We start from the raw sequence: 65127 nt of genomic DNA, 5'->3' as shown, positions 1-65127 counted from the left end.
AAGTCGTACGCTGCTAACCTTTCCGTAATCCTAGCCTAACGACCATCTAAGACCTTTGTCGTTATAAAGTACTTTAGGTTATAGTAGTCGGTAAGAACTCGGATGGGGTGCGCTGCCCCTTCTAAGTAGTGTCTCCAGACTTTAAAGCTTTTAGAGATAGCTATTAGTTCTTTATCGGGCGTACCGTAACGAATCTAAGGACTAACGAAGCTCTTAGAGTAGTAGGCAACTAGGTGCTAATGCACCTATTCCGCCTCTACGGTACCTCTACGGTAGGGCTATAGTAGGATACCGGCGTACGCAGTATCCGAGGCATCGGTAATAACTATAATAGGAAGCGTAGGGTCGAAATGTTATAACAGGGGTGCCGACGTAAAGGCATCTTTTAACCTTTAGAAAGCCTTCCCCGCCTCCTCGGTCTACTAGAAGGGACCTCTTACTACCTTGTTTTTCTTTTTTCCTAGCACTATAGTGCCGCCGGCAAGCATCTGGTTTAGGGGTCTRGCGATGTCTRAATATCCCTARATAAAGCGTCGGTAGAAGTTAGYAAAGCTAAGGAACACTTAGATGTCTCGGTAGCAACGTRGTTCTAGCTATTCTTAGATAGTAGTAACTCTGTTATTGTCCATTAYAACCCCCTCTAGCGTAACAACAAAGCTAAGGAATTCTACGCTCTTTRTRTAAAACTCGCACTTAGAGGGCTTAGTGTATAACTTCYATTCCCGTAGACGTTATAGGACCTGCTTTACGTGTTCCTTATGTTCTACTTCGTTCTTAGAGTAGATAAGGATGTTATTAAGGTACACTACGCATATCCTGTTAACGAGGCCAGCTAGCGCATAGTTAATATATAACTAGAACGTTATAGGGGCGTTAGCTAAGCCGAACGGCATAACCAAGTACTTAAAGAGTCTATACCGCGTTTTGAATGCGGTTTTCCACTTATCCCCTTCCCGAATACGGAGCCGGTAATATGCATCCTTTAGGTCTAACTTAGTAAAGATATAGGAGTAGCTGAACCGGTCTAAAAGCTCACTAATTAGGGGCAGGGGGTACCTGTTTTTAATTATAATGCGATTGAGCCCTCGGTAATCGACGTACAACCGTATAGTGTTGTCCTTTTTTGGAATAAAGAGGATTAGTGCTCCGTAAGGGGACTTGCTTGGCCGTATCTATCCTTTAGCAAGAGCATTGTCTAAGTACTCTCGAAGGATCCCTAACTCTCGCTATAAGAGGTTGTAGATAGGCAGTTAGGGAGGGTCCTTGCCCTCCTTAAGGTTAATAGCGTRGTCGTATTRCGAGTGTTATRYAATAACCCYAGCTAGCTCTAGACTAAACACATCCGCCYAGTCTATRTATTTAGGGGGGATTTCCCCTATCTCGGCTTCCTTAGTAGCAGCGAYAGTAAGCATCTCCYGGTAYACTTRTCGAGGYAGCTCTTAAAGCTCTTCGTGCCCGGCGTAGGCAGCCTTATACCGCTCGTAGYATAAGAGGGCTACGATCCACTATTCCTTTYRACAGTTTGGATTAATAGTAGTTRGGTCTTAATTAGGGTTATAGACCGCGTAGGGCCCTATAGGCTTACCGATAGYAGCATTRCGGGGGTCCTACGGTACCTCTRCGGCAGCATCGCCGTTTAAGGGTTTTTCTTCCTCCACTATTGCCCTAATTAGGTAGCTTTAGTCTCCTATTTAGAATGCCGCTATACCGTCGATAAGGGCTTAAAGYAGGCGGTTTATAGGAAGTTCGGGAACCGTAGGGAYATTATTATTAGAGGGCTTAGGCCCTRGGTCTCCCYACAYAAACGTTCCTTTTCTAAAACTAATTAAGGGGTCGGTGGCATTAAGCYAATCCTATYCTAAGACTATATCGTAGCTAGTAAATAACCCTGCCTAGAAGGTCTRCCGCGTAACCTTTGCGGTACCTTCGCGGTCCGCTATAGAGACGTCYAGCTAATAAGCTTTATAGATGTCTATAGGGTGGTYATTTAGGAACCTRACTTTGGGTTTTAGAAGGTCYACGGCAGGYAACTAAAGGAGCTGTRCAACGTATTATAAAATGAGATTAAGCTGCGCCCCGTAGTTAACGAGAGCCCTTAGGACCTTCTTCTGCCCTATTAGTAGGGTTTGGAGGACATTAACAACGATGCGTCGCTCCTTCCCCTTTATTTAATTCCCTAGCCGTAGTAAGGAGAGGGATACGACTAGGGTCTCCTATTTCCCGACCCTAGAGGGTAAGAGTTCGGGCCGGCTAGCGGCGTAGGAGGATCTAAAGGACTTTAAGTAAAGGTTTGGGAGTAGTAGCCCCGTCCCCTTCCTCTACCTCTCCCTCTTAAGTTGCTGCTTTACCCGTAATTGCCCTACGAAGGTGCCGTAGAGCTACCGCTAGGCCTAATTAGGGGTTTCTTGTCTTCTAGGGTTTTCTTCGGTCCCCTCTCCCTATCTCTTCCTTTAGGATATAGGTAGTTCTTAATAAGAATAGCTGCATTAAAGAGATCCTTAGCTGTCTTCGACTCCGCAAGCTTATTAGCTTCTAGGAGTTTGTCTTAAACGTCCTTCTGCAACCGTAAGAAGTAGAACCCGATGCGGTTCTCTATCTCCTCCTCGTTGTTTATAGGGGAGACTTTTAGCCTTAATTCCCAGTTAATAAGGTAGGACTAGAACTAGCCTACGGTTTAGTTRTTACGTTAGCTATAGTTCTAGTACGTTCGGTRTATTAAGGYATGCTATAATACCTTAGGGAGGATTGCATCTRCAATAATTGTYTAAGCATCCTCCTATGTTATRAMTTYATAGTTACTRCGCTAGCGTATAAGGGCGTTAGTAATCTCCTTCTCGGTAATTTTAGAGGTTGCCTAYAYACTACGGCGRTGYTAGTTAGAGAGGYTTATRTTAGGGTRGTCCTAATTAGAGCAGCGAGTAACCGTAAAACGGCTTTCGTAGTCGCGGACCTACTAGAGATACTTCTRTTAGTTTARAGAGTCTAGTACGGGAGGGTCGCGTTTTGCTAGTTCGCGGAGGACGTCCTACGAAGGTGCCTCTACGGTACCTTTACGGTAGCTTCGGTCTTCCGCGTAACTCCTAAGAGATTCTTSTCTCTTTCTTTTATTAGAGCTTGCCTCTTAATACTTAGATCGCTAGGCGACGAGCAGTTCTAGCCTCTAYATCTAATCGATCGAGGCTTCGATAGGGTCTATAGCCTACAGAGTAGCAATTACACGGTGTAGGTTGTAAGGGACACTATTATTATTAATGCCCTCCTTAATAGATRGTTCTTTTTGTAATRTAGTGTCTAGAGGAGGGTTTTCTTCTCTAGGAGGTTCGCGGCTGCCTTACGGTGCCTTTRCGGTACCTCCGTCTAGATTRAGCTAATCCTCTRGTCTAGCGCTGCTACTAGGCGTTACATCTTCCTTATCGATAATAAACCCTAGGGGATTATTAGCCTCGGTACGTTTAGGTCGTACGGCTCTTTTTCCTGCTAAAGACATTTTCGATAGGTTAGTAGGGATCTGTAGAGCCGTTGCGGTAGCTTTGTAGTAGCGCTAGACTCGAATCGAGAGCTTGTTTCGTACTTGAGACGGCTGTTCCCTAGTAGGGATGTAAGGCAATATTCTATAAGGGTGTTATAAACAGGGGGTCTTAATACTAAGCAGTGATTCTTAGATATATACGATATTGCCTAGGGAGCGAAAGGGAACAGGTAACGAGGACATTGCCCTTTTATAGGATTGCGCCCGGTGCTAGTTAGGCTCGGCGGTGCCGTAGAGGTACCGTAGAGTCGTCCTTTAGCCGTCGCATCCGTATAGGGAAATCCTGCTAAGGGTGTAATTCCCTCATTCTTTCTAAGAGGGATTCCCTAGGTAAGGGTTTAAAGGGCGGTGTCCCGCTCCTTTAGGGTCCCCTTACACTAAGCATCTAACTTAATACTAAAGGTGTTTACCGCCGCCTTATAAGTAGCTTCCTCCTAACTACCCTTCTATATAGCAGTATCTACTAGATTAAGCTCKTAGGCCGTAGCTATAACGCTATYRTAGCGTAGGCGCATCGCTACCGGCACGGGTTTATACTTATAATAATTGTTCCTTTAAGGGAAGTTAGCGCTACGTAAGAAAGGAGTAGGCGTCTCGAATAAGCGTTACTTACTTATAGTAGTCGTACTTGCGCTTAAACGCGCTAAAGACAGCGTTATAGTAATAGCTAATATAAAGATGTACTAACCGCGTATAGCGGCGATAGGCCGTAGGCACCTCGACGGCGCGGCGCTTACTCGCCGACGCTTAAGCGGGGGTCGCCGGCGGATCGGGTACGCGACGCTTATAGGGAGTACGTAGCGGTATAATAAAGAGTAGATATATAGAAGAGAAATCTATAAGGTAGAAAGAATATTAATAAGAGGTAGTTACTAGRGTRGGTTACTTAGYAAATAACCTACTTAGAGATCTATAGATATAAGACCCTTACGGATAGTAGCRGTAACGTATACGCCGCGTAGTAGGGGACTTATTAACCCTCTTATCGAGTAGCGGTCGTTAAGGGAATTAAACCCTCGCCCTTCTAGGTACGGCATTTAGCCTACTAGAAGGAGGATAAAGTTCCGAAAGCGGCTACATCCTATATAGCTAGTTTAACTAGCCGGCTTTTATATAAATAGCCCGAAGGTTGCTTAGAAAATAGGCACTTTACTATATAGAGTCTACGGACCCCGAGCGCGACGCATACGACGCGCGCGCGCCTCTATTTCCTAAGCCCCCGAACTAAGGCTAGTTCGTATAGGGGGAAGGAGGTAATTATAAGGGCCGTATAAGAGCCCTTATAATAATAGGATTAATAGAGGTAGCTAGATTAACTAACCTTAGAGAAGGGAGTATAATATAACCTAACTACTTAGCGTAGGCTTAGCGTATGCATAACTCCTACGGACAGCGCACATTTAACCTGCAAGAATTAGTCTTATCTCTAATCGAGTAATTACGGGTGTCTAATACATTGCTACATCTTTACCCTTATAGTAGGGCCGTAGTAAACGCTTCTTTTAAGGCTTCGAATAATATATTAGCTTTAGCCGTCTACTTAAACTACGCCCTTACTACTCTATTTTTCTTCTTCCCCGGTTCTATCTTTCCTCCTAAAAGGAGCTTATTTAGCGGCCTTACTACCTTCGAATAACCCTATATAAATCTTCTATATAAGTTCGCGAATCCGAGGAACACTTATACGTCTCTATATGTCTTCGGAACTAGCTATTCTTTAATAGCCTTTACTCGGTTAGCGTCTATTATAATCCCGTCTAGAGTTATAATAAAGCTAAGGAATTCGACGTACTTTATATAGAACTCGCACTTCGAGGGCTTAGTATATAGCTTCTATTCTCTTAATTGTTATAGCACTTGCTTTATATATTCTATATGCTCGGCCTCGTTCTTAGAGTATATTAGGATATTATTAAGGTATACTATATAGATATTATCTACGAGGCCTATAAGGGCGTAATAAATGTACGATTAAAACGTTATAGGAGCGTTAGCTAATCTAAATAGCATTACTAAGTATTCGAAAAGGCCGTACCTTGTTTTAAAGACCGTTTTCTATTTATCGCCTTCCTTAATACGTAGGCGGTAGTAGGCATCCTTTAGATCTAGCTTAGTAAAAACCTTCGAGTTTCTAAACCGGTCTAGYAACTYGCTAATAAGGGGTAGTAGGTACCGGTTCTTTACCGTAATCCGATTAAGGCCTCTATAATTAACGTATAACCGTATAGTTCYGTCCTTCTTTAGAACGAATAGGATAGGRGCTCCGTAAGGTAACTTGCTTAGTCTAATCTACCCCTTCTTTAGTGCGTTATTAATATACTCCCTTAATATACTAAGTTCCTTTTAAGAAAGGTTATAGATTAGCAACTAAGGGGGGTTCTTTCCTTCCTCTAGATCGATAGCGTAGTCGTACTACGAGTAATATACGATAATACTAGCTAGCTCTAGATTAAAGACATTACTCTAGTCCTTATATTTAGAGGGTACTCCTTTAGGATCGACCTCCTTAGCGGCGGCGACCGTTAGAAGCTCTTTATAAACTACCCGAGGTAGAGCCTCTAATTTGTTATGCCCGGAGTAGAGTTCTTTATATCGTCTAGAGTAGGATAATACTACGATCTACTACTCGTTTCGAGAGTTAGAGTCGGTTTCTATAGGGTCGCGGTCCGCGTTACCTATATAGAGGGATATAGGTTCCGCGATAGTAGAGTCGCGGTAGCCCTACGGTGCCTCTACGGTACCTTCTATCTTTTCTCCTTTTTCTTAGGTAAGGCTTCCTATAAGGTAGGATTAATTACCTAACTAAAGGGCAGCGGTGCTATTAAATAGGGCCTATATAAGGCGGTTATTAGGTAAGTCGCCTTTCGAAGTATCCGTAGGGTCTAAGTCCTATACGAAACTTCCTTTTTTCTAGCTAATAAGTAGCTTAGTATTTTAAAGCTAGTCCTATCTAAGGACTATATCGTATCCTATAAAGCTACTAGCCTATAGAGTTTGCTACGATACCCTCGCGGTACCTTTACGGTCCTTTACCGTTATATCTAGTATATAGGCTTTATAAATAGTTATCGGATTGTTATCTAAGAATTTTACCTTAGGTTTAGTAAGGTCTATAGTAGGGAGCTAAAGCATCTAAGCTATATACTACGATATTAGGTTTAACTAAGCCCCGTAGTCGACTAACGCCTTTAGTATATACGTAGTACCTTACTTGTCTTTAATAGGGATTTGTACTACTATCCTTCTTTTACGCCCTTTATAGAAGGGTCCTAGTCGTAGGGGCGTTAGCGACGCGACTAGGACCTCGAGTTTCCCGAAGGGTGTTATTATAGAGCTTAGCCTTAGGGTCCGTACTAAACCGTTATAGTTTCCTTAATACGAGCTAGCCTATCGGGGAATCCCCTTTCTCTTAGCGAGGACTAGTCTCCCCTTCCTCTTAGCGCGAATCTTCCCCTACCGCCGCGCTACTATAGCGGTACCGCTACGGTACCGCTACCGGACGGCTTAGGTAGTATTAGCTTTTTCTTCTTATTATCCCGTCCTCTTAGGTATAGGATATTCTCTAAGAGCGCGGCCGCTTCTATAAACTCTTTAAGAGTTACGGATTCGGCTAGTTTGTTCCCTTCGAGTAGCTTATCTTAGACATCGCGCTAAAGTTTAGAGAAATACATACTAATACGTAAGGGCATGTTAATAGTATTATCTATAGGAATAAGCTTTATTCTTGTCTTAATGTCTTAGAGGTACGATTAGAACTATCTAACCGTTTAGTCCGCTTTCTACGTAGCCGTCTAATACTAGCGGTATAGCTATACTAACTACGCTACTTTCGGAGTAATCGTATTAGATATAGTTTCCTTTACGTCCTCCTATAGTTAGTATTTACCTAGGTAGTTGTTTAACTACCTCGTTAGGGTATTAAGGAGTTCTTTCTCCTTAACCTTTAAGGTTGCCTAGACGCTACGCCGGTATTAATTATTAATCGATATAGTCGGGATGTCTTCGTCTATATAGCGAGCGATAGTAAAGCGTACTTCGTAGTCGCGTACCTATTATAGGAACTTTTGTTAGTTAAGAGATTCTAACTTAGGTAGGTCTCTTTTAACGAGTTCCCTAAGAGGATCCGTTATTAGTACCGTTACGGTATCGTCGCGGTACCTATAGGGTACTTCCGCGTTAACGTAGGTTAATTCCGCCCTCTTACGTTTCCTCTCTACGACTTCTTAGWACCGATCTCGTTATCTAATAAGGGCGTTAAGCCTCTTAATATCCTCTATAGACGCTTCGAGGGGGTCGACCGATTAGAGAGTCTCGATAGCTTCGTAAAGCCGTAAAGGGATACCGTCGGCGTCTAGCGTTAGTATCGGTCTTAGCACCGGTTAAATAGGGATTTCGGTTCCTAGTCCTACGGTGTCGCCGTCCTATTCTTACGGTACTTCTACGGTACCGGGAAGTTAGGACGCTAATTCTATAGCGAGGTTATCTTCGGTAGGGGTAGACATCGACCCTACTTATTAGCTTCGGAGTAAGCGAGGTGCTATTTTAACTACTCTAGCGTACTTAATACGGCTATTCCCCGGTAGGGATAAGAGGCAATATACTATAAGGGAGTATATAAATAGGTGGTCTTAATATAGTAGTTAATTTGTAATATGCGATATTGCCTAGAGAGAGAAAGGAATCTATAGAGGTAGGGATAGCTAAGTATAGGACTTCGCCGAGGCGCCGACGTCGGCGTACCTCTATAGTCCTTATATTATACCCTCGCGGTACCGTAGCGGTACCGTAGGCTATTCCCTAACATTATAACCTTATAGACATTCTTTAGGAGATTCTTTCTAAAATAACTAAGTCTTCTATACTATAGCTCCTACTAACCTTTAGTAGGATAGAAGTATTACTTAACTAGAGTTTACTCTTACTAACTTGTTAGTTCTTTTTTAAAAGTTAAAAAGGCCCTCTTTAGGAGGGCTATAGAAATAGAGGAAATAACAGGTATACTATTATATATTTTAGTATATATAACAGGAGTCCTATTTTAGGACAAAAGAGTAAACTATAGTAGTTAAACACTAAACTAATAACTAAACTAATTCTAGGAGATAAGGTTAACTCTAAGACTAGGAACTAGAAGMGTATTTTTAAGYAAAACTTTTCCTYTATTYTTTCCTTCTATTAGAGCCTCCCYTATATAACTTCCCTAAAGGTWACCTCCTCTAACCTTAATCTACCTCCTTTTAGAAAGAGGTTTTATAGATCTAAAAAGTTGTAGCTAGTTAGTTATATAGGCTAATATATAGGAATTAAGAAGCTATTCTTAGGATAATAACTTGCCTTTTGTATTAATTAAGAAGTAGGCAATTTTATCTACTTCCTCTTTGTCTAATAAGTAGGAAGATAATGCTTCTAAGCTAGTAATATCCTTAGCTTAATAAGCTCTCTCTYTAGATGTTCTTCTAACTTTTCTTATCTCCTTAATAATAGAATTAACTACCTTTCTTAGATCTTCTAGAGAATCTTTTCTTAGCCCTTAAGGCTTCTTAGAAAATTTCTTATTAAATCTCTAGACCTATCTTAGCCTATTAGCATTTAATTACTAGTAAGTGTTACCTTAGGATAGAGATCTAATTACCTTCTAGGCCTTTTAAAGGTCTAGGCATTCCTTAATTCTATGTTTTCCTTTATATAGGAAATAGGTAAGGTTAAATACAGCTATTATAATCTCTAAGGAATTGTCCCTAGCCTCTTATAACTCTAGAATTAAAAGAATCTATTTATAATCTCCTTTAAGAAGTAGTTAGGCTATAATAGTATTCTTAGTTGCCTTAAATCTTAGTAGAAGGGCTAAGAGGAGGATCCTAGCTTTCCTATAGGGGTCTTTATAGTAAGCCTCCTTTAGATTAACTTCTACAATTCTTTTAGCTATCTAACTAATTTTACTCTAGGCTAATCTAACTAAATTATTATCTATTATTCTAAAATTAATAAGTTCCTAAACTATAACTATTATATARGTAGTTAGAACCTTACTATACTTTAAAAGTAGGAAGATCTATATYTTAGTAGTATARGGTAAAGCTAAATTAGCTTARAGCTTATCTRYATTATCTAAACTAATCCTTAATCTTAGTTTATATCTGCATTTTATATTRCTCTTACTAAAGCTTAAATCTTATRCTATAATTCCTAGCTAGTCTTTCTTTAGCTRTATAGTAATCTTTCCTTTATTAACTATTATTATTAACTTAATAGTATTAAAGACACCTTTCCCTTCTAGATTATCCTTCTAGAGATTAAACTATCTCTTCTAGTTCTCCCTTCCTAGAATTAGAATCCTAGCTTAGAAGGTTATGTTCTTATTATCCTCTATCTTTATAAAATAAAAAATTTTCTTTTATTTAGCTTAGTCCTACTAAGGCTTTTAGTAGTAGAGGAGGAGAATGTATATTAGTATAGGCTTTAACAAATAGGCCTTAACTATTTTATAGCTTTAGACCCTTATCCTTTTAGATTTTCTTCCTAGCTTATCTATATACTAATCCTTAGTATCTCTTATAGGGTAGTATAGGAGGATCTAAAATTCTCTTTCCTCTTTTTATATACTAGTATAAGGTAGGGAATACCTTTACTACTTTAGGGTTAAAGTTCTTTCCTTTAGTTTAGTAAAACCCGGGCTTATAACCTATTAAATTGTCTAACTAAAAATCCAAATCTAGAGGCTAGAGAGGTAATAGGATGCAGCGGCAAAGGGTGAGATAAGAGACTCTAATCTTAAACTAATTTATTATAAGGTGTATAGCACTTAAAGTAGGAACAAAACAAGTATATTAATTAAATTAATTATCTTAAGAACTAAATATTAAGAATAAGTATGTGCCTTTGGCCTTAGCATCCTAATTACCTAACTAGGGAATCACCTTAGAGTAGATTCTACTCTAAGCTCTCTTCCCTTTCTTAACCTGTTAGGTTTTAATAATAACGATATATTATAGATAAATCGAAACCGTAATAAGAGAGAGTTAATGCTAGATTAAGCAGATATAAAGCTATATATCGATATAGCGACACTTTAATAACCTTCCTAAGTATTTAAATAAACATCTCTAACCCCGAACGTAGCGTTTCGTCGACCGTTATAACGATATATTATAGATGTATCGAGTCGAGCCGACTATACTACACTAATGCGAATAAGCGAAAGAGTAGCTATATATCGCGATAGCTACGCTTAGATAACCTTCTAAAGTGTTTAAAAGAATATCTCTAGCCCCGAGCGTAGCGCTTTATTAACCGTTAGAACGAAATATTATAGATAGATCGAGTCGATCTAACTAGACTATACTAATACGAATAAAGCTCGCCTATATATAATAACGCTATAACGACGCTAGAATATGTATTTTAAGCATAAAAAGGAATGTTTCTACCCTCGACTATATCGCTTCGCTAATCGTTAAAATGAAATATCGTAGATATATCGAATCGACTCGGCTAGGCTACTTTTTACGAATAAAGCTTACCTATATATAGTAACGTTTTAACGACGCTAGAATTTGTTTTTTAAGCGTTAAAACTTATATTTCTACCCTCGACTATAGCGCCTTATCGATTACTAAAGCCTACGAACGGCTAATAGATTATACATTCGATTCGAAGGTATTAATACGAATAAAGCAAACTAGTGCGGTAAAAGGCTATAATTACGCTAGGATTTATATTTTAGGTATTAAAAGAAACCTCCCTACTTCCGGGTATATTAATATACTTATCTCTAGAGCTAGGAAATATTAAGAACGCGAATTTAGAGGATAAAGACTAAATACGAATCTAATGTACTCCGATACGATATAACGCTATAACGATACTAGGACAAGCATTTTAGATGTTAGGAAAAACGTTTCTACCCCTAGATATATCGCTATACTAAGTACTCGAGTCTAGAAATACTAGTAGGGGGAAATTTAGGGGTTACGGAACAAAACGGATTCGGTAGACTCTTATACGATATAAGGATATAATAATAGTAGGATAAGTAAGCTATATGTTTAAAATTACTTCTCTAACCCCGAGTATAGCGATATACTAGTTACGAGGGGTAAGATATGCTAATCGAGCAAATTTAGGGGCTAAGATTTATTAGCGGTAAAACGAAGTATTTATATATAATAGCGATATAGATAACACTATAATAGCTTAAAGAGACCTTAAATAAGTATATAAGAGTATAGTTATAGTAGTATAGCGTTCTTTAGGAGGAGCTCTTAGTATTTTAGTCGGGACTATTAGATCGAGCATTTAATGTAAATAACGATATAATAATATAGAATACGATATAGCTAACATCCGAATAGATTAATACGGGTCTAAAGAAGCTTAGGGAAGTACAGTTATACTATTAGTTCCTCTATAAATACCGACTATTAATATTAGAGTAAAATATCGAGTTAACCGAAAAAGCGAGCTACTAATATAGAAAACGATATAACGAACATTAGAACTACTAGATACCGATCTAAAAAGACCTAGACAATTACGACTATACTAATATTTTGCTTATTAGCATCGATTATTAACTTTCGGGGGACCGCGAATCTTAGAGATAAAAACGAGCTATCGATACGAGAATAGTATACTAAACACCCGAGAAGCTTCGTAAGGACCCGGAAAAGCTTATACAAGTTCGACTATATCGATGTTCTTCCCGTTATATCGATATATAAACTTTCTAGCGAATTTTAAGTCTTAGAGATAAAAACGAGCTATCGATACGAGAACGATATAACGAACATCCGAGAAGCTTCGTAAGGCTTCGAAAATGCATATACAAGCTCGACTATATTGATATTCTTCCTATTACATCGAATATCAACTTTTATACGCATTATAAGTCTCAGGGGTGAGATCGAACCATTGGCGTGAAAACAATATGGCGAGCATCTAAACAGCTCGGCGAGTGTCCGAAGAGGCCTATACAAGTCTCATCGTAGTGATATTCTTCACATTGCATCGAATATCAACTTTTGAGCGGGTTGTGAGTCTTAGAGGGAAAAACGAACCATTGACGTAAGAACGATATAGCGAGCATTTGAACAGCTCCGCAAGGATCTGAAGAAGCATATAGAAGTTTCATTGAAATGTAAGTTGCCCTGTTAACATCATTTATCACCATCGGAGCGAAACATGAATATAGGATATAAAAAGAACCATTGATACAAGAACATCGCAATCAACACCTCAGCAGCTCCGCGGGGATCCAAAGATACATAGGGAAGGTCGGTTGAGGTGTTATATCCCACGTTGTAATGGATTCTCGCCATTGAGGCAAACAAGCGTCGCTAGAAAAAAACTCAATTAATGTAGGAAACAATACAACGAACCCCTGAGCAGCTCCACGAGGATCCTAAGAGGCATATCGAACGTCGATTGAGGTGTTATCTCCCTCGTTATAATGAATCATCGCCGTTAGGGAGAACAGKCGAAATTAGAAAAAAAAAACTCATTAATGTAAGGAACATCACAACGAGCATCTTAGCAGCTTCACGAGGATCCGAAGAGGCATGTACAACTTCGGTTGAATTGTAGGTCGCCTCGTTGAAATGAATCATCGCCATCCGGGGTGGATAAGCGTCGCTGGAAAAAAACTCCGTTAATGTAAGAAGCAGTACAGCGGACAGCTCAGAAGCTTGAAGATCACGTTGAGAGACACATGTAGGTGTCATTGAAGTGTTATTCGTCCTGTCGACATTGTCGTTGGAACAAATTTTGAATTTAAGCAGCAATTTGATCGAGGGTGACCACGGTAGTATCTGAGGGAACACGACTCACATGGCAATCCGGCATTCATTTCTAGGAGCCGAGAGTGTTTTGTGCATGTCTATTGGAGCGTTGCGATGCCTATTGGATCGTAGCAAAGCTCATGGATTGTATGAAACCCCATTGGATTGGGCCAATGATTCACTCTAGCAGCGCTTGCAAACACACACATTGTCGACAAAAAGGTTGCATCACCTCTGATCATTTCTCTCTATAACGCTATGTATTGCTGTGTCTATTTTGATCAAGACCAAATCTGCACACCACCACTTCCATCAGCAACAGCTCTGATCTGCCCACCAATAGTCAACGGATTCCCCTCAAAAACCACAAACTCCTCCAATTCCTCCCCTTTGCCCTCTTCAATTCCAAGAATATCATAGAGATTACTCGAAGCCAAAGCCAAAGCCTCCTTCTCATTGATCTTCCCCGCACTGTTCGCATGCACGATTCCAGCCTGTAAGAAAAGATCCCGAGCTTCCCAGTCCTCGCCAACGCCAATGGCGACTTTTACACCAGCTGCATGTAAAATATCAATGGCTGTCCCGTTGGTGAGTGGGGCTCCGGTTAGAGCTCGGCGTTCATCCYAGGTCGTTGCGTAGCTGAAGAGAGGAGATAAAATAACGGAGACGTTGGCATTGTGGAGTTCTTCTGCCAGCATCCAAGATTCCGCACCACCGAACAATACCAGGCGTAAGTCTGCAGACGATTTGCTTGCTTCAATGGCTGTGGACATTTCTTCTTTCAAGCGCAGCAAAGAGGCGATGGTGTCAGCAGAGTGCACATTGATTACAAGTGGAAGACTGCCGTTCATAACTTTTGTCAGCGCAACTTGCTCGGCCGAAGGCTCTTCCTCTGCTTTTTTGCCGGAAAGTGCCCCAAGAAGCTTTGCTCGCAGCTCCGCAATCGCACTGGATGTTGTGGGTGTCTTTCCTTGTTTCGCAGAGGCTGTCAATGTGTAGTGCAATGCGACAGCGGGATCAAACACAGCATGCTTATCAAGAGAATGCTTTGCGCCGGTGCGAAATCCAGCACTGATACCCTTATGTTCGGTCGATCCAAACTTGGGAGCAGTGATTGCTTTAGTCACACCGTGGGAGTAAGCTGCTTCCAAGTTCTTACCATCCAAACGAAGACCGTCAATGGCGGCCGAAAAGGAACCTTCTCCGAGGGAGCCATCTGAAGTGGCCTTTTCGGCCGAGATCTCTTCAAGGCCAAGAAGGCTACCAAATGCTGTGAGTGGCGGTGCGAGATGCCCGTCCTTCAAGGCCACCACATTGTTGCTTGACGATATCGCATGTTCGCAGTCGCCCATGCACACGATTCTACCACCTTTGATGACAACTTGACCAGTCTTGCCATCGAGATCCATCGACTGCTCATGGCCAGGTAGCTGGACCTTGGAAACGCCCGTAAAGACGACATTGTCAAACTTTGATGGTTGCTTCTCCAAAGTCGGATAGACTGTCATTTCCAGCGGGGCAGTCAAAGGCTTTGAAAGATTGAACGGCTTTTCAAACTGCGGCACACCATCGATGAAGACCTGCAAAGGAGTGGCACCAACTGAAAGAGGGTCGGAGTCCCACAGTACGACGTCTGCATCGAAACCAGCCTTGACTTTGCCAAGCCGTGAGCCCAATCCGAGGAGCTCTGCTGAGGCACTCGTCACTCCGGCCAGGGCGACATGGTAAGGAAGCGAGTTACGATATGCTTTTGCTGCCTCAAACACCACATGCTGGGCGTTGAGGACGGGATTGTCGCTGACGTAGACTGGGGTGATGCCTTCATCGTACAGGATCCTTCCAGCTTGCTCCGACGCCGCATACGCCTCCGCTTTATAGTACATGTTGTCCGCCTGAGTTGAGTGGGGTTGTTAGCTAGTTTTTATGGATTGACAGTGTTCAAACATACAAACAAAGCAGCAGCTGGTGCACGACCGCCATACGCTCTCTTCAGAACCTCGGGAATGAGATAGRTCGAGTGAGCATGATGGAATGCCCGAACTGGAAACTTGAACTCATTCGTGTAGCCGATGAAGGACTCCAGATCTGGGATTGTGTAGCAGTGAGTGTTTACCATGACTTGACCTCTGAGAACCGCAGCTAATGTCTCCCACCTGAGGTCTGCAGGTAAGTATGAGCTCATACTTTGAGGTCCGATGGAGTCTGCAGCCGCACACCAATCATCCTGACTGTCTCTGAGAGCTGCGGCCTGCTCAAAGGCGTGACGGAAATACCACGCTTCTCCCAGTCGGCTGAAAGGACCAAAGTTTCTGCCCACCTGACCATATACGTTTTTGGCATTCTCGCCACATGCCATTTTGATGTATCGATGATTTCTCTCGGGATCAGCCAGCAGACTCTCAATACTCAACTCTGGTCTGCCATTACTCTTTCCGACAGCATGCTTGATCACGAAGGCCTCTCCACCAATGTTGTTGCCACTACCGGGAAGGATGAGAGAGGTTGTCACTCCACCGGATTTGATGACCTGAGATTGTTAGCTTTGTCGAGTGGAGGATAGAGGAGAGAGTCCACCTGAATCTGCGGATCAAGCGGGTTGAAACCATCCAAGCTTCGAACAAAAGGTGTGACGTCCTCGGAAAGTTCATTCGTGTCGGAATTTCCACGCAATTCAGGCAGAGAGTCGACTCCAGTATGTGAATGCATGTCAATGATTCCTGCAGTGAGTTGTCTGCCGTGGGCATCAACACGATCACATTCCTCAGGCAGGTCATCATCCGGGATATGGGAGCTGACTTGCTCGATGAGTCCATGTCGAAGCAGTACATCCAGGGTAGTCCAAGAGTAATCCTCAGTGTCGGGATTGGGTTCGCCAGTCCAGACAGTAGCGTTGCGGATGAGAACTGGCTTCACGCCGTCCACATATCGAGCACTGACGTTGCGGTGGCCGCTGGGGTCGACAGGTGTCGATCGAAGCTTTGCACAGGTAGCGTAGTCTTTATCAAGCTCTTCCAAGGAGAGGAGATTTGGGTTGCCGGCTTCGCCTTTCGACCATTGCGTGTATGCTATGTAGGTGAGGCAAGCTAGAAGGATAAAACGCAGAGCTCTACGTCGAACACTTCGTCTGCGATATTGTTGGTGGTACTGATCTCTTGGAGTGTATACGGGCAATCCGTCGAGCTCTTCGATCTTATCCATTGTTGGAATGAGGTGGTGTGAGATGAGACAAGAGCGTTATCAGGCGAGATGTCGTCGTCGTCGTTCTCCACTTTTCTTACTCATCTCTTACAAAGCACGATAGGGCAGCCTCCCGCCCTTCTTACTTTACACCTCCCTACAACATCATCTACCTCCCTCGTCAGTCTGCGTTGGATCACAGCGTGTCACTGTTGAGACGCTGCTCTTCACGTATCAAGGATAGAAGTGCATTCGATGGACAACAGCCTCGCGGCTTCAATTGGCCTGCAGATCGCCTTAAACCCACTTTTGCTCGATCTCCCAGTGTCCTTGGCTAGAGATCTCTCTATATTGTAGCTTCCCCGTTGCTCAGCCTCCCTCCTTTCGAATGGGACATAATCTCGACCGAATCATGTCTTGCACGTATACATCGCTGTACTACTCCTCGAAGGCGTTCCCGCTAATGTTTGTAGAGTCAGTGTTTGCAGATGATCCAAGACATCACGTACTCCCCCTAGGAGATCTCAACGGAGCGGTCACACCGATGTGCGAGACTGTCTTATAAAGTATGCCTGGGGAGACCCAGATCCTCGGGAACGAATCCTGCTTGAAGGACATGTCTTTCAAGTCCTAGCCAGCTCAGCTGCTGTAGTTCGACGCATGCGATTACGAGACTGTCCGCGGACTCTATGGATTGATGCGACTTGTGTCCAACTTAAAGGTGTACCAACCAAAAGGAGCTCCTCACGGATGACATCTTCTCCAGATGTCGACTCAACCAGATCTAGCTCGGCGAACCGGGTTGTTCGGAGATAGGAGCTCTCGCCAGTATTGAAGACATTCTTTAGAAAGCGAGGGCGGAAACTCAAGATGACGCAGAGTCCCAGAAGCTGATCGAATCATCCAATACCTCCTATAATAAGACTTTGAGTGTGGATGCCCTATCTGCTCTGTACATGTTAGAGATTCATTAATGTGATGCATTGATTCTATCCGTACGATGGGTGATTGATTGGTTGATATACAGCACACTTTTGAACTATGCATGGGTATTTAACTTACTTACTTCTTCACTGAACAGAAAATACAGCCCGCAACGCCTTATCTCGTCTCATCTCATCTCATCTCATCGTCATACTTTCATGCCGTACTGCCCATTAGCAGCCACCTCCAGTTCCTGAAGTCCAGCCGACTGAGTGTCCCTCACAAAAAGTAATCCGCCACGGGCTTCTTACTAGGCATACCCCTAGAATCCTGCGGCGCGGCCTCGAACACTCTATACCTCCTCCCAGGCCCGACTCTCTGCTCTCCGGTAGCTCCCGTCCTTCCCTGATCCCCATTACTCGCTCTCCCATACCCGCCACCCTCATCCTCGCCCAACTCCAATATCGCTGCCACATTCCCACATCGGTAGCAATAATTCGGCGCCGACCAGACGGTCACGATGGTGGAATCGAACATTTCCTTGAAACCTTCCATCACCAATTGGTGCGCTCTGCAGATGAGGGAGAGGTCGTTTTTGTAGTTGAAGCATTTCACAATGTCGGCGCCGAAGAGGAAGCCTGCTCCGCGCGGAGAGAGACCCCAGCCGTCGATTTCATCCGGATCCGACCAGAGGAGATCGCACATTGCACCTTCGTGGGGAACTTCTTGTTTGCGGTCCAAGAGCCGGATCTTGTCGATGCTATCGATTAGAGGACTTAGACCACCGTGTACGCAGAGGACGGCGCCACCGTTGTTTCCAGAAGAGCCATTCGAGGAGGAGGTGGCGCCTGTTCCCGGAGCGCCAGTTTGTGATGCTGCGGGTGTTTGTGAGGGGGATGATTGCGGGTTGGAGAGTTGTGATGTGTCTTGGGATGTTTGGGCTCGGGTTCGAGGAAAGCGGTTGATGATATTGCCTTGGGAATTGAGGATTTCGATCTCAATATCTTCGGAGTCGGAGTTTGCTTGTGCGGGATCGACGAAAGCCGCGTCGGTGGGAGAGAGGTCGGTGGAGGCGCCGAGGACCAGCGCTCCCAGGGCGAGATAGTCGAAGACTTCGCAGCAATATCTGAGGCAATCGATGAATGTTAGAATGTGGTGACATGGTTGGGATATTGACAAGATGGATGTCTTTACCTCCACACATTGGCACTGCCATATTTGCGCAAACATTCGTCGTAGAAGCCATAGACGGTGGTGATTTGGCGGGATTCGTGATTGCCGCGGATGAGGGTGATGCGGTCGGGATATCGCACTTTGAGGCACAAGAGGAGGAGGAAGGATTCCAGCGAATAAAAGCCCCGATCGACAAAGTCGCCTGTATAGATTGATGAGGTTAGTTGATATGGATGGATGGATTGAAAGACAAACCCATAAACAAGTAATTCGTGTCGGGCACATCGCCACCAACACGGAACAGCTCCATCAAATCGTGGAATTGGCCATGAATGTCCCCACATATCTACCAAATCCTCACTGTCAGCCTCTTCCCCATCATATTTCTTATCAAACATCGGCCTACCGTCACGGGAGCATTCACGCTGGTGACATTTCCCTCTTCAATCAGCAATTCCCGCGCCTTGAAGCACAACTCCTTGACGTCGCGCTCGGGAATGGGTCGACAGCTTCGCAGCTGCTCAATCTGCTTGTCCAGGTTGGACATGATGCTCCTTCTTTTCCCTTCCCCAACCCTCCGATCCTGCTTCTTGCTCCGCTGGGCTCGTTTGCGCCGGAGTACCGGGTGATGGCGGTGTTGGCGGTAGAGGTGGGATGTTCGGTGAGGTGCTTGCTTGGAATGGTTGACACGGGTCCGGATATCGAGATTGGGGGCGGAGAATGCTGGTGGAAAGGCTGTCAAATGTCTAGCATTAATCCCGTCTGTCCGTCTGCCTTCAACGCGTCGTGTGAGGCATCATTTTTAGCTTCACCCAGGCACGCGGCCGCTAAACTCTCGGGATCGACCGCGGGGTTCCCGTCGTCCCGTCATCCCGTTAGACACTGGCCCTCCGAAGACCTCCGCCTTCCCTTTACATTGCATCAACGTCAACAGGACACCATCTCATCCTTTGTCTTGGTGTATCGCGAGTGAGAGGCRGCTGTGGCCCAATCGATCGCAATCCCTGATGATCATCCAACAGACACGACGGGAATACATTAACTCTCCTGAAATCTCCTCTCCATCATGGCTTGAGAAGGCGTACTTTGTTCTCATTGTCTGATGTATGATTTCAACGAGGCTGTTGCTCCGGACAGGCCACATTCCATTCGTACTGGGACTACATCAAACACCAGCTCATCCCGCAGAATGTGGAGCTTTCCATTGCGAAGCTTCTCGTAACGGGTAAGTCGACCAGAACCCGCATTTCCAGGACCCTACATCCACGACATGCGAATGTTTTGTCAGAGATGCGGCCTTGGATGCGAGACTGAGCCAGGTGACTTCCTCAAATCTGCTAGGAGATGTAGTCTCGATGCATCCGAGAGCCAGAGATTGAAGATGGAGAGTTGCCGGGTGGATAAGTATCACAAGTTGTCCTGGAAATCTTGATTTGGTCTGCTTTTGCTGCACGTTACTCCTTGAAAACACCATCTTCACCAACCAGAGGGAGCGAGGCTCCCAGGTCATGACATCAAGCCTAGACAGTGGACGGTATGTATGGTAGAACCGTTGGAGCGTATGGTACTCGCCTTGCCCACCAAATCTGCGACGGACCTTATTGACATGTTCTTACGGTGGCCAGGAAGGAACGCATCCCATGGCATGCCGAGCTTTCGGGAAAATAGGAGCTGATGTTGTCGATACGTACACGGGTACGTACTCAAAGGTTCCCGGCATAGTTTGATGCTTGAACAACGAGTGAAGACCAACAAACCGCTCATATCCTACGACCCCAGTCGCCCATCGCAGCTTTTAATGAAGAACCTTGTCTGGGACATCCTTGATTTGAGCATCCAGACCAGACAACGGTAATAAGGCGGTTTTTGCGGAACCTCTTTCCCCCTATTCAATGCCCTCGATCTGCTGCGTCTTATAAGTAAAAATCTCCCTGTAGGTCATTGTCTTGTTCAAGTCGACATGTGATGTATTGATTTGCTAAGTATGTACTTCTCTGCATTCTACAATCACATCGCCTCCCCCTCAGAAATCTTCTCATAAGCAGCCTTAATCTCCTTCAACTCCTTCATCCCCGCCACCCACTTCTTCACATTCGGATAACTCTCCAAACTCAACTGCGCATACTCATACGACCTCACCCAGGGATAAAAGTGCAAATCCACAGCAGTAGGCGTAGCACCGGGCAAGATGAAATCCCCATCCCCGTGACTGAGCTGGCCATCCAGAACTTCAAAGTTTCGATATGCTTGCACTTCGTACCGTTTCCGAGCATCTTCGTTTTTGGTGGAGTTGTAGTGTGTGAACCAATTGACTTGGCCCTTTTGGAGTGAAAAAAAGACATATCAGCGGGACCATTCAGATTGATCAATGCCGAGGGATGAATAATACTCACCATCATTGGCCCAAGAGTACTCAACAGAAAGTACTCCCACTTCTCAAAATCCACGCGATCTTGTTCCGAAGTTCCCCTAGGACCCAATTTATTCTCTTTATCATAGACTCGCAAGATGTAGTTCATGATCGCTCCACTTTCCCAACTCGTGACGCCTGTATTGGGGTCTTCGACGGCGGGGACTCGACCATTGGGGTTGATGGGGAGGAAGTTGGGACCTTTGACGCCGTTGGGGCCCTCGCCGAATTGCCAGAGTTTGACGGTGTAGGGGATGGAGAGGAATTCGAGGGCCGCGGCGATTTTGTAGGGGTTGGGTCCTGTGCTGTGGGCGTGCAGGGTTAGGGGTTTGAGGGTGGAGGACATGGTGGATGATGAAGAAGGGGTCTGGGTTTTTTTGGTTGTTTATGTTGGGAGATGTTTGAGGACGGATGGGTTCAATGATGACTTTCTTATACTGATGATGAGGGGTACTTTTCACTGCGGTGGGGCATGGAATAGCTTCGCAGGGGGGAGATGTTTCCGGCTTTGGTTGCGTCACAAGGACCGCTGATTGCTTGCTTGCTTGGCTGGACTGTCGTATCATGTTAAGTGTTGATGCTGTTTTTCTCGGAGATGTCAAATGAAGTGATGGGCGAAGGTATGAAAATGCGGAAAGTGCATGAAGGGGTAGACGCAGCATCTCAATGGAAATTTCCAGGGTGTTCTCTCATCAATATATATGTCAATCTCTTCTCCCAAATGGATGAGAAGAGCATTGCTGATTGGGCTCTGCTGTATTGGACGGTGGATGAGATTTTGACGTGCATCGGGTAGCAAATGGGGGGGAGCATGTCCGAAGATTTAGTCGATTTTGTGGCGGGAACTGATTCAAAACGAAGCAATATAATGAGCACCAGGACTTGCCTTTTGAAGTTCCTCTCAGTTGAAGGTATTGTTCATTCTTTGTGTCATCCATCGGGGTATATCACATGGAAATGTGCAAAGTGTGAGTGGATTGATCGGCGCGGACTTCGGACCGATTACCCACACACACAATATGATCGGCGCCAGGTTCCCCGGACTGGCGTCGAGTGTCCATGTCGAAGATTCGCCCGTGCCATGGATCGTCCTGCCTTGTTGAAGGAATGGCGTGCGTGTTGTTGAAAGTGGTAGAGCGTATCAGTACACATAAAAGACATCGACTGGAAAATGCCGATTGAGCTTCCCGCAAAGAAGAGGCGTGTGAAAGTGGTGGAGTGSCTGACCGAGGGCCATTTATCCACAGAAGCCTAGATTCTCGTCTCACCCAATTACGACAGTACCTAGCTTCGCGTAGTCATACCCGCGCTCAACCGCGTTATCTTTTGTGCTGCTTTTGTTGATTCTGCGTCCCTCTCTGTACATGTCCTCGTTGAATATCTAATATCATGCGTGTCTGGAGGTGATGGTGTCTCGAGAAAGGGGCGATGGGAATGGACGTGGACGAGCAGAAAGAGCTGGGCGCATTACTGGCCTACCTGTCCCTCGAGGCCGCGGCTACGGCCATTTTCCGTGTCACGTCGGATGAGGGATGGCAAGAGATATACTTGAACGCTGCTTTTGAGGAGCTGGAGGGTGTGGATCAAGAGCTGGGGGGATTGAAAGAGGCATTGAAGCGGACACATTCGCCAGAGCAAGATCTGGCTTTGCTGCATGGTCGGGTTTTGGAGGGGCGAAGATGGAGGCTGAGAGTCATATCCCATCGGCATTGTGTGGCTTCTATGCTGCTGCCAGTAGGAAATACACCKGAACAGCGGAATGGACATACAGAACAGATGGCCAATGACGATGTGATGATGAACGAGGATTCCCTCGATTGGACCAGACATGCCATCAAGAATGCTTCTCCTTGGATCGACTTGATTCGCAATCATGACTGGGCTGCCACTGCCATCGGACCGATGCATTCATGGTCGCCCCTTCTCCGCCAATACTGCCTTCACATCATGTCGGATCCGGATCCGCGCCTGCTCATCTTCGGCGAGGGCATGACCTTCATCTACAACGAAGCGTGTATTGAAGTCTTCGGGGCCAAGCACCCTCAAGTATTGGGTCAGTCGGTTGTGGATGCGTGGGCGGAACTCTGGGAGGATGTGCAGCCCATGATCGAAGCGGCGTACAATGGATATTCCACCAAACTCACCAATTGTCCCATGTTTCTGGAACGCCACGGTTTTCCGGAAGAGACGTTTTGGAACTTTTGCCTGGTGCCAATCATTGATCCTGCCACGGGAAATGGAGTGGGACTTGTCGATGAGTTTACAGAAGTTTCGGCGCAAGTGACGGATGATCGGAGGAGAATTAGTGTCAACAACTTGAGCAACCAGATCAAAAAGGCCGATACGCTGCCGGATCTGTGGACGGCAGTACTGGAAAGCATGGAAGATGCGGAAGTCGACATCCCATTCGCCATTCTCTACGCTGTTGTTGATGATGTACCGGAACGAGAGGACGAGAGCAGATCATCGACGTGCGAGTCACAATCAACCACCAATCATCCAAAGAAGCTCGTCCTCGCCGGAACCGTGGGTATCTCAGACGAAGACCCCAATCTATTCGACATGATCTCGCTACCTGTGATGGAAAGTGACACTGTTGATCTCGTCCATCACTGCTCCGAGGCGTGGGAAACCCGGACTGCCAAATACATTCGCACGCAAGACGGAACTCTACCATCTTGGCTCTCCATTCCCATCCCATCTCGCAGCTACGGAGATGCAATCCGTACTGCACTGGTATCTCCACTACGATCTGCGGGAGATGATGTTCTAGGAGTTCTCATTACCGGCGTCGCTCCAAGGACTCCTCTCAATTCATCCTACCAACTCTTCCTCAACATCAACGCGGAGATTGTCGAAAAGGCTGCAGCTTTGATCTCCCTCCCGGACGAACAACGAAGAGCACAAGCTGTTTCCGATGWGATCACCACCTCTCTTACCCAGCAGCTTCGACTGTACACTCTTCAAGCGGAGAAGAGCGAGGCCAAGTTCTCACGTATGGCCGCTTCCTCCCCGATTGGCATGTACATGTTCTGTGTCAAGGATGGGAAGCCATTGTATGCCAACGACGCATATCTGGAATTGCTGGGAGTCAGTCGAGAGACGCATGCTATTATTGGCAGGCCGCATGCCGGTGCTTGGGAGGGAGTGATTCATGATGAAGACATGTAAGTTCGTTCTTCTACCAGGAGACGGGCTTTTATCTCGCTGACAACACAACACAGTGACCGCTTCATCGCTGCGTGGGACCGAGTCACAAATGAAAAGGTGCCTGTTTCCCTCGAGTATCGATTGAAGAAGACGTGGAAGTCAATCGATAGATCTACCGGGCAAGAACTTTCGGGCGAGCACTGGGTGCAATCCACAGCTTTCCCCGAGATTGATCCTGATGGGTCTGTAAGTACTGTTCAAGGATGGGTTTATGATATTTCACACAGAAAGTTCTCCGAGAGAATCCAAGCGCAGAGACTTGAGGATGCTTTGGAGAATAAACGACAGACGGAGAATTTTGTAGGTCAAACAAATCCTTCCCCAATGAATGACTGCTGATATAAAATGACTGGATAGATTGACATGACAAGTCATGAAATGAGGAATCCTCTCTCTGCCATTCTGCAGTCTGCGGATTCCATCGTCAGTACGCTCTCGGGTGATGCACCGATCTTGAATGAGCAGGTCATTTTGAGTGCGGCCGTCACCGAGGACTTGATCGATGCAGCACAGACCATCATTCTCTGCGGACAGCATCAAAAGCGTGAGTTATATGAATACTTCCTTCAAGAAGAAACACACTAACTCTATAATGTGTAATTTCCAGGAATCGTCGACGACATCCTCACCCTCTCCAAACTCGACGCCTCCCTCCTCGTAATCTCCCCCGACAAAGTCCAAGCCCCAGCACTCATCAAAAAAGCCCTCAAAATGTACGAAGCGGAAATCGACCGGGCAGGAATCGAAGCAACMCTCTGCATCGAACCCACCTACGAAGCCCTACACGTCGACTGGGTGATTCTCGACCCGTCCCGCCTGCTACAAATCATGATCAATTTATTAACCAACAGTATAAAATTCACGCAATACTCCGAAATCCGCAAAATTCGATTGTGTGTCGGGGCGAGTTATCAGAAACCCACGGGACAGCATCATGGGATTAATTTTGTGCCGCAGAGGTATAATCGTCCTTGTCGAACTCCTGCTCCGGAGTGGGGACATGGAGAGGATATTTATATTCAAATTGCGGTTTATGATACGGGGAAGGGGTTGGATGATGAGGAGATGAAGGTACTTTTTGGGAGGTTTCAACAGGCTAGTCCCAAGACTTATAAACAGTATGGAGGGAGTGGGTTGGGGTTGTTTATTTCCAGGGAGTTGTGTGAGTTACAAGGAGGACAGATTGGGGTGGCGAGTGGGGATGGGCAGACGGTTTTTACGTTTTATGTCAAGGCTAAGAGGTGGGTGCCTGAGGAGGTGCTGGTGAAGGATTTGGGGAAAGGGGTCGAGGTTAGTGCGGCTGTGAGTCCCATGGTCTTTTCTCGACGAGGGAGCGCGGTGTTGCCGGCTGAAGGGGTTGATGGGCAAATGGTCGAGCAGTTGTTGACTGATGGGACGCTGTTGGAGAGTTTTCGTCCCCTTTCCAGGAGGAATTCGCAGAGGAGTCCTTCTCCTTCTGCTCAGGAGATGGACACTCTTCATGAGGAGGTGAGAGAGATTGCACAAGAGGGTACGAGGATGTTGGAGGAGAAGAGGAAAACCTCACACGAACACGAGCAGCAGTTGCATGTGTTGATTGTTGAGGATAACACCATCAGTGAGTCCTCTCCATCCACCCCTCCTTCATTAACTTCCATTACTAACATGATATCCCAGATCAAAAAGTAATGTCCCAACAACTCCGCCGCGCAGGCTGCGTCGTCCACCTCGCGAACCACGGCCTAGAATGTCTAGAATTCCTCCAAAATTCCTCCTTCTGTGGCCAAACCACACCCCTCTCCATTGTATTACTGGATCTGGAAATGCCGACCATGGACGGATTGACTTGCATACGACATATTCGACAACGACAGAAAGCCGGGGAAATTTTTGGCCATGTGCCTGTTATTGCCGTCACGGCTAATGCGAGGTCGGAGCAGATTCATTTTGCTATTGAGGCCGGTATGGATCAGGTTGTTACGAAACCTTTTCGTATTCCCGAGTTGGTGCCGCAGATGGAGGCTTTGGTTGCTGAGGTTGGGCTGGAGAGATTGAGTAAAAAACCTGGGTGAGGGGATATTTTCATCCGGCTTTTGTCGATCAGTGAATGATACCCTTGAAGATGCTCCGCCACTATCTGGACGAATGGAAACCTTCTACATCCTTCCTGGTCAGACTCAAACTGAGAAGAACGAGCCCCGATTGGCGATATAAAAGTCCCTGCCAAAAAGGAACAAAGTCCAGAATCCCACAGCAGCGCACGGAGTCCGAATCAGCAACATCTCCCGATGTGATTGGACTGCCACAACAGGCCTCCTATCCTACCGAACAAGAATCAATCACTTCCAGCAAAGCTCCATTATGCAAATCCATCTGGTTGCATCCAGCGTACCTCCATCTCGCAAACGGATCCATTTCCGCTTCGTGCGGATGGATTGCAAGACCTTGGTTCCAAACCTCGCTTATGCAGCAGCCAGGGTCAGGCGATTGTTAGATTGGATGTAACCGGCTTGAGCGCAATAGAGTGTTGTTGAAAAGGGACGTTATAGCTTTGGGTCTAGGTATCTGGAGAAGGGAGGAGGGGAGGGGATATATCAGTAATGTTTGAATTGTGAAAGTCATGATGATTTTATGAACTCGAAGGATGGAATATCACCCACATATTTAATGTGAATGCATTCGGCGAGGGATCTTCCTTAATGGATGTTGTTTGAAAGAACATCTCTCCCTTACCAATCAATATCTTCTAATTAGGTCTGTAGTGTGCATTCTATAGGGTTAGGGTTGGGGTATCTCTCTGATACTAAGATTATCCGTCAAGACCTCCCTAACCGAGTGTCCCAAAGCCTTATATACTACAGAGCGAAGTCAGTAGATCGCGGAGGGGAAATCTCGTAGGGTAAGTCAAGAACAGACTCTCCTCACCTTTATTTCAGACTGGCAGACGACTTATCACACTTAGAACATTTCTATGTATCAGGAATATGATTCATAATGACCAAAAGAACACGTAAGTCATGAGAGACTTCGCCATGGCATAGGAACAGGAATCCTCGATCTCAATCTCGGTCACACACACACACACACACATCAAAAAACATTTTTCCGCTCGCTATAGAACAACAACAACTCAAACCAGTCAATCAGAGGGAGTCGAGTGGACCTCCATAGTACACAGACAAGATCTCTCTTTGCTTTGAGACTTTTCGTCGTCAATCAATCAAATGTCGCTTGCATGCTCCACGCTCCACGCTCCTCGCTGCTCATCATCTTCCTTAACAAACAACTGCAAGCCAAACACGGACGCTCCTATCCTCGAGATCCCTTGAGATGGTCATCATTGGATGCTCTCAGTCTGTCCCCATCCTGCAATGAATGGATGAATGATGACAACACGTCTTCCACTGTCCACCGCATCCCACCTCCACACACAACACACAACCTGCAACTCTTAAAGAAGAAGTCTATCCTCGTCTCGCCTCACCATACCCGTCAAACTGACCACTAGGTCTACCCCTCATACCAGGCGGCACCTGCGGCGGCATCCCATCCATACCGCCTCYCATACCCGCACCTCCAAACCCAGGAGGAGGAGGTCCCGCACCGTAGAATCCGGGAGGTGCACCAGCAGGTGGCCCAAAACCAGGCGGCATGGATCCAGGAGGTGGCTGCTCCCTCTGTTGGGGGAAGTGTGCAGTGGGATGTTGCTGAGGTGGCTGACCACCGAAACCAGGAGGATGTCTCGGCATACCATGCTGAAGCTGCTGCGGAGGGATGTTTGGGAAACCAGGTGGTGGTCCACCCAGGCTTGGGGAAGTGATGTGATACTCTCCAACACCTCCTTGGTAATGCTGAGGTGGTGGCTGGGGCTTGCGGAATACCTGTGGCTGAGGTGGCATCTGCTGCGGTCCATCACCACCACCAAAGTTGCGTCTCATCTGCTGCTGTTGCAACAACTGCTGCTGCATCAGAATCTCCCTCTCATCGTAGAAGCCCGGCGGCGCACGCTGCTGTTGCTGCTGTTGCTGTCTCCTCGGCTCGGGCATTCCAGGAGGTGGCATCTGCTGTTCCCTGCTCAAATCCTCCCTCGAGGGAAAGTTCCTCATCAGTTGCTCCTCAAACAGACCAGGTGGGTGTTGAGGTAGTCTTGCTGGCTTCGGCGCAAAGGTCTCCATTGGAGGAGGGCCACCACCATGTGAATTGGCATGGTGTTGATGGTCCAACCACCTCTGCAATTGCGCTTGATCACCGCCGCCGGTTTGCTGGCTGGGTGGTCTTGATGGCTGCTGTGTAGGATCACTCTTCTTCAACAAGTTGAGTAGATTCTGACTCTCATGACTGTGCATCTGCGGCCTCTGCCTCTGCTGGGCGAGAAGGTTTTGGATGTTGATGTCAGGACTGGGAGCGCTACGGGATGGTGGATCGAACATGGCGAGCTCGCTGACACGACCCGAAGAAGGACGAGGTTGCTGCTCCCTAAGCGCGTTGAACATGTTGCTGGGTTCGGGCGTCTCTTGAGGAGGTCGTACAGCGGGGTCTTGATGTTGCACCTCCACGCCACCTTGGTGAGGGGATTGCAGTCTCTCAGCACTCTCCGGCTGGGATTGGAAGAAGCGACTCTTTGGTTTGGCGCCAAATCCATTCGCACCGGCTCTTGTGGGTTGCGGCGGCGATTGCGGCGCCGAGGCAGCAGGAGCTGGAGATTCACTTGGAGGAGTAATCTTCAATCCACTATTGAGCATTTTCAACACATTGTTGAAACCTTCCTGATCCTCTGCTGTTGTTTTGGCAAAGCCATTGGCAGCCTTTTGTAGATGCGACTCCGAGGRTGGTGCTGGAGGCTGCTCTTCAACCGGCGGCTTAAACATGGACGCAAAGCGACTCGTCTTGGCCTTGCCGGGAGTCTTGCCCGGTACTGCGCCAGCGGGAGGTGTGGATGTCGAAGTCGGAGCGTTGAAAGCGAAGAAACCACCAGGTTCGAAGCCTTCCAGCTTGATGGTCTGCTTGGGCTCTGGTGGTGGCGGAGGTGCTTCCACAACCTCCTTCTCCTTGTCCGCCCCCACATCTCCCTGCACCTTCATACTGTCCTTCCACTTTTGAAACTCCTCCTGCGACTTGGGCATGGCAAAGTTCAACTCTTGATCCTTCTTCACCACGGGGTCATCCATCCATTCGGGCTCCCTCTCATCATGTCGGTCTCCATTGTTGCGCCTCGCCTGTTCCCGCTCGCGCCATCCGCCGCCCGCTGGTCTGTCTCCGTTCTGTCTCCGCTCCTCTCCACGGCCGTTGCTCCATCGCGTATCTCCCTTGTCGCCGAATCCATTGCGGTCTGCAGCGTCATGTCTGCCGTAACGATCGTTCTTGTCCATCTTTGCATCATCATCTCCCCCACCCAGCGCCCTCTTCTCCGCGGCACGCGTCCAGCTGTCACGATTGTCCCTGCCATCCTTGTCCTGCAGACCACTTCTCCGGTTAATCATCTGTCGGTCGGAGAAGAATTTGGCGCGAGTATTCTCCGCGTCGTCGGTGGTGGGAATATCACCCGCGGAATCGGCAAGTCGCGAGGTGTGTCTGCTCGAAGGGAAATTGGTCTTGGGAGGTCCCAAAGAAATGTCATCTATGCGAATCCAATCAGTCACCACTCATCCCTCCTCCACATCACAACACTCACCTCCCGCAGCGCCCCTCGCTGTGGAATTCCTCGTCCCCAACGTCGGGCGTCCCGTGCTAAAGGCACCCATAGGACTGGCCTCTGGAGCAGTGGGATTTCCACTGTGCAGACGTCGATCTCTCTTGTTGCCGCCGTCTTTGGGGACTTGCTGTCGCTGATCATTGCGATCGGAGGCTTGGTTGGCGTTTGCGGACTCACTGTGCGGAATCCTTAGCTTCTCCCTCACCCCATCAGATTCCAGGTAGACAAACTCTAGCCATTGCTCGATTGAGGGTAAATTGTCCGGTTTGGCGACGAGGGGAGAACTGCGGAGCGCGAGCAGTTCTTCGGTGGTGTAGTGGCGGATGGACATTGTTGTGGGGAGAGGGGTGCGCCGTGGTGTAGTGGGAGGAGAGGGGTGTAGCTGTGCCGCACGCACGGGCGAGCGCAGAGTGGGCGGCGGTGTAGGCCAGTAGTAGTAGTGGTCGTTGTCGCTCTCAGCAGCGACGTGAAGGGAACTGATGAGTGTGCACCATCAATGAGGGTGGAAAAAGCGCGCGATGGGAGCGGAAAGGGTGCAATGCAATGGGAGTGGGTTGCGGTGATAGCTACGAGGAGGGAAGGCAATCAGTAAAGCGAACAAGACGCTGGCGGTGCAATATTAATTGGCTGGTGTTGGGAATATCTGGTGGGGTGTTGGTGGGTGTTGTTGTGAGTAAAGTGAAGATTGACGTCGCGGTCGATGTCGTGTGTCTTCGCTTGAGGTGCTGTCACAACTGGACCCTGAATCTTCATCAAAGGCTGCGTCTGAACTTTTGATGCTGCACAACAGTTGCACAATGGTGTCATGACATGAAGATGTGCAATGTCGAGCATATTCCGTATGCTTCATCAGCTCCATGAGTCTTGGGGGTCTGTTAAAACCTCCGTCGTCTTGTTCATCACCACCCATACTCAATCACCCATGACCCATGACCCATGACAGTTTGAAGCTTGAGCGAGAAGATGGTGGGAAAGCTTCAAAGATCTGCGGGAAGAATGAGAATGAGAACCATTCCCCATGATCAGGAAGAGTGCCAGGAGATGAGAGCGACCTGTGCATGCCATCAATCACTTACTCCACCCGACCTAGGTCTGCTATACCTCTCGCCTTGTTCGCTGTCCCACACATCATGACCAACATCATAATCATGAACCATGCCTGATACTCCTCATGAAACCCATGTCGCTCCCATGAGATGTCATCCCATATCATCTCACCCCATCTCCGTCTATCATCCCATCTCCATCCATCCCATAAAGTTCATCCGAAACTCGGCAACCAGCTCATCCCTAAAAATCACCACACAAATCAGATCTCCAGCCTCAATCAACCATTCACRCCCAAGAAACAGGACCCAACATACTGCCCTTGTCCTCCCCCAACTCATCGCTCTCCTTCCAGAAAGCAGTCGGTCCCGCAGGTCCATGATCATCGAAATCCCTACAATCACACATAACCAAGATTAGCATCCCGCCCACCCCTCAGTACCTCGAGCAAGAAAAAGGGAAAGAAGAAGAACATACTTATCAAACCAATTCCCCAAAATGCCCCTCGCACTCCCCACCCCACCAACCTGCACCCCCTCACTCCTCCACCTCTCCTCGCCATGGAAAATGGAAAACGTAGTCCATCGAATCTCCCCCTCAGGAGTCTGTCTCACGGTCCCACGAATCCTCGAATTGGCATTCGGATCCCAACTCGCGTGTAAACTCCTACTCGTCCCGCGGAAATGCACAATGGGTAATCTCTCGCCGTGGAAATTGCTCCAATCTTCCCCGGAGAGATCCTGCTGACTGTGTGGGGATGGCTCGTCGCCCCATTCTTCATCATCACTGTAGTTTGCCTCGCCTTCGCTGTCGTCGTCGTCGATTGGGGTGCCGGGTGGGTCGATGCGGGTGACTTGCAGCTTGATGCGGATCAGTCGGATGGCTGTCATGAAACATAGATGCGGTCAGCAGGAAAGTAGAAAAGGGAGGATGGCTTACACATTCGCGCAATGTTATCGTACCTTCCTCCGTATCAATCGGTTCCCTGCGCTCTCCATCCGGAAGCCGGTCGGTGAAATTAAAGGTATAGAGATCATTGTAGTCCAAAAAACACACGACTCGCATCCAACTCCCACTCACACCATACGGATCTCGGGAATCCAAATCCAACGCCAGATCCCTCACTCGCTTCAATTCCGGCTCCAGCTCCTCCTCTTCTCGATCACCTTCCTCCTCGGATGCAGTAATCTTCCCCGGCGACCGATATGACCCTGCCGTAGCACCCACAAACGCATCCTCCCACACCCTTGGGAACCTCCCTCCACTCCGATCCGCAAATTTTCTCAAATTGAACCCCAACACAATCATAATCGCCTCCACCTTCTCCCAATCCACTCGCATCGACCCATCCCCATGAAAAGGTCCCCACAGCGATCCTTCCGAATACTCTCGCAAATCATAAACTTTACTCCTCGCAAAAGTATGCGTCACCAACGGTCTCGTCGCCGCTCTCGTGCATGCCGAAGGCGGTCCTCCCGCAGAAGAAGAACTGCCATCCTCCATTCTACTCAGCGTGATCGTCGCTGAGCCTCCCGTCACACCATTCAGATGCGTGAGCAACAGACTCGTGAACGTGCTCGCTGAAGGCAGGACATCAATCGGCACGCCATACAAGCAATGTAACTTCGCACTCGCTTGTCGCAATTCTTCCGTCTCCGCGGGTGATTGTAAATCATTCCCCGCTCGATCGAACAGCGAGCTGGAACAGAGAAATGTATCAATATTGTCCGTGTCGTGGAATGCCTCGCTCAGGAGGGAGATATTCCGACTCTGTGCAGCATCTTTCGCGGCGGTGGCCACGAGTCTTTCTACTCCTTTTGCTACAACCCCCAAGTGTGCCTTTTTGGTCGGGCGGGATGAACAGACCAGCAGTCTTTCCAATTGGACGTTGCTGTGCAGGGCGCTTTCCCAATCTGTATCTTCGGGTGGTGGGTCGTAGCGTCGAATGTAGAGATCTTTGTGCAGGAGTCTGTTGCCGTTGATGTATGAGTGCAAGGTTCGACAGCTTGCCGTCAAAGAGGCGAGGTCGGAGGGGAGGATTTCGATGAAGATGCAGTGCAGGAGCTCGTGGCTGAGTTCGAGGAGTTGGGCGGCCATCGGGTTCGTCGGCATGGAGGAGATGCTTGCTTGCGTTGGTGGGATGGAGGATGATGGATTGGAGGGTTGGATGGAGGGATTCTGGTGTGCTGTGCTTCACATGCCGAGAGCAATGCTGGACTGCCTTGTCTGGGGAGAGCTTGGTTTCATGGCAGGTGGAGGTGGGAGGATCGGATGATGTCAGGGTAATCAATCGATCGTTATCGGATACTAACATGTTCGGGGTTAGCCTATCGCCGCCGTCTGGGGGCGGGGTACATTCACTTGGCCCATGATCCAACCAATGGAAGCGTCACATCGGGTCCGGTCGACCTTGATGATATCTGACTAGGTACAACACCATTGATTGACATTGCAATTCATACCAGATATCATCAAGGAAGTTCTTGTAGTCGAGATTGTGGAAGAACTCCTTATATTACACTTATACAACCACTCTTGACACTCTCCCAGACCTCCCATCCCTCGCTCACACCGCCGCATCCTCCTTCCCCTTCCCCTCCCCTTTAGCCCAACTCTCAAACCTCCCAGGCTCACACGTCTCCCGCACCCTCTCCCTCAACTTCCTTGCAACATCCCCTTCCACCTTCTCAACAGTCTCCAACCAACTCATCACTCCACTCCTCGTAATCAAAACCTCACTCCCTCCCACAATACAAGTCGCACGGAAGAGCATCTCAAGCACCCTCTCCTGAATGAGTTTGTTTCTCCTCGCAGCGGGTGAACTCCACGACCCCATAACCTTTTCAAAGACATTCCCGCGTCGGAGAACTTCCAAATCCTGAGGCGTTCGCAGTCCGTCAACGAGCCAGTCGAGAACCCATTGCACTTCCTTCCAATACCCATCGTCGTCTTCGGGGAGAGAGAGCAGGGTGTTGGAAAGCCAGTAGTTGGGCATTTTGTTGACGCGCCATTCTGGGCCTCGGATGAGATATCTGTTGAGTTTGGGGTAGATGTGATGTGCTGGCTCCATAAGGACTTGCAACGCCCGCACGCCAAATGCTCCGGCGATATAAGGGAAAGGAATGTCGGGTGCGTAGTATTGCTGTTCAAACGTCTCGGTCATTTCTCCTAGTAATAGCGTGACTTGAGCGCTGTTTTCAAAGGAGGAAGTGTGAAGCAGTTTCTTGACCTTGTTGAGTTGGGCGAAACCTTGTTTGCGGATGTCGCTGTGCTCGGAGCAGAGGCAGAGGATCAAGGAGGATACGTCACCGTCTTCGAGAGCCATGTCGATTTCTTTGAGTGACCAGCGAGTTAGTGAAGGGTGGGATTTGGGTTCTGGTGGAGGTTGCTGGAAGTTCAAAGCGGAGTCCCCGGTGGTGGTTGTAGATTTGGTACTTTGACTGTGTTTTGAGATTTCATCAGGCAGTCGGACTGCCTCCAAATCCTTTTCTAGATCCTTCGGCTTGGTCACATTCCATCCCGAGAGACTGCGCACGCTCTTCAACACGTCCGCCAGTATGTTGCTGTCCTCGAGATTGGTGGTATGAGAAAGGGAGAGATATTTCTCGACCCACTCAGCCTTGGCTTTCCCACTGCCATCCATCTTGGAGGCAACAAACGATGCTTGCTCAAGAACGACAGCAATGAGCAGACTCGGCCGATTTGTAGCGGCTTCTTCCAATCGGAGCTTCCTGACAATGACATCAAGATCATCCAAGTACTTCACCGGCTTGCGAGTTGCACGCCCAATACAATCGTCGACAAACTCCCAAGCACTGTTGTCGTCTGAAAGTCCAAGTAAGCTAGCAACAAGAACATCAAGAGGAGCAGATCCTTCTTGCAAGACATTCTCTCCGACGAGAACATGCTGCAGAAGTGATCGGACTTGTCTGTTCAGTGGGTCTTTGCGATGAATCCTCAGAAGCGTCACAATTGGGGTATAAGTCAGGCCACCCTGCTTGTGGAACCACTTCATGCCGGTGCTATGTCGAGCAATAGCCAGGAGGTGCTCCAGCTCCAACTTCTTAAGTGCCTGCAACTCGGCAGGAATACGCTCGGTCGGGACCTCACTACCGACAAGCGCTGCTGTGAGAGTGGTGGAGACGTCGAATTGTTCCTCAAGTGCCTGACCAGGAGAGTGCTCGTAGTACAGTCGAAGGAGTCGGGTCGTTGCTTCGCGTTGCAGAGAGTGCTCGTAGTCATCCGGGATCTTGCGAAATGCAGCAATGACATCCTTCATGGGAGGGCATCGTTCGATGAATCTTTGTTGTAATCTTTTCGCAGCTTCTTTCCACAGTCGGTCATCATTCGATTGAGGCCGCATCTCTTCAAGCACGGAAGCGAGCTTTTGGAATGACAGCACCAACAGGCGAATGGCAAAGAAGGTGATCAAGTCGTTGCCTTGGTTGAGGCAGCGTACCAACACTTTTTGAGTCAGCGGGCGTGGAAGGATATTCTCAATCATAATGGAGGTTTGTGCTGGCAATGATGCCTTGCCCTCTTCATGACCAAAGTTTGCGGGGACTGGAAGACGGACAATCTCGAAGAGAAGGGACGCATAGCCGATCCACGTATTTGTCAATCTGGGTTCCATGGGCATCGTTTTGTCTGCAAAGTAAGCCGCAACGAGTTCCGGTGCAGACGTGAAGCAGGTTACGAGAAGCTCGCGCTCACGCTCATCCGTCTGTGCACGGAGACTCATGGCCCAGGATAGCAAGGTTGTATTTCGAACGTTGATTGGCTCTTCTGAGTCGTAGAATTCGAGACTGTCCAGGCCGAGATCAACGAAGATCGATGAGCGAGTAGCATCCGAGCTTGAGGTGCCTGGCGGATACCACCCACTGTCCCGAAGCAAGCCATACTGTGGGGTGGTAGAGACGGACTTGAGCCAGCTGAACGCTTTCTCCGATGCTGCATGACCTTCCTCACTGCGTGTTGCGACCTCTGTGACCCTCTCCAGATTTTGAATGCTCAAGACGGCCTGCTTGGCAGATCGCGGCAATTCTGCATCCTTCAAGACGCTCTGCTCGATGGTGGTGAGCAGTTCATTGATGAGAYCGGCTGGGTCATCTCGAAGATGCTGGAATAATGCATTGCAGAGAGGCTTGTTTTTGAGAATGTCAATCTTTCCACCCTCGTGCAGATACTTGAACAATGCGAGGATGAATCGGATGGTGAGGGATCGTATTGATGGTCGCCGTTTGGCTTCCTCTTCGGGAATGCTGCGCGAAAGTCAGATATGCTCATTTGTGCAATCATGGCAAAACCCACTCTTGCTTCACCATACCCAGATTCCTCCTCAACGAACTGCTGTCAAAGGTCTGCTCTCGTTTCTCGTACACCTCCCTCGCCATGATACCTCCATCGAAAGTGGTGACTTCTATCAAAAGTCGGAAGCATGGTGAGATGACAAAGTCCTTGTGTTTGGGAGCATCCAGGCAGCGCTTCACAAGTCGGAGATGCTGATGTTGAAGGATCGTTTTGCAGAGGAGATTGCCCTGATCGCGAAGATCCAGGATTCCAGACAACGTCTTCAACAAGAGCGCCAGGATCGCACATACTGATGACGATAGATGATCATTGTTGTTCTGATTCGCAAACGACCATGCCTGCCATAGCTGGGAAAGGAACGGCCGCTCCAGATCCTTCGCATCTGCGGGTCTTTGAGTTTCTAGATACTCCCGCAGGATGGAGATCTGTCGGGCACGATTGTCTTCTTCYCGGTGATAGAGAATGCTCTCGAGGAATGCTTTGAAAGAAGCGATGCCATGTCGTAGCTGATTGATTCCATCTTGGCGGAAAATTAAAAAGTCTTGTAGCTGCCCGGCAAAGTGGATTTCTTCTACGGGACGTGGCTGATATTCCGCACGTGCTCTCTTCGGCGGCCTGTCGCTTTCTTCCACTGACTCCCGCTTCGACATTTTGTTGGTTTGGTGTGGTATGAATTGTCGGATTGATGTTCACGGGCGAAGATTTCGATTCGAGGTTGCTCGGACTCGGAGAGAACAGGCGCTAACCTGTTTTGTCGAGCTGCGGACCGCTCCCTCACCACGCTAGCAAAGCTTCTCGAAGTTCGATCACAGAGATGAAGATGGCAACACTCAATCATCAAGCAGGCTTACCGCAACATCGACATCCCCATGAGTGAACTGCGATGGAAATACTTGCATCACAATCTCGAATCTACAGCTTGCTAGGAACCCATTTCGGAGCCTTCTTCTCCGCAAAAGCCCTCAAACCAATGGCAATATTCTGGCCATCTCGCAGGCCAGCTCCATACCTGGAATCAGTCGCCTGACTCGCTCGCTCAACGCTGCCCTGCTCCCAGCTTTCTCGAAGTCCATRCCTGGTTACAATAATGGCATCGGGACTCAGGCTTGCCWCCTTGGCGGCAAGGTCAACTGCCTCTTGCACCACCGACTCATGTGTCTTGGACACWCGGTTCGCAATATTGTACTGCACAGCTTCCTGAGCTGACAGAAATCGTCCGGCCATGGCAATCTCACTTGCGACGGTCATACCTGCCAGACGAACGAGTCTGGAGAGGCCGCCTGCTCCGGCGTACAAACCACGCATGGCTTCGGGCAGACCGAATGTTGCGTTGGGAGACGCAACAATCATGTCACTGTGGACATCAGTACTGACACAACAAGACACTCAAGATGTACTCACCAACCAAGGCAGATCTCAAATCCGCCGCCCATAGCCCAGCCATTTACAGCAGCAATCACAGGCTTTTTTCCAACACGACGCGAGACTCCCATGAATCCCGAAGGAGGGTGTACTAATTGTCTACGATCCAAAACCTCGCCCTTCTCTCGAGCATTCGCAATGTCCTTTTGTTCGATAAGATCCTGTCCCGCGCAAAAGGCCTTGCCATTCCCAGTGATTACCGCCACGCGGAGTTCCTGCTCGCCATCGAACCATTGCAGGAGTGCGTCGGCTTCCCACTGTGATGCGTATGGCAAGGAATTCATAGCCTTGGGTCGGTTGATCGTGATGAGTAAGACATATGGCGCTGGGTAGGAGAGGACGTATGTTGGAGTCGGCGGGGGCTGGGTGGTCAGCTTTGGTGTGGATGCCATAATTGTGCTGGTGGAGTTGAGGAGTACAGGAGGAAATGTGTTTTGTCAAGTCAAGGAAAAGAGTTTACTACTGTACCGCGAGAGTAAGCGTGGTGTCTTTCACGTTGCTCCAAGAGGTCAAAGGTGGAGTCTGTGATCAATGTCCGGCTGCGTAATAACCGGACGCCGATGGCCGAGGCGGAGGGAGTTTTGTCTCGGCGAACAAACGGGCTGCTGTCCGCGAAGTCATAGTACCTACCTAGACCATGCAACTTGGCAACTTCTTTCTTGTATTTTCCATCTCAGCCGTCTTCATCCGGAGCTGAGAAGGAATGGCGATGCCGACAACGTTCACAAGTCATCATGTCGCGATATTGAACGCATCCGTGGAAAGGACAAGATCATGAAGACAAACGACGACAACACACCGTGTCCTCTCGCACATATCATTCCATCGTAGAGTTGTCGGCAAGATGCAGCATATTGACAACTTTACTAAGACATTCCATCTAGTGTGTAGAGACTAGCAAGACTAATAGAATATACCGTGTGACCATGCCCTCAAGCGAAGCCGCGAACGTGAAGACGCATTGGACACCGCCTTACTAGGATGCGCCAAGGACCACGGCCCATACAGTACAGCCATCCGACATGTGTACGTCGACAAGCTCAGCCGTAGCTAAGCGAGCAGTAGCAAGCACAGAGTCCGTGAGCCTTCAAGATGGTATGTCAACTTGAGCGTAGGGAACACGCTGCCGCGGGATTGCCGCAGCATTCCTCGGTGGCATCAATCGCCAGCGAACTCTGGATACATCTCCCCATGGATCAATGGGCAACGCACTCAGTATTGGCTTTCGACGAGATGGACGGTACACTGCCGCTCACCACTTTCCTCATGACCGCAGCTTTAACCTGGCGAATCTCCAACTTATCCGGCCTGACGCTGACCAGGACATCTTCGGGAGAGGCAATGACCATCTCGCACTGTCGAACGCGATGTTATCATCCTTCTCCAACGACGAGGGTCTCCATGTTGCAAGATTTCGCMCAGTCGGAAAGTCGCCGAGCATACCTTACCTACATCTGTGTTCGCTTTGAGTTCCCGTTGCCGTCCTCCCACCTGCTCGCCGCCAACCCTGTATGATCCCGTACCACAGTTCAAGATCAAATTGAAAGAGAGGCCACATTGCAGGATTACTTGTAGAATGGAGCACGTCACTTGTACCGATGCTCTCCGCCTTGTCGCTGTGGTCGTAGTGCGAAATTCATGCCCCCCCCCCTCCATTTCCTCTCGGTCGGCTTATCACCTGGGAATCGTCTACAACATCGCAACAACACAATGAGTTGTGTGTATCCCCGTCCGGCAAATGCTGCCGTACCACCGCAACCACCTCCGCCAGCAGCCGAACCTGCGGACCTCGCGGCTGCAGGTGAAGCTGGACATGCGGGCTTGACAGAGGCGGAGAAAGCCGCGGCTGCGCAAATGAAACGTGAAATGTTTGCCTACATAGAGCGGCATCTTAAGAATGATGGTGAATTCCTGTCCGACCAGGAGCTTGCGTATGCAAGCGGTCTCTCGGAGCTTCWAGCCAAGTTCGACGTACAGGTGAGTCTGATTCAGAGACGCCCGACGATTGAGAGCGTGCTGAATGTTGGCTTCCTCGTCTAGTTGAGGCGCAGTAAAGAGACTGTGGACAATCTGAAGACGCAAGACGAAGAGCAACGGAGAAGAAAACTCCAGTTCCAGCATGTTACTCCCCTACCAATACTGGAAATGTCACTTCGCGACGGCGACGTCGCATCTCTAATGCACGAGTTTGTGTGGAGTTCTTGTGGTACAACCTTCACTATCATGCTCGAAATGCCAGATTCTCCTTACGAAGACCTCAACACCCCTATGGAGCAACTCAAGGGTGTTCTCTCGGAGATTAGTAGCAGCTACAAACTCTGGAAATTCGAGGGCCCTCTTAGCCCAGGAGACATCATCGATCTCGTCCTTGAGCAGTGGCATGAGTGGTACCAAACAGGRGCATACGAGATACCGTACAAGGAACATGTCGAGAGCTTGTTGGGACTCGTAAAAGAATGCCACCGGGCGGAGACGGAGGAGGAACGTTACAATACAGCTTGCAATTTGACAAAATTTGTTGTGTTCAACAGCTGTTGTAAAATCTTGAGAAGGCTCGAGTTTGGCGTGCGTGGTTTGAAGACTGGATACCGGGAAGAAAACGGACAGCGATGGCTCTTTGACATCCTCACGACTCCCATCCGTGATTTTCCGGAGCGTGCTCATCGCCTACCATGTGTCGACCCCACGCCGACACTAGAACAGTCCGTGAATCAACATCGAATGCTCGTACATTTCTGGACCAACCAGGGTGTGAAGTTTAAGCCTCAGACCAGCCTGCCGATGCGTTCGGTATACGACGTCGAGGGCAGGAAGTTATTCCACGGCATGCTATCGAAACGACTGCTAGGCATCCGAAAACAAGCAGGAGAGCTCATTAGACTCATCCACGCCATCAAAGCAAATCCTACCGAAGAAGAGCTCAAGGCCACTTCTGCCACTTCTGCCACCCCTGCGAAAGAGAAAATCAAGTTTGCGGTATACAGGCTTTCGCGGGAGATTCGTGGCCTGTCGGAGATCCACCTCAACTTTGAGGCGATTCTCTACGTTCATTTGAAATGGCTGTCGCAAGTCACTGGCGCTACATCTGCGTATGATGAGCCAGACTTCGGCGAGCACATCAATGACTCAAATCTCAACGAGAAGGACGACCCGGCCAGCTCATCCTCACCAGTGAGGGCACTTGTCTGTACTAACCCGAGCAGCTCGGCCATGATCACCCTTGATGACGAGGAGCTTGAGATAGATAACCAAGGCGACCCACGATTTCTCCCTAAAGACGCCACGCCACACGATCAATGGGCCATGATCGCAAAAAAGTACCTTTTGCAAATTTCCGACCACGATCTCAAAGTTATCGAAACGGTATCATTCAACGCAGAGAAAAGATCACCGGAGCAGAAGAGAAGATCGAACATGATCGACCTCCTCAATCTCCACATTGTGACTGTGAGAAAGCAGAGGAAGCATCGACGCACCCTTTCACTCAACGAATGCTTGGATAGAGTGGTGAAGAAGAGCCTGAAAGCTCCACCGGGTAGAGAAGCGAGACTGGATCGCCGTAAGCTGCAGTCAATCTTACACAAGATGGATCGAGGACAATCCAAACAGCTGCCGTTCTGGAAGAGATGCCTGACACGACTTTGCGGGAAGGTGACCACAACAATCCGACCAGAGTCCAGTATAACCCCACACCACGAAGCTTCCGCCATGGCGCTCGCAGCATGTCTCAACGGCCGGCAAATGCGAGAAAACATCATCAARTCATGCACAGAGGGCGATGTTCGCACCGCGTTTGATTTCGAGGCGAAGCGATTCATCAGTTTGAGGCATCTCTGGAGATCTCTCCCACAAGTGCAGTTCGATTCTACGAGACGGTGTTGTCCTGCGTGCTGGATCATGGTACGAATCGGTCATATCATGCAGGTAAATGTTGCGCAGATTCCTCCTTCGGCCGAGCCGGGCTATCATACTTTGTGGGAGAAGATTGAGTTGCCGATTTGGACGCCGAGGGCTATGGGGGAGGATATTATTAAAGATATGGAGCTGGAGGCTTTTGCTATTATGGGGAGGGTCCAGACTGATCATGATGGGCAAGGTGGAGGAGAAGTAATGAATGTCGCTTGAGAATTTTAGTATACTAATGGAAAAAGCAATGAGGTGTTMCGCAGGTCTCATCCTTCCTTCGTCACTTTACCAAACCATCGCACCGGGGAGACGTTGGAGTAATTCTCAATGTCCTTCATGACTTCCGGGATGTTCGCCGCGATGGCCTTCTCAAACCCATCGGCATTGTCGAATCGCAGAATGGCTTGCGTGTGCATTCCACTTGCATCTCCTTCGGGGAACTCCACCACGGTCCATGATTTCAAGCCGAATTGTTTCTACACATCATTGTTAGTCTCAACGGCCAAGTCGTGGGAGTGAAGACAAACCCAATGCTCGTCCACCAGAGCCATGTGCTTTCTCAAGTAGTACTCGCTGTCAAACTTGATATCTGGCGTTCGAGGGTATGAGACGTAGACGAAGGTTTCTTGGGACATTGTGGGTGATTTCTTGTATGGGTTTTAGTGTGGATAGAATGGATCGGTTGACTAGTTGTTTGATGATGTTTGAGAGGGCATCACTTGAGCTTATATGGAGTTGTGCTTGGCGGAGTTAGGCGACCAGCGGCAAGGCAACTATGTTGCTTGCGTGGACCTCTATAGCCGAAATGCGGAGAAGCTTGTTGGATGCTGCTATTGTAGGTCAACCAGAATCTCAAGAATGGAGTTGTATATTACTGGAGCAACAGCTCTAGAGGAGAAGTGTGAGGGTGGGGTTCAGTATCGATCAAAATCTATAGCCGCCTTTGACATGTCGGATCAAAGCAGATTGACGATGGAGCTCTCAAGTATCGTCCTTTGGTCAATCACACGAGCAGCGTTTTCAACTCCCTCACGAACACTGAGCAGAGACAAGAAGGGTGCCCTTGATGTCCGGACAAGGCATTTAATTTCAAAGTACTGTCGAAAAACCAAAGAATCAATCTATGAAACACTACTCTCGCGCACACTATCAATCTCCTCTGATCGTTGCGAGCTCATCGTTTGGTTGAGCCGGGAGAGCTTCAATCAGCTAGTTTGCGTACTCAAGCAACCGTAACCACGTTGATGTCGCCATTAGGCAGACCACCTTCAAGGATTTCCGGAACGCAAGCAGCACGTGGATCACCACCAGCAGGGATGCCCATACCATCGCAGTCAGCTCCAGAGAAAGTACCACGGGTGCATTGGGACAAAGGACTGAAGGTTATGAAGCCCGATTGACCTTGATTGAAGGTGACGGAGCTTTGTACGGTGGAAGACTTGGACTCTTCCCAAGTAGCACTGTAGCCAAATGTGACGGTCTCAGATCTATATCACAGTCAGTTAATTACGAATGTTGAATGGCCACCCGAGGAAACATACACAACTTTGAAGAGTCCGGCTTCAGTAGATTCACTGACATCAAAACCCTGCGAAAAGCTTGATTCAATCGTGCCAGAATACATGTTCGAACAACCGTTTTCACTCGGGCAGGTGTTATAGGTCGGTGAGACCTTGACGGGGGCCCCAACCTGCGAATAGAGACCCTAGGCGATCTGTCAGCTTCTGCGGCTACTGCAGGGCTGGAATTTGCTCCTACTCACACCGCTCTGGGAGAACTTGCAGTCGCTGCGCTTCTTCAAGGAAGAAACCGGGGAACGGTTCTTCAAATTCCCAATGTCGGGTGTAGTTTTGGCTGTCTCAGCCTCCTTGGCCTCCGGAGCTTCTGTAGTCTCACCGAGAGTCCGCTTCCCTGKAATTTGTGAGCACAGATTCTGACATTCCTGACCCTATACAATCATTAGCGCGAGCAAGTGTGGTAGGATTGATTGTTGACATACGCAACACTGAGTTGAGAAGTAGTCTGCTTTGATGTCCACTTCAACGCACTGGCCGGCGTTGTGCAGAAGAAGGATACATGAGCCACAGGCTGGCGGAACTCCGTCGCCGGATCCCTGTCCAATGACTACCCCACAGCCATGATCTAGCTGTTCGTCGACGAGGGCCCAGCTTTGGTATACATCAGAAGTGTTGCCAACCTTCTGGAAATTGTCGTCTGGACATCTTGCTTAGCAGTGGGTCGAAATAGCCGTGAGACGATAAAACTCACCCCCCGAGGTGATCGTGCTGGAGCATGTGCCTTCAGATGTATAGATTGTGTTGTAGTAGCCGCTCTTGTCGCAATCTGAGTTTGGGAAGACGTAGAGGTTGGTAGCACTTGCAAGTCTTGCAATAGTCGCGCTGACGAGGAACAGGGAGGCCTTGGTGATGAAAGCCATTGTAGCTTCAAGGTGCTCAAAGGTGGCTTGGTGATTTGAATGAGCTTGCTGGTAGTGTGGGAATGCGAAAGCTGATGTTTCCAATTCGAAGGCGAACATCAGTCTTTTATATATCTCAATGAGAATCGGTCTCGGTTCCTGCCCACTTCGTCTTGTCTTCGGTCTTTTCCCTTTTTCGATACAGTTCCCTCAACGGTCGGAGGAACATCCACAATGGCTGGTTTGCACGTCATGAATGTCCGAGGGGCGTGGACTAGAGCCGTGTTGATGATTGTTTTTCTTGCCTCCCAGAAAAGCCCTAACTCAAAATTTCCCACTAGATCACTAGATCCCCACGTGATGTTCAGTCGGCGGCCAAGAAAAGGGATGTTCCGATGAAACAGGCACGTTGTTTTCTCATGCCAAGCATCATTCAACGGTAGGGAGACACTGATAGGATATGCCACCGGATACCACCGCAAGGAGTGAGATTCGCCAAGCTGTTTAGTGGTTTAACTTCATCCTCCTTGCGCCTTGTCTCCACTTGAAGGAATCTTAATTTCTCGTCGCCATCCTTCCACCAGCAGAGCAGGTGCGTAGCATCCTTCCGAAGCCCCTTTGAGTGCGATGCTGATGACGAGAGTATTGGTCTTCTTCCGGACGTAGACTCATCGGRGAGGACATATAAAGTATCTTGAGCCTGCCTTTCTGCCAACAGACATACTCGAAGACAGACAGATTCACCAACATGTTCAACATCAACATCAACCTCAACCTCCTCGTCCTTGCGACACTATCCGCCCCTGCATTCGCGGATTTGATGTGGTCCTCCGACAATGCATGCTCTGAGATTCGGGGTGGGGCGGGCTTCAATTGCGGTCTTCCCTGCACCCCATTCGGCCGCGACGATGTCCACTCGGTGATGGCCATTGGCATGGAGCCCAACAACCAAGTCGTACTGTACAAGAGTACGGATTGCACTGGAGGTAAGCATTCTGGCTCTCTGATGTGCAGGTCCCCAATTAATGCCACTTTCAGATGCGTACGCTGCCATCGGCCAGGCATACGGGTCTTCAGTCGACAGTGAGTGAAGCCACCGAAGTTTTGGGCTTGTAACAAATCTTTGACCTCTGTTACAGTCTTTTCGTGCRTTCCCAGCACTACCGATAGTCTCGGCTCTTTTGAGGTTCTCGTCTACAACGCCACTGGTGGAGGCGATGCTTGTCCGCCAGGCACTCTGACTGCCGCAAGCACATCGTATCCAGCGCCCACTGGTTGAATGGCAACGACTACTTAGTATCGCTGTTGCAGTTGTCGACAAAATCTTATCTTTGGAGGCAATCGAGACGTATGGGGGTGGTAGGGGCACTACCATGGATCTTGTGGAAGGTTCTCACAACGTGTATGGAACCTTAGCATGTCGCAGCAGAATGAATGGATTGGCATCACGTACTGGAAGTTTTGAATCTCGGTTTGGCGATATTGTCGCAATGTCTCATCTCGTAGTCCAGATGCATAACAGTTTGTCCCTTCAGAGGCCAGCATGAGGCGATGGTCTGCTCCACTGCTGCCGTTATCAACCCTGTATCGCTTGGCGGTAGCCTGCGTTTGCCCTCGTTAAACATTTGTTCGAGCTTTGCTTGCTGCTCACCCAGTCGCGACTGGCTCGGACCTGTCAAATGTGTTCATTCCCGAAGCGGCCAGGGTCTAGCGGTATCCAGTGATATCTTTTGTCTGCTTTCCTTCTTCCCAAGGCCCAAAGTGCCTTACGTTGGGGTATTGGATACCTTCGTCCAAGAACCTTTGAGCCTTCGATCGAAGTTCACATACCCATCAAAGTCTACAACTTGATGATACAAGTGCCCCGGTCGTGGAGGCCGCGAACACTTTGACGAAGATACGTGCTTCGCCAAAGGCGGGGATCACCAACGCTCAGGATTGGAGCTTCCACAGTGGTGATCAATCCGGGGAGGCAGAACCAGGCTACGATGACATGAGAGCCGCAGTGTGGCTCGACGAGAGGATGGATATCGATGGCAAGGCCATGACGGCAAGAACTCTGAAAGTCCACAGGGTTCCTCGCGATGGCGATCGCAGACATCAGCAAGAAGGAGAGCCTACGGGAAAGGCTGTCGGCCGTGTTCCTGGTGAGGCTGATGATCCCATTGTTGTTAGTTCTGATGGTTCTTCCCCATGTCCCAAGCAAAACAGGTCGAACGTCACAACGTTGGAGCCTGCCGGCCTCAGCTCGAAGTCGGGCATCACTAATGCCTGCCTCCATTTGCCCTCCCACGCAATCGGATACCGCTGCCCTGAGCCTGGACTCTGGCACTTCCGACGCTTAGCATGCCTTCGTTTATCCTTCCGCTCTTCAGGTAGTCGCTGTACCGACGAACCCACAGCCTCGCAGACTTTGGGAAAAGGATCTCTTCGAAGCTCGCTTTGCCATGCGGGCACGAGTCGCCCCTGAACATGACGATGTTGATGCTGTCGCTAACAGCAAGGAGTGTTAGGTTTGAGACATACGCGCTACGTGCTTGTCTAACAAGACAGGTCTTGAAGAACCGGCCGACTTGGCCTGAGTTGAGTTCGGGGAGTTTGTGGGTGATTACGAGCGCAAGGTCGCACGCTCCCGACCAATTGAAAAGTATGCATGGGCTGTTTTGGAGACGGAACAAGATCAGGGGTGAGCCTCAAGAGGTTGGTCGAGTGGGTGAGAGAAGGGCAGAGCATGCGGCTTTCTTCCTATGAGCGTGATTAGAACGCTGTATGTGGGAGTTCCAGAGTCTCAGCCCAGCCAATCTTACGACGAATCATATATCTTTCTTCTGGCGCCGATCTGCAACGCCTCGAGTGAGCATATTAGGAGAGCAGCCATGGCAAGCTCGTTATCGTACAGCCGTACTAGTGGATACAACACTGTGTACGGTTGTTGAACTCGGCACCCACAGCCCTCTGAGACGATCAGAGCATATGCATTTCCTTTACCCCTGAGTTTCGCATCGTGTATGCACTCCTGCACGGCCGCCGGAGACATCAGCGCACCTAGCGGACGTCAGCAAGCTTCCACAACAAAATTTGGAGCGGAAGCCGCTGTTGTTGGATGGCAAAGAGCACGATTCCATGACTCCCGCACTTCCTCGTCTTKGCAGAAGCGGCTTGTTTGACTAATTCGACTCGCTTTAAGTCAACACCTCTCCCTACACAACACACTCAAACAGCCCATGATTGAGACAAGTGTCACACTACGCTCAACACCGACCGTTCCAGTTCGTATGGCTATCCCTCTCGCACAGGCATTGTACTGATTGATGTGAGCAGCAGCAGGGACATGTCTGCATCGATGAGCAGCAACGGTAACTCGAGGGAGTTGCCAATCGACCTGACCGGTGATATTGAAGACGGAGACGATGGAGATACCACTGCTGATCTTGAGCGTCTCGCTGCAGAGGTCGGTGAGGATGCGGCGGACGAGCTGGGCGAGCCTACCACCTGGATTCGCGGCGCTGCTGATGTGCCAAACAACCCACAAGTGACCCCGCCTCAACTCGAAGTCTCCACCCCTACCACTCTTCAAGCATCGAGCGTGAATGATCACAGTACCGCGGCGTACGAGCTTGTCTACAACAATGCCGATCATKCGAGGAATGGACGGCGAGAAAAAGTCGCGCCGGCCAACGATGACGTCCACCTTGTTCGCCAGAATATCAAGCATTGGGTGCGTGCGATCCGCGCAGCCTGCCTGTCCAAGAAGAAGGGTCTGCGAACAGCCGTGAAGATGACCAGAATTCAGTTTGAAAACTGGCTTGCGAAGCAGGAAGATGATGTTGCCAAACAGGATCTCGGTGATCGGCACAAGATTGAGAGGCATTCCTGGGAGTTGGTCGTACGTTCGAGTGTTGTTCGTTGCGGATTGTTTGCATATCTGACATATACTAGGAGCATGTCTGCACTATCCATGAGAATGGTATTGTCGTCGGATTCCCAGTCGGCAGTGGCAGTATCAACGACGAGCTTTCTGCGGAAGAACAGGCCAAGGTCGATGGCACCAAGAACATGAAGTGCTCGGACCGGCTGCGGCTGATTGTGGAGATCGTTTCGGTGGGTCTCCCATCTTTTATCGATGAAGTCTTGACATCAGCTGACCGTCATTGCACGTCTCAGGAATACGCCATCGTTGCCTTAGACATCGCGAAGGGTGAGAGAATCAAAGCGATTGCGGACGATCCGTTGGCGTGCCTAAAGGTTAAGATCAGATGCCAAGGTTCCAACGCAAACAAGGCCAATAAGAAGATGGAGGAAGCGGACAGGAAGGTAGCTGAAGCACAGTACCTTGCTGAACAACGACAGACAAGCGTAAAGGAGAAATCTCTGGAGGGGCAAGCTGATCAGGATTTCGCCATCATTTGCAACCCAGACTTTGATCACTTCTCGCTTCCCGCCGCCCCGAATGCACCGCTAGGGTTCTATGATGCTCAAGCCGGGGCTTTTGCACGCTGGAATGCCAAACTTCGGCGGCAAGGCAAGAGTACGACAAGCCGGGGAGATACGCCGGGTGGGAGACAGAATTCGGATGGAGGCCATCTCATACAGACAGGTGCACAGCCGTCAGCTAGAACCCTGCCGCCGCCACCAGGTGGATGGTACGGGAGCCAAACCAGCGCCACAGCGTTCCGGCCTGCGGCAGAGCCTAGGATAGGAGGTCCGTTAGCTTCCGCCAACTTTGGTGTGCTAAGTGTGGGAAATTCATCATTTTCCGACCGGTCTCAGAGACTTCAGCTTCTCCCGCCTATCAACAGCCGGGACGATCTCGGAAACATGGCCGTGGAGGCTACTGCTCATCGATACGTTCCAAACGATTCCAGGGGCTGCTCCAACGAGTCTGTCTTGGGCGACAGGCCTTCATTTCCGGTGAGTCCTGACAGGAGCCGTGCCTCGAGGAATGACCATCAAGGCACTGTCGGTACTCATCAACTCCTTATCAGCCCGACACATTCTGGACGCCCTGCGCACTTCCAACAGTCTACGCAGGAAGTCCCCCTCATCGGTAAAGCCTTGCCTCAAGCCACGCAACACGCTCTATCCGGCAGTGAGGGACAGACTGCGGCGGGCGCCAGCTCGCAGGCCGAGCAGAGCACTACAGGGCTTCCGGTCGCTCAGGGATATGCAGAGCTCACCACACCAATTCCGGCAGAACAAGGCAGGCCCAAGCGAAAGAGGGAGCTTGGTGAGTCCTCGAACGAGCGGAACGGCGGATCTACTAGGCAGCGAACCAGCACACTGCGTGCCAGTCCTCCGACCGATGTTACTGATCGTGGGTAGATCAATGAGCGCAGGTTGAACTTCAATGGAAGGTCTGAGCGTGATACGATGAAATGCCCGACGTTGTTTGCCAAGGCTATTGTTGTGGCAACTTTGGGCTCACCGCAACAATGCGGTGCAATCGTCTGTCCATAGCAGTGCTAAGAATGGTACCAGGCGGTAGAGCAGATGGMGTACTGCTCAACTTTGTGTATTAAGCGTTTGAAGCATAGCATGGTAGCATTGCGATAGCTTAAAAGCTACAGACTCCTCTTCCCAGATGCTTGTCAACGTCGCCTAAGTCCACCGACGCAGAATTGTGCTTTAGGTAAAAGTCGACGATTGAAGGTGCTCTTTGTTTCTAGCCAGTAGTCGCCAGTGTTGTGAGCTCACGCAGTAGAATGGCGAGGAAAACCAGCGCCTTGTTGCGACCTTCCGCCCTTGAACTGCGAGTCTCTGAGTTGGACACCTTGAATATCAGCGTAGTGGCTGCAGTCTTTGCGCACGCGGGTCGTCCCTTCGTGTACGAGGCTTGGCAAGAGAGTTTCTTCCCTTCTCCACTCGCAGTTCCGAGCTTGACGCTTCAACCAGTGCGAACACAATCAAGCTCACTGACCTCGCCACAACCTAGCAGCGCAAATCGCAGAGTTTCTAGAACGCAGGTATGTAAGCCCGAGCACATGTGTGTATCGTACCCTGACTTATAGACCCGTAGCAGAATGCTATCTTCCCAGATGGTGCAGCGGCTTGCGGAACGAGAGCGGGCGAATATGCTTCGAGCATTGCGTAGAGTCTTCTACTACGACCGCGCAGAAGAAGACCAAATTTTGGAACAAGAGCGGGCACTTAAGCGTCGAGCATTGCGTAGAGTCTTCCACTACGACCGCGAAGAAGAGCTGCGCCTCAGACAAGAAGATGCTGGCGAGAAGGTCTCCGAAACTGACGAGGAGGACTCTGATGCTGATTCAGAGACTGATGATCGAAGTGGTGCCGGAGATGACGATGGCGAGGATGGCCATGTCGAGGATGATGTCGGCGTGGAGGACTTCGACGTTGCACCCGCGATCGATGATTCAGACGATAGTRATGAGGACATTTACGAGAATTCGGTGGAGACGCAGTGCTCTCACCCTCGTGAGAACCCGCACAGCACCTTGAGCTGCGACTCTGCTGCGCTCCGCTCCTCCGCTCCTACGCCAGTCCACGTCTCCAAGTCCTCCGCTTCGCAGCCTACGATGCCTCAGCACGCGATCACCACCACTTCGTCTGCTCTCCAGGGGCACTCGGCCCTGGATATGGTCAATACAACAGTTGCCACCCGCACTCCTCAAAACAAGCGCAAGAGAGCTGCTCATACCACTCCCGAAAGCGCAACAGCTGGTCGTCGAGCCAATCTCGCCGGCCGCGCCTGGCTTTGAATAACGGACAAGACGAGGCTTGGACAGCCGACACTGCTGCTGGAAATCTTCAGCCGCACTAGTCGCAGTTCTGATTGATGGGTCGCTCGCTTCCCCACTCCAAGTACAGCAAGACTCCTGGCGACAGCACTGCGGGATTTTCCGGGTCGTGGGTGGTATCGGTTCATCCCAACACTTCGGAGACTGAGTAAAAGACCAGGAGTGGCAGTCTCAGTTATTTTGCAATGCGACTCATGTCGTTTGAGATGCTGCAAAGTGTCTAGTTGTGGAAGCGCCGTAGATAGCTGAATTTCTCCTTGAGCAATCTGAAAAATCGAATCTCTGTTCGTAAAATCATCCTCAAGATGCAACCAGTGATGCCGAACAATCCAGCGAAGGTGGGGCTATGTCGTGACCAGATAGAATCCATGTAAGGACGATGTGGCATTCCAGACTCATGGACTCGGCGAAGCGGAACCTGCGACCCATTCCGGATCGAGTTTCATCTCGCTATTAGTTTGCCCCTGTCAGATCCGTCGCCGGGCYCCAGGACTCGAGAAAGCATTTGCGCGGACGTACTGTCGCAAAGAAAAGACGAGGGTGCAGAGCAGAGGTCTTCGATGATTGCCGCGCGCGGAGCAGTTTTGCAGGAGTAACACGCCATGCGTTGAATTTCGATAGCATAGCTTGCGGATCCAGATGCTCCTTCCTTGAGCAGAATGATGTATAGAAAGACGAGGAAGATGAGGACGACGAGGCTGAGGAACCCTCGGAGGAAGTGTGGTCAAGACTTTGCTGACTCAGACCACGCTAGACATGGGTCTCGAATCTCGGGTGAGCAACGACGAACACCGAATCATCGTCATCAACATCATCAACATCCTCTCTATCTATCACTTTGGTACAATGCTTGAGTGCTCTCGGGAGCAAGCTGTACGTCGAGCAGAGGGCCCGCATAGCCTTGTCTTGCTCCCAAAAGCACCAGGACACATTGACGAGCATGACTGTCCCCAGGATCAGACAGCTGTAGTTCACCGTCTGCGCGGTGACGGTGACCTTCTCAGGCCAGAAGGCGGAGAGGGAAGCGATGAGCAAGGGTACCACTCCTTACATGTTGTTCGGTGTCCCTATCCATCCGTCGGTTCTCCAAAGGCCCATGGATACGGCTTCTCATCGATTAGAACAGACAACATCATCGCTAAGCTGACATTGACGACATGGTGAGCTATGATGCTTGGTGAACCCTCGACATCAGCTGCAACAGATGTAAAATCTTCTGCATGGGGCATAGAAATCAGTCCACCACTCACTGAAGCCTGGGAGGGAGGAGGAGAAGCAAGTTGCTACGCCGGCCACGTCGGCCACTGTCTCGATTTTCTTCGCTGACCTCTCACCTGATGCACGGACGAAACTCCCAGTATTCTCTGCTGACGTTGTCACTCTCTTCATGACGGCTGGCGATGCGGTCAATGAATCTTGGGAAGGTGGTTGCTGGAGCTCAAGGACCTGAATTCCAGTCTCTGATTATTCACGATTGAGTGATTTGCTTTCTGCCCGGAAGACTCGCAGAAGAAATGTGACATGAGCGCGTTCTTCGAAAATTATGACATCAAAGTCCTGTGACTGCTTGATAATCGCCTCCGTCCTCTTGGTGATTAGGGTCAGGGTTGGGGTAGCCTGAATGACTGCGATTCACCTTTCAACTCGATCCCTTTCAGTATCGTTAGCCACAATGTATCGGCGGTGTTGGTGCCTCAAATTCTGAATCATGACACGCTTTGTAGGCGTGATGGGAGATTCCTAAAGGCGAGCCTGGCCCTGCAAGTCGTCGAAGGCCGAAAGCTGCGTGGAATACAATATCAAGAGGATGTACAGTATGAGACTGCAGAGCACTCCTAGTCAGCAACGGTCAGTCCTAAAGAACCAGCCAGCCTCAATTCGCCATGAAGATTGAGGTCGCGAGAAACAAAGCCTCCGTGGACAGAGCCTGTTTCGTTCACCTCAGCGTCAAGGAGGATCTTCAGCCAGCAAACCTCCACCGCTCACAAGCTGAAGAGCAACAGAATGCCACATCTTGCCAAGAATGCCCTTTCAAAAGGTCCGCGAACAATGGGAATGTACTTGGTTTCCCCAAGGCAGCAATTGATTTAATCGTGACAGAGTTGAGTGAATCATTGTTCATTACCCGAGGATGAACTGGGTGGGTCGGAACCATATTGGTCCTTTCCCAACATGCCGCAGAAGATGGACTCGATGCAGCTTCGTCGCTCCCTCGTCTTTGAAACTCGTCGTAAACAGCCGCACTCTCACCCATGGTTGCTTTCATGCTCTCCACCGCATCGTTTGAAAACAGAGTCGAGATTCTGCTTTGAAATCAAAGAGGTTTCGGAAGGATGATACCCGAGAGAGCGARATGGCGGCAGCTGTCTACATTTCGGATCACTTGCAGTGCGCAAAGTTTGAGTTGGATTCTTCTGCCGGCGACATCAACGGCAACGAAGTGCTCTGCGAAACTCTCACCGACATGAGCGATGAGCACAAAGTCCGTCCCAACGTAGTATGTTAAGACTGGGTCACGAGAAGTCATCATTGAAAGTCTCAACATGGAACAGCGACCAATCAAACAGGATACATTGGCAGGATTATGTATTAAGGTCTTCGGCGCATGTAGTAGGTTGTGTGGTGTGCGTTCGGTGTCGGCAGCAGCAATCCTCCCTTCTTAGATCAAACCCAATCCTCCGCCCTCCGAATTCAACCCGTCACTGTCCGACTCCATGATCGTTGCCAATCACCGATAAATCGTAGGTCTGAGAAACGTCGAGATGGGCTCAGACGTGTGCCCGCACTGATGGGTAGTTCATGCCGTTCTGTGCTGGAGGAGCGTACATGACAGGTGGTTGCTGTGGAGCCTCCGCAGCTCGGGTCTTCAGGTCTGAGTTCATCTGGGGCAACACAAAGCAGGGGCAGCAAGTAGAAGCCCTTCGCAGAAGTCAGTCATTGTTCGTTCCTTTGATTGATTTAGATCTGCATGCAAGGCACTCACAAGCAGTCCTCGCATCCATTCCCTCTGATTCCAAACTTCTGTCTTTGCGCGTTGCGCCTCCACCAGACGACGGCGAAGCATCCGTAGATGAGGTGGGAGGCATAGTGTAATCCGCAGCATGGAGTGCAAAAGTCCGCATCTTGCACGGGAACCGGATATGCGTCATTGCCTGAAGGAGTCAGCTTTCAGGCATGGACGGGAGCGTGGTGTAAATAACTTACGGGTCATGACCTTGCCAAAAAAGCAAGATGTGCACCACAAAGCTCCGCAGCATTCCCCGCAGCTGGGGTGCCAGAAACGTTGCTTCCAGTCGCCGGTCATGGGCTGAGCGGTAGATCCTTTGGACAGGCCACCCGGCTGTGCGACCATCACAGGAGTGGACGCTGGCTGGACTTGCATGGGAGCGACCACGGCAGTGGAGGTGCCGACGGGTGTGGATGTGACGACAGGCGCGACCTTCTCCGAAGCGACGGGAGGAGGTGCTAGTGCCACAGTAGATGTTGCAGCTGGTGCCGCTTGGTTGGCCGCGGCCGCTGGAGGAGGTGCAGATTGCACCACTGGAGCAGCAGCGGGTGCCGCCTTTTCGACGACAGGCGCTGGCTGAGGTGCCGTGGCCGAATCGGCCGGCTGCACGACAACGGTTGGTGCTGCGGGCGCTGGATCTTGAGCAGTGGGAGTAGCCATGGTACCGTCGAGTGGGATTGCGGGGATTGGTTCTGTGGATGTTGGCGTGGGGAGGTCTGTCAAGTCAAGATGCTGTCCACAGTAAATGCTGCAAGGAACTCTGCGTCGATGAATGTATTGTGGATCGTTGGGGTTGAGACTGTGAGTGTGAGTGTTGATGCGTTTGGGAGAAGATGGACGGTAATGAAGAGGAGGAAGCATTGTTTGTTTGGTTCGTGTTGTTGGGGAAGGGGGGCAGAAGGGTTCTTACTCCAGATAAAATGGACCGTAGTCCTTGCGAGTCAGGTAGTAGCGATGGTATGGCGTGGGGCAGTCGGGATCCGGCTGGTACGGCAGGAGTATGTCATCCTGCCTGCCTCGAAAGGCAGTCTCAGCAGGTTGGGTCTGGCCTTGCATGTCTTCTGTACCGGCCAGCGACATGTTTGAGCTGGAGCTCCAGGTGGAATTGGAATACTGTGTAACTGATGGAACAGGCGACGAAGAGCTGGCGTTTCCGTTGAAATCTTGATATCCTCCTTTGCTGGTAACAATTCGATGGCCGTTCTGATTGTAGCAACGTTGCGGAAAGAACGGGGARACTGAAGTATGAGCGACTCGATCTCAGCCTGCCCTTTTCTCGATGCTGTTGCCTCACTTCGACTCTTGCAAATCTCGAGAAGGCGCTGACCATACCAGCCTTTTTCCTCTCACCAGCAAATAACACGTGAGCATCATCAATCAWCAATCAAGGCATGCACTCACCGCCACTCTACATGGTTGGAAAGAACAAAATGGTAGTATGATACACCCCACAGCATCGCTCAATGTACAAGTCCACCATAGTATACACCTCGGACATCGACCATCTTCCTCCCTCTCGCCTTTGCAATGTCCTCAGGCAGCCTCTGGTTGGTGAGAGCCTCAAACGCGGCCTTGACGACATTCATCTTGTTCCTTGATCGTGGTGTCCTGGCAGCCAAATCTTGAATCCCTGCGGCTCTGGCCAACTCGTAGATGAGATGCTGGCAGCGGTTTCCGAAGCCTGTCGGTCAATCATTAGCATCGTCACCACAATCCCTCCTTCCAGCTCAACTCACCAGGCGGCCTCGCCGACAACTTGACAACACTCGCTCCAACCTTGGCCTCGACCTCGCCATAGATTGTCCGCTCCTCATACCTCGCGATGGGCTTCATATTTCGAATGGCATTCATCATGGCCTGCCGTCTTCCATCCTCATCTTCCGCCGCCTTGCCCTCTCCAATGCCCAACATGCCCTCCTGATTTCCCGCAATGGTCAAAAAGTACAGCGACTGGATCTTTCCCATTCTCGTCTGGTTCACCACGCGATGCGTCACCAGATTCTTGACCCGAATCTTGCGAATCTGCTCCTTGGTCAGACCGGTTTGTTGAGAAAGTCGCAACATGTGCGGATCCTCCTCCTCCGTCTTTTCCTTGTCCTTGTCATCTCTCCGTGGCCGTGTGACAGCAGATTGAAGAGGCTGTCGTCCCTCCACCAGCGCTTCCTGCAATGACTTCTCCACCGCCGCCGAGCCAAACTTGTCCACCACCGGCCTCTCCGTCGCGAAGTCATCAATGTAGTCAATTCTCAACGGATCGGTGCGGAATCGACCCYGCTTCATCATGTCGCCCGCATCAATCGCCGCCTCTCCCGCCTCAATGGCCTTCATCTGCGCGGGAGTGTATTTGGTGGCCAGCAACTGCTTCTCACGCGCCGTGTAGGGACGGAGATGCGCGGCCAGAGCGGATACTTCTGCGGAACGCGACTCGGCCAGGCCCATGTCTTCGGCGCTGATGTTGGGAAACTTGGCTCGTCCGGGTCGTCGGCGCACGGCGGGCGCGGGTGTCGAGGAAAAGGAGCGGAATTGGGGCATCGAGACGGGAGAGTTGAGGCGACAGGAGAGACATTGATACGTCTTGGGCGCCGCCATTGCGACGGGTGATGCCTGAAGGGGTGGCGGGCGTGGGAGGGGATGGAACTGGTGGTGTTGATTGAAGATGCGGGCAACGTCGGGGGTGCCGATGATGTCTCGTATAGCTCGTATGTATATTCATGAGCTTGAATCAATATTGATTGGTCCAACGTCTCACCACAACATCACACGCCACCGCCTTGTTCTTGTTCTTGACATGACATGAAGAGAAGGGGCATGTCGAGATTGAGTGGAGTGTTGGAGATGATGGAAATTCCATCAGTAATTCCCTGACATCCTCATCATCTCCATCTCCATCATCTCCATCATCATCACCATCATGGATCAAGGGCCGGTCGATGCGGGACCTCTCCCCGATGCGGACTACGATGCTGCTTTCTCTCCCGRGCCGCGAAGGAGGAAGGAGGAAGCCAAATCCTCCCTCGGCGATGCACCCATGTACTCCCGTGTGGGTGCCACGGCAGAAGAAGCGGCCGGTGAGATTCCCTACGATGATGATTCCCACATGAACCCCACTCCAAGCAGGACCATCCGTGATGCCGAATCCTTTGCCCATCGAATGTATAAATTCACCCTCTACGAGAGCAATACTCGCTACTGGATCACCGGAGCTGATGTTACGGACAAGTACTTTCGCTTGTTGCGCATCGATCGAAATGCTCCTCCCGGTCAAATTACCCTCCATGAGGATGAGACGGTGTATAATCGGCAGAAGATGAATGAGATGCTGAACGCCATCGACCAGGAGGGCAAGTTGACGGGTAGCCTGAAAATGCGCTTCTCCTTTTGGGGAGTCTTGGGCTTCATTCGATTCACCGAAGCCTACTACATGCTCATCATCACCAAGAGGAGACAAGTCGCCATGATTGGAGGCCATTTTGTCTATCAGGTTGAAGGGACGGAACTTGTCCCTCTCACCACGGGATCCAGCAGCTCCTTCTTCAGCGATCGAAATGCAGAGGAGGCGAGGTTTCTGGGAATTCTCAACAATCTCGACCTGACAAAGTCCTTCTACTTCAGCTACTCCTACGACATCACCCACTCCCTCCAAACGAATATCATCCGGCAACGGGAGGCGATGAATGAAGGAATGACTGTCACTGCACACAACTACAATGGAATGTTTGTCTGGAATCATCACCTCCTCAAACCCGCAGTCGCTGTCATGAAGTACCCCTACGATTGGTGTCTGCCCATCATCCATGGATTCCTGGWTCAGACAGCATTGGACATCTTCGGTCGTGCCGTCTATGTCACCATTATTGGGAGGAGATCACGCCACTTTGCGGGTGCTCGCTTCCTCAAACGAGGTGTCAACGATCTAGGTTACGTGGCGAACGATGTTGAGACGGAGCAGATTGTGGCGGAGAAGTTGACCACATCATTCCACGCCCCTGGACCGCGGCTCTTTTCCAACCCGACTTACACATCTTACCTCCACTATCGAGGGAGTATACCATTGTATTGGACCCAGGACAACAGTGGTGTCACTCCCAAGCCCGGCATTGACATCAATCTGAGTGATCCATTCTATCAACCCGCTGCCTTACATTTCGACCACCTCTTCGAGCGGTATGGATGTCCAATCTATGTTCTGAACTTGGTCAAGTCCAGAGAAAAGGTCCCACGAGAATCCAAGCTGCTGCATGAGTTGCAGGAATGCATCAAATACCTCAACCAGAGTCTGCCCGAAGACAACAAGATCAGGTACAAGGCGTACGACATGTCGCGAGCGGCCAAGACCAGGAATGGCGATGTCATTGGCGGGTTGGAGGTGATTGCAAAAGAGATTCTGCTGCAGACTGGATTCTTTCACAATGGAGATGCTGCGTCGGGAGTTTCACAAGTGCAAAATGGTGTCGCAAGGACGAATTGCATTGATTGTCTGGATCGCACGAATGCAGCACAGTTCGTCATTGGGAAACACGCCTTTGCTCTGCAGTTGAAAGCTCTGGGAGTCATCAGTAAAGAGGAAGTTGCATATGATACCGATGCTGTCAACCTCTTTACAGAAATGTTCCACGATCATGGCGACAACATTGCCATGCAATACGGTGGGTCTCATCTGGTCAATACAATGGCTACCTACCGCAAGTTGAGCCACTGGCAGAGTTCATCCAGAGATATGGTGGAAAGTTTCAAACGCTACTACCACAACTCCTTTCTCGACAGCCAACGCCAGGAAGCATACAACCTATTTCTGGGGAATTATGTCTGGGCTTCTGGACAGCCATGGTTGTGGGATCTAGCAACGGATTACTACCTTCACCACAGCGATCCCCGAGCTTGGCTTCAACGCCGGAGAAGGAATTACATATCTTGGTACACGCCCGAACACCTTCTCCCAAGAGTTATGCCGCCAAGATTGCTTCCTCCCTCGGAGCATCTCTCTCCCGGATGTATCCATGCCTTTGACGATTACTGGCGAGAATGCTACCGCCCAAACACCCTCTCCTCCATCCAAAAAGTCTACGCATACCGCATCACCAGCACACAGAGATATCTTCCGGAGAGACCCTTTGGCGAGAACAAATACGATTTCAGTCCTTTTGTCAGGAGAGCACATCCGCACAAACACCGCGACTCGCACGACTCTCCCGAAAAAGACAAGAAACCCCCGACCCCGCAAAGACGAGCTGTCACAATCATGGACCCACATGAAGAACGTCTCGCAACAAACTTTCTCCCACCAGCACCTCTCAACACCCCGGCCATTGGCCTCGGCTCCGCAGAAGAAACGACACATCACAGCATCCTGCGAGACACAATCTACGAACAGCATGCGCCTCAGCGAGATAGCGAACCGAAAGATGCGGTCGGTTTCGCAGAGACGAATCAAGTCAAACCTGCGGACAAAGCTGTGATGCATTTGTGGACACTGAATCAGTTTCATACGCAATCCCTACATCCGCATGTCAGTGAGGAGGAGAGGGATGAGTATGCTCATTACATTGATCATCCTTTGAACCTCCCGCTGGTCATCACGACCGAGCTCCCCAATGACGCCAATGCAGACTATGTCGATTACGTCTCCAAAGCCGGCGGCACCAGCTTCTTCGATGCTCTTGGGGAGGAAGGTGACGCGGCTGCAGCAGTGAGGATTGAAGATGGAGATTTCGATGGCGAGGAGGTCGGAGAGGAGGATCTGCAGGATTACATGGATTACTTGGAGGTGGGCAGCGAAGGATTGAGTGTGCAGGAGGCGGATCTGGGGAAGAAGAGATACAAGGCTTATCGGCAGTGGTTACGGGGGAAGAGTTTGTTTAAACAGAGTAAAGTTGATCCTGAATATCGCGGGGTTGGGGAGGGCGCGAGTGGGATTGCTGGGGTGGGGATTTGATGGATGGGATGAAGTTGTTCATGGCGTTGGGGTTGATTGGGAGGGAAGGGCTTTCTTTGGGTTGTTTGTGCTAATCTGTGGGTATGTGAGCATGTCATGACTGTATTCGTGCGAATTCATTGATTTTCATTGAGCAAGCGAAAGAAGATGCATTCGCCAGACTGAAGAGAGGGTCCGCAAGACGAAGCTCCTCGATATCGACGACATGCGCAAGGAGGGCTTGTCGATGACGGAGAGAGCTGCATGGAACTACAAGAGGAAAGAATGTGGGATGTTATGCTGCTTGTTTGAGGAAGGTGGTGATCTGGAAGCTTTTGGTATGGCTTGCCTGTGTACCGCTTTTCTGTCCGAGAGACTTCCATTGCTCACTGTTGCTCATTGCTTCCCTCCTCACCTCAGAGTAGTCGACTCCCATCGTTGACAAGGGCTGGGTAGCGAGAAGGTCTTGATGCTGCCTCGCTTTGTAGCACTGTTTCACTTCCTGCCTTGACTTCCATGGGGTTATCCTTCAAACTGCCTTGATGCTTGATGCCTAGTTTGCGGAAGTCCGTGTCTGGGTGCCGCTCAGCTTCGTGACAAGCCCTGTCTGTTTGCCGCCTGATGTTCCGCGCTCAGCTCGATGTCGGAATCGCCGCGGGAGTGCATTCAACCGTTCACAACTCTTCATCTAACGCGAAGAAATAGTACGTGGCACGTTCGATTTTGGATGTCCTTTCTGCAAGTGTCAAAATCTCAACTTCCACCTTGTCCGCGATGTTAGAGTCCAGCTGACGGCGGAGCGTTTCTTTCGCCTCCGCTTTTATCACTCGGCCGATCGTGAGGTCGTTCAAAATGGGCACCTCGATCCGAACAGTGATCTTGTTGATGAGCAGCTGATGTTCCTTTGGCAGGAGTTGAGCCCAAAAGATCATGGCTTTTGAGATTCCGAAGATGCCAGGATCCCTGATCCGAAAGGGAAAGAGAAACTCGCTCGTGTAGTAGGTGCTTGCATAGAGTGCACGCGTTGATCGGGAGACATGGAGGAGTTGGTAGTCGGACTTGACGGAGGCCGCGGTGGCGGGCTTGTCGCAAGGTGAGGACATGTCGCGAATGCCTCGCGGGGCGGTGAACACCGCGGTGTAGATTTGATCATAGATCTCTTGCGGAATGGTGGCTAACCCGCGGCGGATGCTGTCCACGTCGCGCTCCATGGTTGTTGTTGTGTTGATGAGGAGGTAGAGAAGATGATGGAACTTGAGTGGTGAAGAATGAAGTTTGGATTGGTGAGGGTCGGCGATGACGTTTTTGGGGTTTGTTTGCTGGACAATCACAWGAAGAATATTGGTCGAAGGATGACCAGCGGCGGACAGGGAACGTGGTAGAAGTGGGATAGTGAGGATTGAATCACCTGATCTGAGACTGGAAACAAAAACTGGGAGTTGAAGCTCGAGGATTTGTGTAAGGCATAGAGAGGTTAACGGAGAGGGAATGCAGTCTGCAGCGCGGCAGTAATGTGGGCTTACGTGGGTTGCTGTTGGAGTGGACTCTTCATATGTTAGAAAGAAGTTTCAAGTACATAGGCTATGAGTGATGACTGCTTTGGTGCTGTTTCATTGTCGAAGATTATAAAAGCTTGAGACCATGCATCGCTGTTGGATCAAACCCCGACGCTGTGCCTCATTATGGTAGCAGGTCTCCCGCACTGATTTCAACACCTTAACACCGATCATTCTGCGCTCAATGCCATCTTTAGTGAAGTATTGACTTCCGATAGGCGGTGATCCTCTGTTCGCCCTTCCTGTTTTGACCATGACAGCGTCTAATCTTCAACTTAATGAGGTATTCGGGCCGTGCGATCAGAAAGTGACCTCTGCAATTGTGTTAGTAGATTCTCGACATCTAGAGATCTTGCTTTGAAGACGGAGCATTAGATGTCTTACCGCTTCCATGGGTGACCGAGCCATAGTGAAAGGAACAAACTTGTCTGTGGTTGAGCCCAGCGCAGTGTACAATGAGGTTTGATAGAATCAACCACTTCATTTTCCTAAACCACGACTGGAATGGGCCCCTACTATACTCGTATTCGGAATCGAAGATCTCCACCCGGAAGTGTATCTTCTTGACAAGTCGCTGATGTTTTTCGGGAAGGGAGATAGCCCAGGCGACCATTCTTCGCATATTTTTCTCACAAATTCTGTTGTCTGAGTTCGTGTGGCTGAACATGTCTGGCTTCTTGTGGCTGAAGAGAAACTCACCCTCGCCGTAGTAGGTGGACGCGTACAGCTCGCGAGTGGATCGTGAAACTTGAAGCAGATTGGTGGTGGAGAGAGCGGCGCGGTATTTGCGGGTGGAGGGCGCTGCCGACTGCTGGCCGCCGATGGCAAGCGAGTCGGCCGAGAGGTCCCGGATGCCAGGAGGGGCAGTGAAGACGAGATTGTAGATTTCGTCGTAGAGCTCTTGCGGGATCTTTGCGAGCCCATGTCGGAGAGCCTCAACTTCCGCGTCCATCTTGGCTGGGATGTTGATGTTTGCGGATCTTGGGTGATGTAGAATGAGATGGAAGTATCCCGCGCTAAGCTGAGATGATATTTCGGCTACAACAGGTTAGAAATGGCTTCAGAAATGGCTTCGCTGGGCGATCAATTGAAATCCATCCAGGAATTCGAAGTTTGTTGGGCGATCCCGAGATGAAGTATGACGTAGGCTGGGCAGTCACATGAAAAAAGGGGGATCCTGCAAGAGAGACATCAATGAAATTATCACGGCAATTCACTGTGATGATGAACGAGAGAGATTCGGGGTTATAATGAACAAGAGAGAGAGTATATAAGTGRGAAAAGGAGTCGTGAAAGGGGAAAGCTCTCTACAACATCATAGGCAGGATTACCTAGAAGCGATACAGTCAAGATCCTTCGTAGAAGAGGATGAATTACAAGCAGAGCTGCTTAGAATGCACGAGTGTTGAGAAGAGAAGAATTGATTGTGATTTATTCTAGACATCGCTAGGCAGTGTAGTGGTGTAGTCTGCGAACGTGTCCCGAAAGGCGGCGACAAGTACAATTACATCCCTCCATCATTTATCGCYAATGCCTTCAAGCAACCGTATCCTTCGCGCGTGACTAGTAGCCATTTCAACAATGACGCTTTGTGTTGAGAGAGGTCGTGTTTGCTCACCTGTCATTTCATGCCTTTTAGTTTCCCCTTCCAAGCAAACAGTGACCATAGGTACTCCTCAAAGAGTCACGCAGTGCCTTCTGGATGTCGTACCAGACCGTATGCTTGCGTGGGACATTGCGGTCTGGACGCTTGATGGCAACTCCCTGGACGCTGATGCTGTTGATCAGATGCTCGAATTCCACCGGTACGAGACGAGTCCACACAAGAATCCTCTCCCCGGTCTCGTCCACGCAGCGACGGTGCCACTGATGAATTGGGTAGTCGAAACGGAAGTCGCCCAAACCGTAGTAGGTCGAGGCGTACTTGGCGCGCGAGGCGCGAGAGACGTGGAGAAGATTGGTGCCGAAGTCGATGCTGGTTGGGGCGACATCTTGTGGGATTGTGTCTGATGGGTAACGACCACGCGTCTCACTTGGGTTCGCGAGATCACGGATACCAGGTGGTGCGGTGAAGGTCAAAGTGTAGATCTGATCGAAGATTTCCTGTGGAAGCTTCTGCAGACCTGCTCGGAGGCCGGTAGCGTCGAGATCCATGGTGGTGGATGGCTGATGCTTTCGGAGAGTTAAGTCTGGAAGAGAAGAGGAATTTATACTGCTCAGATGATGCTTGGCTGCGTTCGCATGGGAACCTGGTATCACTTCGGGTCATCCGTGCCGTAAACAGACGCGCGGAGAAATGGTCAGACTTCATGGAGACGTCTACGGAGCTGGTGATAATAGCAGAGCGAGCATTCAAGTAGGCACCGAGCTACAGCGTTTGAGAATCAGTAGAAAGGGGTACGTTCACGTTCAATTTGAAGATGTGAGGCTATAAAGAATCACATTCTTTGAATGAGCAATAAAATATGTAGGTAATGCAACTCGATCCGCCTCAAAGTAAGTCGTACCCATTTAATGGTATCTGATCCCCATTTGCGCGCACATCTGCCCTCCGTTCCCATCAATCCTCGGTTCAGTTTGAAATCCTCCTGCTGTTCGCTCATTGCATCCTGTCCMTACCTTGTAGTTTCTTCAGTTGTGTCGGCGGGGTATTCATGGCACGCTTCTCACCATCTCGCCCTGCTCAACCTCCATCCTCGTCCGCTTCGCTTATGCCGTTCATCGCTTCGCGAGCTTCTCGGCCTCCATTTTCTTCGCCTTATCYCTCCTCGCCTCTCGCTTAGCGAGTTGTTCTGGGCTCTTGAAGAACCAGTCGAGGCGGCTTGATGACGGTGCATTCTTGGTGACTTTGAATTCGTTTTGGCGCGCAAAGTCCAGCTTCCCAATTCCTTTCGTGATGAAATCCACGTCTCTGCTGTTGTCGTTGTGCATCTGTTTGCTCACGAACTCGTGGGCTTCCGCAACGCTTTGGTTGCCAGCTTGCCAGAGAATCTGATTCTTGACATGTGCGAGATCCTCAGGTTCCGCTGCGGTTGTTGATGCTGGTGCGCGGATGAGGGCGTCGTGGATAGCTGATGAGCTTTTGGTTTTCTTTGGGCGAGGAGCTCTCACCGGAGGCTTTCTGACTTTGTTCCCCATGATGTTTAGGGTCAGAGTGTTGTTGTCTTGTGGAGGAAGGTCAAGCTTGTCAGAAGTCCATTTATGTTCAGCGCGCGGATCTCATGACAAATCTTCGAGTGAATTTGATACGAAAGGGGCTAGTGGCGTCGCACCAAAGCAGATTTTCACATGAAAGTCAATTCCATGGGTATAAGTCTGAGTATGAGGTATAGAGAAGGACATGGAGTGCTCCTAGCAATGAAGGGGCTAATCTGCCTTTAAGTCCACCCTTGTTTGCCGCTGGGTCACTAAGACTCAAAGCAAGCAAACGGACTGATAGGGAAGGGGAAACTCCCCGTGGGCACAAAGATTGCATTTCTTACCAAAACCGTTCTTCAGCTTCGTGCTAAAGCTCGTGAGACAAGGTCAAGAAGATTGGAAATTTTTGATGAGATGTGCCTAGCACGCCGCTTCGCAGACGAAAAGGAGGTTGAAATTGAGGCTATGCGTACGATATAGCGTTTGTAGGACATGCGATCCCGTCGTCCGCTTGAAGCGAGATATCTCCCGGAGCTTCGACTCCGGCGATGACATTTCAGGAGACACTGAAAGGGGCGAGGCTTTGTGATTGAGACTCACATATTTGCTAGAGGTATTGCCAAAAGTTTCCTTCCAAGATCTGGTCAACGATGCAGGTCAAAGCAGACTTGTGGATCTTTTGAAAATCCTATCAAGTCTGCCATAACGAGAGACTTTTTTTCGAATGGGGAACTGGGACTTTAGGGTTAGGGTTAGGGTTAGGGGTTAGGGTTAGGGTTAGGGTTA

The 65127-nt window shown here is 49.4% G+C and overlaps 21 protein-coding genes; 6 read left to right on the top strand and 15 right to left on the bottom strand.

The window, feature by feature from the left end:
- Positions 1–13586: 13586 nt before the first annotated feature.
- On the bottom strand, positions 13587–16503 carry RCC_09879 (uncharacterized protein; the record flags this gene model as incomplete). XM_023775118.1 has 3 exons in its annotated part: positions 13587–15197; positions 15254–15832; positions 15880–16503. 3 exons carry the CDS (start codon positions 16501–16503, stop codon positions 13587–13589), a joined length of 2814 nt encoding a protein of 937 aa, XP_023630886.1.
- Positions 16504–17685: 1182 nt separating this feature from the next.
- On the bottom strand, positions 17686–19126 carry RCC_09878 (probable phosphoprotein phosphatase X-1; the record flags this gene model as incomplete). XM_023775117.1 has 4 exons in its annotated part: positions 17686–18532; positions 18601–18781; positions 18835–18925; positions 18986–19126. 4 exons carry the CDS (start codon positions 19124–19126, stop codon positions 17686–17688), a joined length of 1260 nt encoding a protein of 419 aa, XP_023630885.1.
- Positions 19127–20586: 1460 nt separating this feature from the next.
- Positions 20587–21335, bottom strand: RCC_09877 (related to Glutathione S-transferase II; the record flags this gene model as incomplete). XM_023775116.1 has 2 exons in its annotated part: positions 20587–20898; positions 20973–21335. The coding sequence occupies 2 exons, from the start codon at positions 21333–21335 to the stop codon at positions 20587–20589; spliced, it is 675 nt and encodes a 224-aa protein (XP_023630884.1).
- Positions 21336–22417: 1082 nt separating this feature from the next.
- Positions 22418–26250, top strand: RCC_09876 (uncharacterized protein; the record flags this gene model as incomplete). XM_023775115.1 has 5 exons in its annotated part: positions 22418–24156; positions 24214–24499; positions 24557–24743; positions 24807–25796; positions 25856–26250. 5 exons carry the CDS (start codon positions 22418–22420, stop codon positions 26248–26250), a joined length of 3597 nt encoding a protein of 1198 aa, XP_023630883.1.
- Positions 26251–27642: 1392 nt separating this feature from the next.
- Positions 27643–30201, bottom strand: RCC_09875 (uncharacterized protein; the record flags this gene model as incomplete). XM_023775114.1 has 3 exons in its annotated part: positions 27643–29795; positions 29850–30046; positions 30101–30201. The coding sequence occupies 3 exons, from the start codon at positions 30199–30201 to the stop codon at positions 27643–27645; spliced, it is 2451 nt and encodes an 816-aa protein (XP_023630882.1).
- Positions 30202–31131: 930 nt separating this feature from the next.
- Positions 31132–33014, bottom strand: RCC_09874 (uncharacterized protein; the record flags this gene model as incomplete). XM_023775113.1 has 4 exons in its annotated part: positions 31132–31160; positions 31235–31311; positions 31395–31800; positions 31880–33014. 4 exons carry the CDS (start codon positions 33012–33014, stop codon positions 31132–31134), a joined length of 1647 nt encoding a protein of 548 aa, XP_023630881.1.
- Positions 33015–33483: 469 nt separating this feature from the next.
- Positions 33484–36877, bottom strand: RCC_09873 (related to URB1 Nucleolar protein required for the normal accumulation of 25S and 5.8S rRNAs; the record flags this gene model as incomplete). XM_023775112.1 has 2 exons in its annotated part: positions 33484–36178; positions 36228–36877. The coding sequence occupies 2 exons, from the start codon at positions 36875–36877 to the stop codon at positions 33484–33486; spliced, it is 3345 nt and encodes a 1114-aa protein (XP_023630880.1).
- A 262-nt stretch (positions 36878–37139) lies between these two features.
- Positions 37140–38041, bottom strand: RCC_09872 (related to enoyl-CoA hydratase; the record flags this gene model as incomplete). XM_023775111.1 has 2 exons in its annotated part: positions 37140–37581; positions 37629–38041. 2 exons carry the CDS (start codon positions 38039–38041, stop codon positions 37140–37142), a joined length of 855 nt encoding a protein of 284 aa, XP_023630879.1.
- Positions 38042–39359: 1318 nt separating this feature from the next.
- Positions 39360–41774, top strand: RCC_09871 (uncharacterized protein; the record flags this gene model as incomplete). XM_023775110.1 has 2 exons in its annotated part: positions 39360–39626; positions 39690–41774. 2 exons carry the CDS (start codon positions 39360–39362, stop codon positions 41772–41774), a joined length of 2352 nt encoding a protein of 783 aa, XP_023630878.1.
- A 47-nt stretch (positions 41775–41821) lies between these two features.
- On the bottom strand, positions 41822–42190 carry RCC_09870 (uncharacterized protein; the record flags this gene model as incomplete). XM_023775109.1 has 2 exons in its annotated part: positions 41822–42031; positions 42083–42190. 2 exons carry the CDS (start codon positions 42188–42190, stop codon positions 41822–41824), a joined length of 318 nt encoding a protein of 105 aa, XP_023630877.1.
- Positions 42191–42777: 587 nt separating this feature from the next.
- RCC_09869 (uncharacterized protein) lies at positions 42778–43992 on the bottom strand (the record flags this gene model as incomplete). XM_023775108.1 has 5 exons in its annotated part: positions 42778–43042; positions 43097–43260; positions 43318–43503; positions 43555–43769; positions 43824–43992. The coding sequence occupies 5 exons, from the start codon at positions 43990–43992 to the stop codon at positions 42778–42780; spliced, it is 999 nt and encodes a 332-aa protein (XP_023630876.1).
- Positions 43993–44719: 727 nt separating this feature from the next.
- On the top strand, positions 44720–45250 carry RCC_09868 (uncharacterized protein; the record flags this gene model as incomplete). XM_023775107.1 has 3 exons in its annotated part: positions 44720–44957; positions 45010–45054; positions 45111–45250. 3 exons carry the CDS (start codon positions 44720–44722, stop codon positions 45248–45250), a joined length of 423 nt encoding a protein of 140 aa, XP_023630875.1.
- A 2777-nt stretch (positions 45251–48027) lies between these two features.
- Positions 48028–49293, top strand: RCC_09867 (uncharacterized protein; the record flags this gene model as incomplete). The annotated part of the gene is made up of 1 exon (XM_023775106.1): positions 48028–49293. The coding sequence occupies one exon, from the start codon at positions 48028–48030 to the stop codon at positions 49291–49293; it is 1266 nt and encodes a 421-aa protein (XP_023630874.1).
- A 380-nt stretch (positions 49294–49673) lies between these two features.
- On the top strand, positions 49674–50690 carry RCC_09866 (uncharacterized protein; the record flags this gene model as incomplete). XM_023775105.1 has 2 exons in its annotated part: positions 49674–49934; positions 49980–50690. 2 exons carry the CDS (start codon positions 49674–49676, stop codon positions 50688–50690), a joined length of 972 nt encoding a protein of 323 aa, XP_023630873.1.
- Positions 50691–53497: 2807 nt separating this feature from the next.
- On the bottom strand, positions 53498–54816 carry RCC_09865 (uncharacterized protein; the record flags this gene model as incomplete). XM_023775104.1 has 4 exons in its annotated part: positions 53498–53648; positions 53713–53881; positions 53934–54535; positions 54647–54816. 4 exons carry the CDS (start codon positions 54814–54816, stop codon positions 53498–53500), a joined length of 1092 nt encoding a protein of 363 aa, XP_023630872.1.
- A 380-nt stretch (positions 54817–55196) lies between these two features.
- Positions 55197–56325, bottom strand: RCC_09864 (related to ribosomal protein S5 (mitochondrial); the record flags this gene model as incomplete). XM_023775103.1 has 2 exons in its annotated part: positions 55197–55417; positions 55473–56325. The coding sequence occupies 2 exons, from the start codon at positions 56323–56325 to the stop codon at positions 55197–55199; spliced, it is 1074 nt and encodes a 357-aa protein (XP_023630871.1).
- A 322-nt stretch (positions 56326–56647) lies between these two features.
- Positions 56648–59668, top strand: RCC_09863 (related to polyphosphoinositide phosphatase family member; the record flags this gene model as incomplete). Its single annotated transcript, XM_023775102.1, has 1 exon — positions 56648–59668. One exon carries the CDS (start codon positions 56648–56650, stop codon positions 59666–59668), a length of 3021 nt encoding a protein of 1006 aa, XP_023630870.1.
- Positions 59669–60321: 653 nt separating this feature from the next.
- Positions 60322–60858, bottom strand: RCC_09862 (uncharacterized protein; the record flags this gene model as incomplete). Its single annotated transcript, XM_023775101.1, has 1 exon — positions 60322–60858. One exon carries the CDS (start codon positions 60856–60858, stop codon positions 60322–60324), a length of 537 nt encoding a protein of 178 aa, XP_023630869.1.
- A 688-nt stretch (positions 60859–61546) lies between these two features.
- RCC_09861 (uncharacterized protein) lies at positions 61547–62155 on the bottom strand (the record flags this gene model as incomplete). Its single annotated transcript, XM_023775100.1, has 1 exon — positions 61547–62155. The coding sequence occupies one exon, from the start codon at positions 62153–62155 to the stop codon at positions 61547–61549; it is 609 nt and encodes a 202-aa protein (XP_023630868.1).
- Positions 62156–62838: 683 nt separating this feature from the next.
- Positions 62839–63357, bottom strand: RCC_09860 (uncharacterized protein; the record flags this gene model as incomplete). The annotated part of the gene is made up of 1 exon (XM_023775099.1): positions 62839–63357. One exon carries the CDS (start codon positions 63355–63357, stop codon positions 62839–62841), a length of 519 nt encoding a protein of 172 aa, XP_023630867.1.
- A 564-nt stretch (positions 63358–63921) lies between these two features.
- RCC_09859 (uncharacterized protein) lies at positions 63922–64341 on the bottom strand (the record flags this gene model as incomplete). The annotated part of the gene is made up of 1 exon (XM_023775098.1): positions 63922–64341. The coding sequence occupies one exon, from the start codon at positions 64339–64341 to the stop codon at positions 63922–63924; it is 420 nt and encodes a 139-aa protein (XP_023630866.1).
- Between the last annotated feature and the right edge of the window lie 786 nt (positions 64342–65127).

This window comes from Ramularia collo-cygni (assembly GCF_900074925.1).
Source record: "Ramularia collo-cygni strain URUG2 genome assembly, contig: RCC_scaffold20, whole genome shotgun sequence".
Taxonomy (NCBI): Eukaryota; Fungi; Ascomycota; class Dothideomycetes; order Mycosphaerellales; family Mycosphaerellaceae; genus Ramularia; species Ramularia collo-cygni.
This window is presented reverse-complemented; position numbering and strand designations above follow the sequence as displayed.